General features: G+C 33.2%; 5 protein-coding genes and 1 long non-coding RNA gene across 6 annotated transcripts; all 6 read left to right on the top strand.

Annotated features, from left to right (window-relative positions):
* The first annotated feature begins 1,909 nt into the window (after positions 1-1,909).
* Positions 1,910-2,479, top strand: LOC133039625 (uncharacterized mitochondrial protein AtMg00240-like). Its single transcript, XM_061118530.1, has one exon. It carries the CDS (start codon positions 1,910-1,912, stop codon positions 2,477-2,479), a length of 570 nt encoding a protein of 189 aa, XP_060974513.1.
* Positions 2,480-24,995: 22,516 nt separating this feature from the next.
* Positions 24,996-25,853, top strand: LOC115696291 (transcriptional regulator TAC1-like). Its single transcript, XM_030623200.2, has one exon. The coding sequence runs from the start codon at positions 24,996-24,998 to the stop codon at positions 25,566-25,568; it is 573 nt and encodes a 190-aa protein (XP_030479060.1). The 3' UTR covers positions 25,569-25,853.
* A 4,921-nt stretch (positions 25,854-30,774) lies between these two features.
* Positions 30,775-32,856, top strand: LOC133039626 (uncharacterized). Its single transcript, XM_061118531.1, has one exon. The coding sequence runs from the start codon at positions 30,775-30,777 to the stop codon at positions 32,854-32,856; it is 2,082 nt and encodes a 693-aa protein (XP_060974514.1).
* A 12,100-nt stretch (positions 32,857-44,956) lies between these two features.
* On the top strand, positions 44,957-45,888 carry LOC133039627 (uncharacterized). The gene is made up of 2 exons (XM_061118532.1): positions 44,957-45,298; positions 45,382-45,888. Exons 1-2 carry the CDS (start codon positions 44,957-44,959, stop codon positions 45,886-45,888), a joined length of 849 nt encoding a protein of 282 aa, XP_060974515.1.
* Positions 45,889-46,354: 466 nt separating this feature from the next.
* LOC133039628 (uncharacterized) lies at positions 46,355-47,382 on the top strand. Its single transcript, XM_061118533.1, has 3 exons — positions 46,355-46,558; positions 46,728-46,959; positions 47,048-47,382. The coding sequence occupies exons 1-3, from the start codon at positions 46,355-46,357 to the stop codon at positions 47,380-47,382; spliced, it is 771 nt and encodes a 256-aa protein (XP_060974516.1).
* Positions 47,383-57,416: 10,034 nt separating this feature from the next.
* LOC133029322 (uncharacterized) lies at positions 57,417-58,272 on the top strand. Its single transcript, XR_009683467.1, has 2 exons — positions 57,417-57,763; positions 57,906-58,272. It is a non-coding gene; the product is annotated as an uncharacterized LOC133029322 (long non-coding RNA).
* Positions 58,273-72,089: the final 13,817 nt, after the last annotated feature.

The following is a 72,089-nucleotide window of genomic DNA, read 5'->3' on the forward strand; positions in this document are numbered from 1 at the left end:
ATTGAAATTACAATCATTTTTTGCCTCAAAAGGCATCATTAATTACCACTCTTGTGTGGAAAGACCACAACAAAATTCAGTTGTGGACCGAAAACACCAACATATTCTAAATATAGCCAGAGCACTAGCGTTTCAATCCAATTTACCCTTGGTTTATTGGTCATACCTAGTTCAAACGGCTACCTATCTCATGAATAGAACACCCTCTAAATTGTTCAAAGGTTTAACATCCTACCAAGTTCTACATGGTACACCTCCCAAATATGATCATTTGCGAAGTTTCGGGTGTCTAACCTATGGCTCCACTCTTACTTCAAAAAGACATAAATTTATACCTAGGAGTAGGGCATCTATTTTTATTGGTTATCCTCATGGCATGAAAGCCTATACCCTACTTGACAATGAAACAAAACAAGTTTACACTTCACGGGATGTTATCTTTCATGAAAACATTTTTCCTTCGTTTTCACAAACTTCACCATCCAATATACAAAACTTGTTTCCTGATGTCATTCTTCCTACGTGCAAACCAGTAGAACAACAACATCAGGGTTGTATACCAACAACTAATTCCTCTCCTTCATCTGGTTTTCCACCAGCATCAAACACAAATCACACTGGCTCAGGTACACTTTTTTCTGCACCAGAAAATAACACTTCTACACCAGAAAATACCATTTCTGCACCAGAACATAACATTTCGGCACCAGAAAAAAGCATCCACCCGTGCCCCAAACCTGGCAGGTTATTCACCCCTGCACCAGCAAAAAAATCTCAAATTAATGCTTCCAAAACAGAAGCAACTTCACCCAATTCTTCACAACCTGGCAGCCCTCATGCACCAGTTTCTAAAAATTCTCCTCAACCTAGGACTATAGCTCCTAATTCTGCCGCTACTTCACCAGGTTGTCAACAAAAAATTGCCTCATCAGCAGCTCCAATGCCCTTAAAAACTACTAAATTGGGCAGGACCTTGCAAAAACCAAAGCATCTCACAGATTATGTCTGCAATGCTGCATCTACAGCACATCCAATTGAGCCTTTTCTTTCATATATTAAGTTACATCCTCAATTTAGAGCTACTGTTCTTGCAGCATACTCTGAAATTGAACCCCAAAGCTATGTTGAAGCTTCTCAATTTCGCCATTGGCTTCTTGCCATGGATAAAGAAACTACCGCCCTCGAAAATAACAAAACATGGATCATCACTAAGCTTCCACCTAGTCACAAGGTCATTGGTTGCAAATGGGTGTACAAAGTTAAGTATAACGAAAGTGGGGCTGTTGAACGCTTCAAAGCTCGTCTAGTGGCCAAAGGCTACACTCAACGTCATGGAATTGACTATTCACAAACTTATGCTCCTGTAGCTAAGTTCAACACTCTTAAAATCTTTCTAGCTCTAGCAGCTATGAACAATTGGAATGTGCATCAATTGGACATCAATAATGCCTTTTTCCATGGAGATCTCCATGAAGAAGTCTACATGAAAATTCCCCCCGGATATGAAGCACCTCCTAACTCAGTGTGCAAACTCAACAAAAGCATTTATGGCCTTAAACAAGCCTCAAGACAATGGTTTAGTAAACTTAGTCATACACTCATTTCGGATGGCTTCAACCAATCTCTCTCCGACAATTCCTTGTTCATTAAAAGAACAAAAGACATCTTCCTAGCTATCCTAATCTATGTGGATGACATCATTGTTGCAAGCAACAATAATCAAGCCATATCACACTTCAAAACATACCTGCATGACAAATTCTAACTTAAAGATCTTGGAACCATTCGGTTTTTCCTTGGTCTTGAGGTCGGTCGCTCAAAGAAAGGTATTTCGGTCTCTCAAAGACCCTTTACACTCCAATTACTAAAAGACACCGGCTACATAGGTGCTAAACCCGTATGTACTTCCATGGAGACCAACCTAAAGCTAAGCAAAGATAAAGCGAACCTCCTACCCGATCCCACGGCTTATAGAAGCCTCATTGGCAAGTTAATATACTTGACCATTACACGGCCTGACATTACCTATGCCGTGAACCATCTAAGCCAATTTCTCACTTGTCCTCGGGCTCCACATCTCCATGCTGCACATCGTATACTGCAGTTTCTAAAATCAACACCGGGACAAGGCCTTTTCTTTCCCTCTGACACTACAGCCACTATATCTGCTTATGCTGAAACAAGCCTATCCCCACAAAATGTCCAAGTCTCTTTCTTTTCGGATGCTGATTGGGGGGCTTGCCAAGACACTAGGAGATCCATTTCGGGCTATTTGCCCTATTCCTTGGAAACTCCCTTGTCTCATGGAAGTCAAAAAAACAACAAACTGTTTCACAATCTTCTGCTGAAGCAGAATATCGAGCCATGGCCAATGCTACATCCGAACTCACATGAATCCTCGCCCTACTCAAGGATTTTGGCATCAATTCTACTACCCCAGCACTTCTCTATTGCGACAACACCGCTGCAATCCACATAAGTGAAAATCCAGTCTATCATGAACGCACAAAGCATGTGGAAATTGACTGCCATTTCATCCGAGAGAAAGCCCAACAAGGCTCGATCAAGCTACTTCATGTCTCCTCACAAAACAACCTTGCCGACATATTTACCAAAGCCCTCCTTCCCACTCACTTCTCCACAATAGTATCCAAGATGGGCTTGATCAACATCTACACTCCATCTTGAGGGGAGCTTTTAGGATTAGCTTTGGATAAGATTGGTTAAGGATAGTTTTGTTACTAAGTTTGTTATTTACAGCTGTTAACTTTCTGTTACAGCACGTAGTTAGTTTCCCTAACCGCCTCTCTCTTGTAATGAGCTATTTAAGCTCCAAACCTATTGTAAAATTAGATACAAGATAATACACTCTGATTTTCCTATTTTCTCTCTGTATTTTCTGATACGTTATGTTGAAAATAAAAATGCTCAATTGTCATTTTTGTTTTTTCATTTTCTTGGTTACCTTTTCTCCCATATTCTAGATGTTGTCTTTTTCTTCATTTTAAATTGAAAACGTTTTTTGACTTTTTAAAATCTTAACTGTGGTTGGATAATTTCATCTAAAAACTATATGACATTTTATAATAATTTTGTAATTTTTTTTGAATTTTACGGTGCAAATAATAAATTTTTTGTAGAATTTCTATTTTAATTTTGAGCATAAAAGAATTAAATTATTTGATAAATCAAAAAAAAAATTAATTATTCTGCCCAAATTAACAAATTGAATTTTTTTTTTAAAAAAATAATAAAAAGTAATTATTTATATAAAAATTTGAATTAAAACAATTAAATATTATTTTTTTTAGAAAAATATTTAATGTTGTGGCATTCTTTGTGTGTCACTATATCTCCAAATATATTAATAAAAAATTAAATAAAAGAAAGAAAAGGATATAGTGACACTTTATTTGTGTTGTTGTTATCTTTTTAGTCTGATAAAATTTGACTTTATACGCCTATAGTAACGTGTAGAAAATGAATGTAAAAGGGTTCGGTGACACATGTGAAATGTCACTAAAAACTGTCTTTCCAGTCACTTTCATTAGTGACGCACGTTGAAGTGTCACTATAAAGTTTTAGAGTTACTGATTAGTGTGTGTCACTAAAATCTATTTTTCTAGTAGTGGTTATGATTTATCCATTGTTTGATTCTAAATAATTAAAGATCATCTATAGATGATTTACATCGATTAGGGACAAATTTACCATTCTACCCCTCAATATATTTTATCCTTAAAACACTTAGCTTCCTATAAATGATATTTCAGTAAACTAATATAATTACTAAAATAAGAGCTTTTCCATTTATCTTTATTAAGCAAAGCTCAAAGGAAATCATCATTTCACTTCTATATAGTTATAAAAGCTATAGATTCCATATCTATGATTAACGCTCCCCCTCAATTGTACTATCATGTTCCCAAGATGAAAGTATTGGGAAGATTCATTTGGTCAACTTTAACAAACAAGTCAAAGAACACAAATAATACAATTATGCTAGAACCTAAAAATCTTAGTATTAAGATCTATTGACCTAAGATCAATTAAGTGTTATTGACTTAGAAAGATAACGGTAAGCTTAGATGTCTTTTCCACTTTCAATATCAGTCACGTCTGATGTATACTGCATACATCTGATACTAGTATACTTTGTTAATGCCATAGAAAGGACATTCCACTTATACAAGTGTAGGTAAACTTTATCGCTGATTATTATGTCAGTGTAAATCTAGTGTACTGATAAATCATGGGACTTAACTATATGACATCACTATAATTGTGAATAACTATATGTTCTGGATTTAACCAGAAATTGTATATTAAAACCATAAATATGAAAACTACATGTAAACTTAAATGACTTCTAATCTTCTATTGAGAGCAAATAATATTATATTGAAATGAGTTTTATTTAGGGCATAAAATCTCAATTAACTCTCACTTGCACTAACATAAAACTAGAAGTGCATTTCAACTAATCTACTGTCTTTACATTCATATCAAGTGTAGTGTATTTAACTATACCCAAATAACAGGAGTTGGAAGGTTGTAACTAGAAATAACTTTGTTCACCACTACTTCCTTTTGTATTCATAAAAGATTAAAGATCATCATTTTTTATATGTATTACTCCTCTAGGGACACTTAATTCTTTGCTGCTTGATAAGTGTATCTAAATGTATAGAAGACACAACTCTAATTCTATCCAAAATGGAATAGAGATAAATTAGTCATGAACATTCTTCAGTTTGAATAACTTTCTAGTGTCTCTTAAAAGTAGTAACTCAGATATTTACCTTCACTAGTTGAACTAAATTACTATAGATGGGTTTGTACCCACTTCCAGATTTATTCTTTCACCCCTAGAGTAATCACCATCTCATACATTAATTTCTGAGTTGGTGTAGATATAAGGATTCCAAATACAACCCTATCTTCTAACATATATAGTGTTGGAAGTTATTTTACCAGGATCTTAGATCTACTCACAAGTATGTTGATTTAACAACCTAAATATGAACTTCTAAAACGATAGGAAATTAAACACATAAGAGTATCAGAAATCTTACAGTGATTGCAGCGGAATATATGTCTCCTCCCACTCAGATCTCTAACCCTTGATTCCTTTCTGTAGCAGAGTATAATCAAGATCTGAGCCCGATAGTCCTTCTTTGTTGTTTCTGAATTCTACACAGCCTTCCTCACTATGATTGAGGTACTACTTGATGTGTGTGGGCACTACTCTAGCACTTATACATTTCGAAACAGTGAAGGAAGAGAGAGAGAGAGGGTGGCGGCTCAGAGAGAATTTTCTGAGAGAAAATTCTTTCAGAATAATGTTGTGAAAAGGTTGTACAGTTGTATGTAACTCTGAAGCCTTTGCCTTCTATTTATAGAAGACCACCCAGGGCTATGATTGACATTTGCAATTGAAAAAATCAAAGAGAAAAGGAAGCTAAGTGGCCGGCCTAGGCATTGTGGAAACAAGGCTTGCCACTTTTCCAACTTTCCTTTTCCTACATTGATAGTTTCCTGTTTTGTCAAAAACTGCCAATTCCTTTGTTCAACCACATAAATGTCAAATCTAATTATTTAATAATTAAAATTAATTATCAAATAATATATTTTCATTTATTTTATTAATAATGAAACTAATTAAAGTTTCCTTATTAATAAATATGCCCTTCAAAATCTCTATTTACTGTTTTGCCCTTAATAAGTGATAAATTCTCAAATAGACAAGTCTATCTTGAGATTTTTTAATTGATTAATTAAAATTAATTAAATGAGTCTTACAAGTAATATCATCTCAACTAGTGAGGGGACCATGGGTCTATATATCCGAGCTTCCAATAAGCAGATCTAGAATTTACCACTTAAATTCACTAACTTATTAATTCTTCGTTGAATCCACACATACAACTCAGAATCGCACTCTTAGTTTATAGAATGCTCTATATGTTCCACCATATAGACACATCATTAGTTATCCATTGTTATAATCCTAATGTGATCAATGATCCTCTATATGGATGATTTACACTGTAAAGGGACTAAATTACCGTAACACCCTACAATGTATTTTATCCTTAAAACACTTAACCCTGTATAAATGATATTTCAACTAAGTGAAATGAGTACTCAATCATTTATTTCGTTTGGTTAAGCTCGAAGGAAATCACCCTTTGCTTACTATTCGCCAGATAGAAGCTATAGATTCCATATTTATGTTAGCGCTCCCACCCAATCGCACTACCGTGTTCCCAAAATGTATGTATTGCCCAGACTAAAGATTAGGCTTAACTAACAAATCAAAGAACACAAATAATACTCTTGAAATTGAGCCTAGCCATATCAGGATTTCGATCATGTGATCTAGGATCAACTTATGATATTGAATTGAATAGATATTTACGGTAAGTTTCAAAAATCTAATTCAAAGTTCAATATCAGTCCATTCCAATGCATACTCCATGCATCCAACCTGAGCTTTACTTGAACCTATATTCTGGAAAGAACATAACATTTCTCCAAATGTAAGTAAACTCTGTTGTAGATTGTCATATCAGTAAAACCCAGTGTTCTGATAAATCTAGGAATACTTTATTCACATAGTCATGTTTACTTTCCACTGTGTTGACAACACAATAAACATGATCAAGTATGTGAAAAAGGGTTTGGATGAATTTATAAATCAAATAGACAAGTAATTGATTAAGTGAACCAAAACATACACAAGTGAATGAAAAATTACTTCTGTTACTTTATTGATATTGAATAATCTGGATTACATTGAAACAGAGTTTTATTTAGGGCATAAAACCCAACAAACTCCCACTTGCACTAATATAAAACAAATCAGTACATTTCAATTAATCCTAAATTCTGACGGTGCTTTTCGAATGAAGTTACTGCCAAGACTTTGGTGAATTGATCAGTTAAGTTATCCTGCGTATCCACTTTCTCCACCAGTACATCCCCTCTTGCCACATATTCTCTGATAATATGATACTTTCTTTCTATATGCTTCCTTCTCTTGTGGCTCCGAGGTTCCTTACTGTTGGTTATAGCTCCAGTGTTATCACAAAGCAGGACTAGAGGCCTTTCCATTCCAGGAACTACACCGAGACTGGTGAAGAACTTCCTAAGCCAGACAACCTCTTTAGCTGCTTTAGCCGCAGCTATGTATTCTGCCTCCATGGTAGAATCCGAAATCGCAGTTTGTTTAGCACTTCTCCAAACCACTGCTCCACCCCCAAGAGTAAACACCATCCCAGATGTAGATTTCCTGTCTTCAAGACATCCCTGGAAATCTGAGTCTGTATAGCCTAAGGGATTTAAAGCACCACCCTTGTAGACTAATACATAATCTCTTGTACTCTTTAAGTATTTCAAAATATACTTAACAGCATTCGAATGTCTGGGTCTGGATTTGGTGATACCTGCTCACGATTCCAACTGCATAGCAGATGTCAGGTCTAGTGCATAGCATAGCATACATTAGACTTCCAACTGCAGAAGCATAAGGAATTTTTGCCATGTCTTCTATCTCTTGAGGATCAGTAGGACACTGTTCCTTAGATCGACGGATACCATGTCTAGAGGGCATGTTTGCCCCATTGGTATTGGTCATGGAAAATCTCTCTAGAACTTTGTCAATGTAAGCTGTTTGAGAGAGAGCAAGGGATCTGTTCTTTCGGTTTCTGACAATCTGAATACCAAGAACATAGGCTGCCTCACCCAAGTCTTTCATGTCGAATTGAGTGTCAAGCCATTCCTTGATGTGAGTCATTTTCTTGACATTGTTTCCAATGATCGAAATGTCATCAACATAAAGGACCAGGAATACTACTACTTGGTTTTCCTTGAGTTGGTAAACACAAGGTTCATCTTCATTCTGATGAAAGCCGTAGGTTTTGATGATCTCATCAAACCTTTTATTCCATGAGCGAGAAGCTTGCTTAAGTCCATATATGGACCTATTTAATTTGCAAACTTTATTCTCCTGCCCAGGAAGAACAAAACCTTCTGGTTGCTCCATATAGATGGTTTCTTCAAGAAGCCCATTAAGAAAAGTTGTCTTGATATCCATTTGCCAAATTTCATAATCTAAAGCGGCAGCTATGGAGAGAAGAATTCGGATGGATTTGAGCATGGCAACCGGACTAAAAGTTTCCTCATAGTCCACACCTTCTCTTTGGGTATAACCCTTGGCGACCAGTCTAGCTTTGAAAGTTTCGACTTCGCCTCCAACACCTCTTTTCTTCTTGTAGACCCATTTACATCCAATTGGACGAAAATCATCAGGTGGTTCTACATATTCCCAGACTTTGTTCTTTTTCATGGAATCCATACCGGCTGACCATCGCTTCCGTTGCGGACTTGACATTGCCTGTTTATAGGTTAATGGGTCGTCATCAATACCGTCACCAACGACCATATTGATTTCACCATCCAAGCCATAACGAGATGGTTTTGTAGAAACCCTCCCACTACGACGAGGAGCGGTGACCTTCTGAACAGGAGCTTTAGTAGTAGTTTTCTCAGTTGCTAAAACTGAGGGAGTGGGATGTTCCTCTTCTTCAGTAGAAGAAGATGGTACATTTGAAGGAACAGTATCTGTGAGCATTTCCTCTAATACAATTTCACTTTTCGGTTTGTTGTCTTTCATATAGTTATCTTCAAGGAAAGTAGCATTTGTAGAAACAAACACTTTGTTATCCTTGTGACTATAGAATAGTCCACCCCTAGTCTCTTTAGAATTTCTGAAAAACATGCAAACTTCAGTTCGCGATTCCAATTTGCCTTCTTTCTTTCTTAAGACGTGAGCAGGGCACCCCCAAATCCTATAATGGCGTAAACTAGGTGTATGATCATTCCATAGTTCGACGGGTGTCTTAGGGACTGCTTTAGATGGAACAACATTTAAAATGTCGTTTGCCATTTGAATAGCATATCCCCAGAAGGACGTAGACAGAGTTGAATAACTCAGCATAGACCTAACCATTTCTAAGAGAGTGCGATTTCTTCTTTCTGGAACTCCATTCTGCTGTGGAGTGCTTGGGGCAGTATATTGGGATTCAATTCCAAGTTCAATTAAATGATCTTTGAACTGCATATCCATATATTCTCCACCCCTATCAGTTCGCAAGATCTTTAATGTTTTACCTAATTGGTTTTGAGCCAAAGCATGAAATTCCTGAAACTTTTCAAACGTTTCAGATTTCTTTTGCATTAGGTAAAGAAAACTATATCTAGAGAAATCGTCAATGAAAGTGACGAAATACTCATAACCTCCTCTGGCTTTTACATTCAGCGGTCCGCAAACATCTGAATGTACTAACCCTAGGGGTTCTTTGGCACGCTCTCATTTCGCAGAGAAAGAACGTTTGGTCATTTTTCCTTCTAGGCAAGACTCGCAAACTGGCAGTTCTCCTAAGACGACATTTTTCAATGGACCGTCTTTGGTTAGCCTATTGAGTCTATCAAAACCTATATGACTTAAACGTAAATGCCATAGATAAGTTTGATCATCATTATCAATCTCTTTTCTCTTAAGGCTTCTAGGTTTAGCTACATTGAAAAGTTCAGTATTTAGTGAGATTTGAGTATCAGGTCTTAAAACATAAAGCCCTCGTTCCATGTTTGCAACACATATATGAAATCCATTACGGGAAATTGAAGAATTTGAACTCGAAAAATTCAATATATAAAATTGTGTCTGTAAACATGAAACACTAATCAAGTTTCTACTAAAATTGGGAATATATAAAACATTCTCTAAAAGTAAAAACTTCTTAGAATTAAACTTGATTCGGGCTGTTCCTCTTGCTTTAACTGATACCAACTCGTCATTTCCAACTTTAAGCTTTAACTCAACTGGGTGAAGATTCTCCCAAGTTTCAAGCAGCTGTAATGAAGAACATACATGGTTAGTAGATCCAGAATCAACAATCCAGGAGGATTTGTCGTTCTCTAAAACACATGATTCAAATACAAAAGCATCACCTTCGTTTGAATTGTCTAGAAGCCTGGGACATTGTTCTTCTTTATGTCCCTTTCCATTACAATTCGCACATAGAACGTGATGTCTGATAATTGTACTTGAAGAAGCAACTTTGTTAGAGCCCTCATGCTTAATCTTCTTCCTCTGATCAAAGCTTGCAATGCCAGGAGGTCTCATTGCAATCAGATTCCGCTCATGGGCCCTTAACTCAGTCTCGAGTTTGTCCATGTCGGAGGAGTTAGGATTGTTCAATAAGTAATATAGAACAAAACTGTTATACTCCTGAGGAAGACTATAAAGTATGAGTTTTATCCATTGTTCCTTTGATAAATCAATTCCTAGTAGATTTGCCTTTTGGAATTTCAGATTCATCAACAATAGGTGCGAGTTAATGCAACTACCAGGATGCATTTTCACACTATTGAGTTCTTTTGCAAAGATACTAACTAGGAGTGGATCGGGATGAGGGTTATTCATATTGGCACTACAACATATCAATAAACAGAAGTAAGGTTTTGGTTCTATAAATTCATACACAGGTTCAGAAAACAAATAATCACATATGTTATAAAAATACTAAATCTAACATAGTTTATTTTCCAAGGTTTCCAACGAACTGATACAGTGTCCCGTTTAGGCGAGAGTCAAAGCATCATCCATTGAATAGAGTTGTCAATTCATCTAAAATGTCAAACATTCTAGAAACCTTTTATTCGATCAAGATTGGAATTCAGTGTTGTCCCGTTTAGGCGAGAGTCAAGGCAATTCTATCTTATGAGCTTCTACCATTGTTTCGCATTCTTGTAAGTCTTATATAGTCGCCACCATTAGGGTGGTCATGAACCATATAAAAAAAAACTTATAAGAATACTTATCTTTCGAGATTAAACGGCGCTAACTTGCTAATGAACGTTCCTCCATTAGGGAGGATTACTCACTAAAACAATAGCTATGTAAAACCAACAATGGAGATCGAATTTCTCTTGATTAAAGCTCATTATTTAACAATGTATTTTGTTTAATAATTTATATTCCATATCTCAATAATGAAATATTACAAATTAAAGTAAGAACTTTAATTAAATTTCAAAAATGGAATAATTTTGAAAAATATCTTATTTAAGTTGTTTAGAAAAATCTAAATACCCAACTTAAAATATTCTTCAACCAATGACTTAATTAAATATTACCAATTAAGTAGTAACCACTTAATTTAGAAGATATTCCATTTTAAGTTCCCATATTTATAAAATATCAACTTAAAAAATATCTACAGAATCTTAATAACCAATTCCCAAAATTCCTCAACTTAATTTATAATAGGAAATTCAAAAATATTCAAATCTAAGTTGATTTGATAGATTTAACTAAATCTCAACTTAAATAGGAATATTTAATGAAATTATAAAATTAAGATTCAAAAAGAATTTATATGGTTATAGTTCCATATTTAATTAAAAACAAGAAAAATACATATAGCTTTCCAGAATATAACTATTCAAACTATGTTTTTCTTAAATTAATTTCAAGGAAGAATGAAATTAATTATGTTGCTAATCAATTTTTTATTAGGTCAAGCTAATATAATTAACCTAGCACAGTTATCCAAATCAGGCAAATGGGCCTTCACAATTGGGGTTGTTCATGTGAGGGGTGGCTGGGTCCAGTATGTCGTACCCACTTCTAAGGCTCCCAACTCTCACACAAGGCCCAAAAGAGAGGAATTTAACCTTAAAATGAATAACTGTTATTAATTGAATAGGCTCACTACTAAATGAGCCTAAATAAAATCTATCAGTTATGATATTTTATTTAGCAACAACAACCTATATGTATCTATAATAGAAATTAAACATATAGGCTCACACAGGCATACACATTTGGATGGATCCTATCATGTTGCTAGGTCATACACAGATGAAAGAAGTTTGTAAAAATTACCTGTTACAAATTATTTACTTGATCTATCATCAATTGAACCTTTGGTTAAAATTAGATCATGGGATCTATCATCAAGTTAACCAAGGCAATTTAGATCAAGCAATAATAGGTTTTAGAAAACTTACAAACAATCTAAAACACATACTCCTGCAACAAGGTTAGATTTGGATAGTTGGATGTAGGATTTATTTAATTTTAAACATTTATTTCGAAAATAAAATTAAAATTAAACCTACCATTTTCAAAAATTAGGTTTTGGGTAACCTAAATGTCATTTCAAAATTAAATTGCTAACTTTCCTTTTAAATTTCATGTTATTTAATAAATTAAATAATAAAATAGAAAATGGTAAATACATACCCTTTTCTTGTTTTACAATTTAATTTAATTAAAAAATAACAAAATTTAAAAGTTAACAAAAATACCTTATTTCTTCTTTTTTAAAATTATCATGATTATTTTGATCTTATTTTAATTAAGGTCAAGTTACCAAAAAAAAATTAATATCTGACCTTAAAAAAAATAAAATAATCAAATTTTAAAGGAAATAAGAAAAGAGGTAGCCAAAACTTGATTTTTCCTATTTTCAAAATCAAATTACACTAATATCTAAAATTAATTTTAAAAAATAAAATTAATTTATTTCTGATAATTAGATTTGAAATTTGAAAAACAAAAATCAACATACAAAACTACACAAAAAATCGGAATTTAATTCCATGAAATAGCATGAAAAATCGAAAAAGTTGAAAAATTGGATGAACTGTACGGATGGCATGCCATGCATGCCCATCCGCGCGCGTTTCTGGGGTGCATGGCAGAGAAATCACGGCGCAGGAAGGCTGCAGGCAGCCATTCCGCGCGCGTGATGAGGTTGCTCATCACCCCGATTTTTCCAATTTTCAAAAATTCATAACTAATTCAAATTAAATCGAAATCGAGTTCTGTAAAAAAGTAAATTGCTTAGAATTTTCCAAACTATCCAACAAAAATAATTACAGAATCAGAACAGTAACTATTTTTCCCAGAATTCACAAAGAACAATCAAACATCAATATGACACTCAAAGCAACATGATACCATCCAAAAAATAAGCAAATCGTTTTAAGTCCAAATTTCTTGCAAGCAAATCAATTACCATGGCTCTGGTGCCAGTTGTTGGAAGTTATTTTACCAGGATCTTAGATCTACTCACAAGTATGTTGATTTAACAACCAAAATATGAAATTCTAAAACGATAGGAAATTAAACACATAAGAGTATCAGAAATCTTACAGTGATTGCAGCGGAATATATGTCTCCTCCCACTCAGATCTCTAACCCTTGACTCCTTTCTGTAGCAGAGTATAATAAAGATCTGAGCCCGATAGTCCTTCTTTGTTGTTTCTGAATTCTACACAGCCTTCCTCACTATGATTGAGGTATTACTTGATGTGTGTGGGCACTACTCTAGCACTTATACATTTCGAAACAGTGAAGGAAGAGAGAGAGAGAGGGTGGCGGCTCAGAGAGAATTTTCTGAGAGAAAATTCTTTCAGAATAATGTTGTGAAAAGGTTGTCCAGTTGTATGTAACTCTGAAGCCTTTGCCTTCTATTTATAGAAGACCACCCAGGGCTATAATTGACATTTGGAATTGAAAAAATCAAAGAGAAAAGGAAGCTAAGTGGCCGGCCTAGGCATTGTGGAAACAAGGCTTGCCATTTTTCCAACTTTCCTTTTCCTACATTGATAGTTTCCTATTTTGTCAAAAACTGTCAATTCCTTTGTTCAACCACATAAATGTCAAATATAATTATTTAATAATTAAAATTAATTATCAAATAATATATTGTCATTTATTTTATTAATAATGAAACTAATTAAAGTTTCCTAATTAATAAATATGCCCTTCAAAATCTCTATTTACTGTTTTGCCCTTAATAAGTGATAAATTCTCAAATAGACAAGTCTATCTTGAGAATTTTTAATTGATTAATTAAAATCAATTAAATGAGTCTTACAAGTAATATCATCTCAACTAGTGAGGGGACCATGGGTCTATATATCCGAGCTTCCAATAAGCAGATCTAGAATTTACCACTTAAATTCACTAACTTATTAATTCTTCGTTGAATCCACACATAGAACTCAGAATTGCACTCTCAGTATATAGAATGCTCTATATGTTCCACCATATAGACACATCATTAGTTATCCATTGTTATAATCCTAATGTGATCAATGATCCTCTATATGGATGATTTACACTGTAAAGGGACTAAATTACCGTAACACCCTACAATGTATTTTATCCTTAAAACACTTAACCCTGTATAAATGATATTTCAACTAAGTGAAATGAGTACTCAATCATTTATTTCGTTTGGTTAAGCTCGAAGGAAATCACCCTTTGCTTACTATTCGCCAGATAGAAGCTATAGATTCCATATTTATGTTAGCGCTCCCACTCAATCGCACTACTGTGTTCCCAAAATGTATGTATTGCCCAGACTAAAGATTAGGCTTAAGTAACAAATCAAAGAACACGAATAATACTCTTGAAATTGAGCCTAACCATATCAGGATTTCGATCATGTGATCTAGGATCAACTTATGATATTGAATTGAATAGATATTTACGCTAAGTTTCAAAAATCTAATTCAAAGTTCAATATCGGTCCATTCCAATGCATACTCCATGCATCAAACCTGAGCTTTACTTTAACCTATGTTCTGGAAAGAACATAACATTTCTCCAAATGTAAGTAAACTCTGTTGTAGATTGTCATATCAGTAAAACTCAGTGTTCTCATAAATCTAGGAATACTTTATTCACATAGTCATGTTTACTTTCCACTGTGTTGACAACACAATAAAACATGATCAAGTATGTGAAAAGGGATTTGGATGAATTTATAAATCAAATAGAAAAGTAATTGATTAAGTGAACCAAAACATACACAAGTGAATGAAAAATTACTTCTGTTACTTTATTGATATGGAATAATCTGGATTACATTGAAACAGAGTTTTATTTAGGGCATAAAACCCAACATATAGGCCACTTTTTTGAGATTCTTTCTTGATTGTCTCCTAATGTTCCTTATTTGATTACATCTTTCATGGCTCCCACTCAGTAGTAAGAGTCTAGTTTAATGCATATACAAGTGTGCATTTATCCTCTTACTATTGGTACTTAGAGACATTTTTTTTGACATTTATCATTATTTAGAAACAATAAATTTCTTCAAGACTAAGTCATCAATATAGCATTCTAGTATTAATGTAAAATACTTTTTTAAGATTAAGTAATCTCTAGGTGAACCATAAAGGGTTTCATAAGGACCAGAAATTATGCTTAAGTCTTTCGAATAGACATTGAAAGATTTCCTATCTTATCGTCATAATTTTGATAAGTTAGAAATCCATGTGAATGGGTAGATTAACTTTCTTTATTTTTATTTTAAAGCTCCTTTCTTGAACATATTATAGTAAGTCATCACTAGTGTCATCCAAATAATAACAGGCTAGAAAAAATCCTCCCACAAAGATAAGGTACTGTGATTCTATATCTGGGGACTTTAGTGGTATCTATGACTATTGGAACATGTACAAGATCATAAATAAGTTCTACTAGTTTGCTAGTTTGTATATTATATCTATGTCTAATTAAAATATGTGTGTTACAGAGATTCTGTGGTATTTTGAATACAATCTAGAGTTCAATGTCAAAGATCTTTGAATTGTATATATCAATAACTTTTCCACTCCTATTAGATCACAAGATCTTTTATTAAACAAAATCTTAATAATTTTAAGAATTGACAATTATTCATAACCCTTTAATTTAACTTCAAGTGATTATAAAGTATTATCTCTTTGCAGAGAATATTATACCATAGATTTTGTATTAATAATAAATGTAAAATACATAAAAGCATGATAAATATATAAATATAAATTGGTATTGACATACAAGTTATAGAATATAAAATTCAATTTCATAAAGCTAATTCCTAATGAAATTCTTTTAAAGTGAAAAATTCAAATTAATACTCTCAAAAATGTCACAATAAATTATCTGCAATAATATGAAATAGGAAATAAATTTTCTAAACTAAAATTGAAATTAAATTGTTCGAGAAATAAAACAATTAATTCAAAAAGATAGAATTCAAGCTTCATCTTCAAGCTTGGACAATCTCCATCCCTGTGTCTAACTGTCCATCTCAACGCGCGCTAGGATAATAACCCAAGTCTACGTAGATGGAGCTAAAATAAGATGGGATATTTTAAGGCATGTTTAAAAATCGTCTCCTATACCTCCCAACAATTTAAAACCGTCAAGAATACCCTATTTTTCTTGTTGGTTTTAAACACCCGCTTAATTTTTTTAGATATGGTTCTCCAAAAAAATGTTTCTAGGACCGTTACGAATACCCTTTTTTCTAGTAGTGTCAAAAGACACAACAATAGATTTGTTGCACCAGGTTCACTCAACTATTGTGCAAGCTACATAACTGCACCACTAACAACCACTTCAGCCGAAGAAAACTTGTTAGTCCCAACCTCTAACATCAATTTAATGGTGAGGCATTGAAGAAAAAAGAAGAGGAACCAACAACAAAATAAAATAAAAGAAAACCATATCACGTATACAAGAGTAATCACAGTAACCTAAATAAAAGTCAATTAAAACCATGTCACAGAGATAAGACTAATCGAAGTAGCAAAAACTTAATCGCAGTAGCAAAACATTAGACACCCAGCCGCGCCTACACCGAGGGAGGTCCAGAGCGCCTTGACGGATGAAAAAAAACCTTAGGCGACTATGGATTTAGGAAAAAAAAAAAAACCTTACGAGACGATATAAAATATTTAAAAAAACTCTAGCGTGAACTACCTTAATAACTCTATTTGTATTAACTAATTTCTTTAGGTATTTAAAAAAATGCGATTTTACAAAAATATTGGATTTTAGGCAAAAATTTGTAATCTTACTGCCACACAGAATTTTTTACAGAAATATTGCCTTTTTATAAAACAACTATAAAACAATAAAATAGAACAATTAAAAATAATTGTGGAACAACTAAATAACAACTATAAAACAACAGTAAAAAAAGAAAAAAAAAATTCGTGTAAAAACTATTAGAATATTTCTAATTAAGGAAATAAAATAATATTATTGATTCTGATAAATGAATATTTTATATTCATTGAATTTGGACAGAATCAATTACGTAATATTCTATATATGGTCAGATTTCTATATTCATTACCTGATTTGATTTCCTGAATTAATTGTCAAAATATTCTGACAATTAATGTGGCACAGATACTGATGGAGTATCTCACCTATAAATATAGGGTCTCGGTCCCCGAGCTCCTCACTCATTCTGTTCATAACAGCAAAATCCATCTAAAGAGAGTTGAGAGAGCGAGGAAGCCCGATTACCCATGGTAGTCAATTTCCTTTGCAGATCAAAGCTTATGTGAGTTTGAAGCTGAAGAATCAATGGCTGGAGGTATTTCGATCCTTAAGTTATATAATGTATATATTTGTTTAATTCCGCATTTTATATACACATACATATATTTCAGTTTATACATACAAAAGTCTAACAGTTGGTATGAGAGCGGATTTTATATCTCTGCCTTGATTTGTTTTGAGTTTTATATATATATATACTTTTATGGGGTTCTTCATTTATAATATAAATTATATATATTTTATATATATACTTTCATATTATATAATCCCGATTATATATAAACATTCATACTCAATTCTTTTTTATACATATATATTTATATTCATATTCATATTCATCTTCATATATATATACATATATATATATATTTATATTCATATACATCTTCATATATAAATATATACGTATATAATTGGTTCTTAATTTATATATATTTTATATATATATATTCATATTCATATAATTCTGATCATATATATACATTTTAATTCAATCTACGTATATACATATATATATATATATTCATATTTTAACTTTGTTTATATATATATTGTATATATACGTAAGTATTGTTGTATATATATACGTATATATATATTTTATATATACTTTTATTGCATGAAATTGTATGTAATACTCTCTTCCATACATTAACGATGATTTTATGCAGTATATATTGTATACGAGTATATATATACATGAAAGTTTTATGCTTCGGTCCGTATTTTTTCCGTTTTCATTTTTGGTATTTATTTTGAATTCTATATGCATTACTATATTCATAAGATATTATAGATCGTTTTTGTGCATCAAAATAATTTTAATACCTTAACATCTGAAAACTTTACTGGAAAAATCCATTCGGACCCGAGAACACCTTTTGAAATTAAAGTATACATTTTGCGTGTTTTCGATGCTTGAAATCAATATAGATCTCTTAATTTTTTCATTTAGATCTTTTTGGAATTGATTTCATGATTTTTGGAAGTTTAAGGAAAATTTATCATGTCGTTTATGGCAGTGTATTTTTCAAAAAAAAAAAAAAAGGGAAAAAATTTTGATTTTTTTTTTATATATATTTTTTATTTATTTGGAAATATAAATTATTCTCCTATTGTTAATTTAGTCAATAAATTACATTCATTAATTTCCATTTTTAATTTAATACATATATTTAGAATTAATATGTTATTTAGTATAAACTGAAAATGGAAATTTGTTTTAATATGGTAATTAATTACATGATTTATTTAGGCATGTAATAATTGTGCAATTTGTATAATTGTGCATTTAATTATTTATTATCAAATTTATGTAATTTATTGTTTAAATTAATAAAATTTGAAAAAATCTGCCATTAAGTATAGTCTTTAATTTTGCATTTAATTCATTCCATATAATTAATTGTACTAATTTGTATAATTACCTTATTTATACAAATTAATTATTAGTATAAATATTTAAGATATTATATGGTCATAAATGCATAATTAATTATATTAAGCATTTAATTTATTATCATACAATAATTGTATTAATTTGTATTTATTTGGCAAATTTTTTTTAATACAATTAATTTTGATTTGTATGATTTAAATGATATACATAAATTCCTTTTATAGTGATAAATATATTTAGAAACATTCAAACATTAAGATAGGTTGAATATTTTATCTAGCACATTAAGTTTCATAAAACTTCATAAAATTATTCATAAAATATTCATAAAACTTCCTAAAATGAATAAAATATGAATAAAATGTAAGTAATTTTGTGGTTTGACATAAGAAAACATGAACTTGGGACAAATGCTCATATCTAGAACGGTTTTTAATGATCTTCGGACGACCACACTAGGAGCACTAATCTCAGTGATTGTCTACTATGTTAATAACGAAATTACTTTTAGGTAGAGCCCAATACCTAATGTCAAAGTGAAAATATAATTTTATATATTTAGGGAGTAGTCACAGCATCCTTATTTGTATAAAATTATATATTAATTAAAATTCACCTTAATGGACATAACTTGTAATTAATTATATAGGTATAATAATTTTACCCCACAGGGATTTTATTATATTTGTATAATTAATTAGGATAATATGTTAAATTAAGTTCTCTTAATATACCCCACAGGGAGTTATGGGAATTTAATTTAATAGTGTTATCACAAATTTAATTAAAGATAGATAATAAACCTTCATTTTCCTAAACTAATTGTTTAATTAAATCTATCATAAAGTTCATCTAATTTTATTAAATTTAAAATTTAGCCCACAGGCAATTTTGGATTTAGTAAAATTTTAATCTTCAGTTTATACTTTGGTGTCTAGTGAACCACATAATTTTAAATAATTAGGGAGTAGCCACAGCATCCTTAATTATATAAAATTATATATATTAAGTGGATCAAGATCACATGATGGACATGAATTATGTGAACATAATAATCTTACCCTACATGGATTTTATTATTTTTACATAATTAATATGTTAAATTAAATTCTCTTAATTTATCCCACAGGGAATTATGTAGATTTAATTTAATAATTTTATCAAAAAGTATAAAATTTTGAAACATTTATAAATAATTAAGTGTTTCATACTTTTCATTGAGATAGAAATATTAAACTTTAAGTTTTTCATAAATTGTGTAAATCTATCATAATCTACATCTAAATCTAATCTTATTAAATTAAAAATTTAGCCCACAGGCAATTTTTGTTTAATAAGATTTCATATTTAAGCATGTTTATTCATTGGTAAAAATATGATTCATTTAAACCTCAAAACTATATATGTAATTTTATTACATCACTATTCATAAATTTCTTCCATACTAGTAGAAAATTTCTTCCATAACAGTAGAAATTTTCAAAATTTATTCTGATAACTTCATCTAGCATATACAGTTTTTACTGTATAATTAAGAAAAATAAATCACACTTTATTATCACCAATAAATTTCAATTTATTGTGTATGAATTCATTCTAATATAGTTAATGTGATTATTAACACATAGTGGATTATTTTAGATTGTTATTCCACATTCATAATTTCTTGCAAGGTTTACAAATAAACCTAAGAAAGTCAGTAACTGTGAGCAAATCTTATCCACAGACAAGATAAGTTCTCACATTTAGAAGTTTAAGGAACAAACAATATAGTAGTGGCTTTGTTTTAAAATTGGCAAAGATCTTTGTGTTCCAAGATTCTATTGAAACTTGATTTAGACACATTTAGAGGTCTTTACTACAAATGATGTCACTCATAAAGATATGCAAGTTCAATCTGACAATAAGAAATGTGTTATTAATAAGAATTCTTCTACATTATAGCACCAAAAATTATGGAACATATCTCCATAAATAGAATAAATATTGGTAAATGGTGGGGATCTTCATTACACTTGATTTTACTAACTTTATTTAGAACTTGTGTGAAATTCATTAAGAATATGTATTCCAACAAGTCAAAATCGGTGCATATTAGAATTCTATCATATTAGAAATCATACAAGTCAATTAATTTTGAAGACATGGACTCAAATTTCGCATCTTTTTTTTTAATGATTACTCACATAAATTATATTTCTACGAAAGTATAGATTTATATGTTTCAAAGACATTTAAATCTTAAGTAGAGAAATACTGCATTTTGCATATTAAGATAGTGAGATCAAATATAAAATGGAGAATACTACATTAAAATTCGTGAGTATGGATAAACTCCCAGTCTATTTGCAAAGTTTCTTTAAAAGCATGGGTTCATTGCCCGATACATATGCTTGGTACACCCAAATTGTAGTGTGTAACAGATTTAAGAAACTAAGCAATTTTTGGACATGGGGTGGAGCCTACATAGCAAACTCCAATCTTTCCTAAATCTTTGTCTATTGATACTCAACAATGGGGTGTACATATCGAATCGTGTTCTAACCAAAGTTGTTTCTCAAACATATTTTGAGTTGTGATAAGGTTGAAAACCGACTTGATGACATGTACACATTTTATAAATACTCATATATAGTTAGAGTACAATTGTCAAAGAAAAGATCTGGGCCCTAAACAATAAATGAGCATATTTCATTTGAAAAGCTATAAGGTTTAAGGGTTACATATTTTATTATCCATCACACAACACTAGAATTGTGGAATTAAGAATTGACTTGATCAGTGGGAGTGATCAATCTAGGAACCTAGTTTCCGAGAAAGATCATTCATATTTTCTCAAACTTCCACCTCAAGTGTTAGAATAATTATGATTCACAACAACCCTTAAGATTAATGGTTATTGAGAATTCATAACTAATCATTAATAATATACAAGTCATTGGTAAAATTCTAATAAGTTATGTTATTTAGTAATTGCTTACAATTTCTAAAATAACATGTTATTGAACCATTTGCTCTTTTAAGAGTTTGTTGGTCCATCCTTAAGATGATTTATTAGAACAGTAAGATCAATGTATTCTAGTGATCACATTTTGTACAATAAGAGTTCAACTACAATATTAATTTGAGACACAAATTAAATTATAGAATGATAAAGAATTGAAGTTGTAGTACAACATGCCATGAATGAAGAAATGAATATGTTAAAGAGCAATAAAGTTTATCTTTAGTAAAGTTGCCTAATGGGGTGGAGAACATTAATTAAGCATAAGTTTTTTCACCAATAATATTCATTAGGCAACATTGAGAAACATAAAGATATAAAAGAATATTCATTGCTAAGAAGTTCATTTTGAACTAAGAATCAATAACAAATGAGATTTACATTCTCAATTGTTTTTATAAAAGATTCTATTATAGACCTTGGCATTTGTTGCTTGTTTTAATTCATTAATCAATTCCAAATAGTGAACTAGAGGAGAAGGTATATAGATTGCCATAAAGATTTTCCTCTAATAGTGGTGAACATATGCAAGCTTAAAGTGTCTACCTATAGATTAAAACAAACATCTCACAAATTGGTATTATATCATCTTTTCTTTAGGTTTGAAAAGATAATTATGGAAATAATTATATACCAAAAAGTTAGTGGGAGTAATATTTGTTTTATACGTCGACAATATGTTACTTGCAAATGATGATAAAAGTTTTCTATATAAGTTGAAATCATTCATATCTTAAATTGTTATTTTGAGATAAGGAATATAAATAATATATATAATTTTAATTAATTAGAGAGTAGCCACAGCATCTCTGATTAAATAAAATTATGTATTATTCATCAGATATAACTTTTATCTTTAAGTGTGATAAATTCAACTCGAACCAGCATCTGAAAAATGATCTGGAGTGAGAATAAATTAAGAACATTCATTTGCTTCTATTTTAGAAGCCTAATGTATGCCTAAGAGTCTGAATAAGACTTTGCATTACATTTGTTTCAGGATCGTTAACTAGTATCAGAATAACTAAAGTTAAGACCACTTTATTTTTCATACAAAGTGATGAGGTATCTTTAAGATACTAAAAATTATATTCATACATATTTTAAGATGAATTGACCATCTGGAAATATAGTTAACCAATTAGATTCTAACATACTTCACTGGTTGTATTGATTCACGTAAATCAATATTTTATTATGTCCTTAAGATTACCAGTAAGTTATATTGTAGAGAATCTTGATTGTTATTTCCACTATAGAAGTCAGATTCATTTATTGTTTTGAGGATACATCTCGTATGATGTATTATAGAGTTTCATAGTAGGCCTAGAGTTCAGAATTACAGTTTCATTAGGCTATTAAGAAAATTTTGCGATAAATTCAGCTACAATATTTATGGCTAATAACTCTAAGAGTACTGGTCGAAGCTAGCATATCGACATTAAGTATTTAGCCATAAAAAGGCGTGATAAGTGGTCATTAATCACGCAAACTGAGTTGGGTGATCGCATAGATCCTTGACTAAAGGCATGCCGCAACACAAATTCAAGGATCATAAAGTAAATATGGGATTCAGTTAACCCATATGCAGTTTTTTTTTATTTGTACAACCAAAAATTATTTAATGAAACTCTAATTTCGATATTTTCTCATATTTATGTGCACCTTAATTTCATTTGAGAAAATTATCGTAAGAGGACCTGAATAAACATAAGGGTTAGGGTTTATTCACTTAAGTACATTGCCACATAAAGTACATTGTTATATAATAAATATATCGTAATACATGGAAGATAATACTCGACTTATAATGAGGACATGTCGCTATGATTCGTATGTTTATTATATAATGAGGAACGTTTGGGTTTGAATGTTTTAGTTTAAATGCTGACCAAGTGGGAGAATATTAGAATATTTCTAATTAAGGAAATAAAATAATATTATTGATTCTGATAAATGAATATTTTATATTCATTGAATCTGGACAGAATCAATTACGTAATATTCTATATATGGTCAGATTTCTATATTCATTACCTGATTTGATTTCCTAAATTAATTGTCAAAATATTCTGACAATTAATGTGGCACAGATACTGATGGAGTATCTCACCTATAAATATAGGGTCTCGGTCCCCGAGCTCCTCACTCATTCTGTTCATAACAGCAAAATCCATCTAAAGAGAGTTGAGAGAGCGAGGAAGCCCGATTACCCATGGTAGTCAATTTCCTTTGCAGATCAAAGCTTATGTGGGTTTGAAGCTGAAGAATCAATGGCTGGAGGTATTTCGATCCTTAAGTTATATAATGTATATATTTGTTTAATTCCGCATTTTATATACACATACATATATTTCACTTTATACATACAAAAGTCTAACAAATGTATCTCTATTGAAAATATTCTTGCGGTTTACAAATGTATCTCTATTGAAAATCCAATTGTGAATCCATTATTTTTTTTTCTTTTTTAATGTAATTAAGTATAATTTGTAAAAAAAAATAAAAAAAAATAATAAAAAAAAGTTTAATTACGTATAATTTTGTGATGTCACATTTTCTATTACCTGTAATTGGCAAATGCAACTTCATTTGAAACATTTTAGCTTCAAAATCCACTTGTAAACACATATCGATCAATGCTAATAATAATATAAGGTCAAACTAATATACAGACAAACAAGCTGCAATGTTGATAATTATTAGCAAAAACACAGCTAGATCATTCATATATATATAACCCACCATTAAAAATATTAGTTACTTTTTTCTTTAATCTTTTCTCAGCCTTGTAATTAGTTGTTCGTCCTCTAATTAAGGGCATTTTGGTAATTTAAACATGCACATATTTATAATAGGAAAAAATTAATAGTATAAAAATGAAGAGTTTCGTTTGCAGATGTTGAATTCTCTAACTAATTTATAAGCTAAACTAAGCTTATTCCTTGGCCTGCGATATTAGATTATTTTCTCTCATTAGTGATGAAATCATCATAACATCTCCCCTAGCCTAAACCGACCAAGTTGACTTACTCTTCTCTCTATAATATATATTAGTCATTATTATATCATATAATAATAATATAAAAAAAATATCTAAGTTCTCCATAGATCGGAGAAGCTTAAGTAGGGCTGAGATAGCACATATATATATGTATATATAAATGGATAATAATAATAATAAGTTTGAGCTGATGAAATGGGAATCTGAAGATCAGATCAGTGGTTTGAGTGATCTGGTGACGAGGTCGTATAGTTGTAGTTTTTGCAAGCGAGGATTTTCAAATGCACAAGCTCTAGGGGGTCATATGAATATTCATAGAAGAGACAGAGCAATCATCCGACAAAGATTCTCCGAGGAAAACAAGGTAAATAATAATTATTCCTCTGAATATACAAACCCAGATCATCATGACCAATATGGTTTATCATCATCGAAAACTCAGAAAAGTGATAATCATCATCGTCAACATCAAAACCTAGGTTCTATTCCGGTACAATTAGACTTATCACTGTTGGCCGAACAGCATAGTAACAAGCCACGTGTTGATTCTCAGACGATGACGGGATCAGATGATGACCATGTTGGTTCCTTTGTTGGGGAACCATCGGTGACCGCTGCCGCAGCCGTGGTGGAGGAGCGGAAGACGGAGGAGTTGGACCTTGAGCTCAGGTTAGGGCCAGAGCGTCGACATCATGATGATAGGACCACGTTGAGTACAAGGGAATTCTTTTGATCCATGTTTTGAGCATGCATATATCTGAAGATTTATATATGTTGGCTTTTTGGAAATGAAAACACTAGAGGTTATTAATTATATATATATATATATATATATTCTTATTTCTTGGGTCTACAATCATCTATTTTTCTGATTCATTCATTTGCATGGTGTTTTCATTTCTTCTTCACTTTAATATTTAGATATAGTGTGTTATGAAACAATATTTAAGGAATATAGATATTTTATTGATTGTAATTGTTCTTAATGTTGTTATATTAAAATTATAAAAATAATTCAAACAAAAGTTATTAAGATATTTCTATCTTGCATTGGAAAGGTTATTTTGTTCATTTTTATATTCATTTCATTTCAATACTTTAAAATACAATCAATAAAGAAATGTAATAATTTTTATTTTTTTTTTCGATTTCATTCCATTTCATTACTTTCAGCAAAAAGTTACATTGCACTACTACACAAAAGGAGTTTAGAGGCTGTTATTTTTGCTGAAAACTAAAAAAATAGACACTAAAGGGCTGTTTATCAATTTTATGTTTAAAATTGACATTTAGTGTTGGTTATATTATAATAACCGACACCATAGGAGTTGGCTTAGGGTTATATAAACACATTAAGAAATAACTGACGCCATATGTGAACGCAACGGTTGACACGTGTCACTTATAGCATCGGGTATTTCATAATAACGACGACATAAGGGTTTATATATATATAACCCTAAGCCAGTTTCATCTTTCTCATTTCTTGACCTTTAAAGTAGAGCCACCGAGAGAAATTGTTAAATAGTAAAAAAAAATGCTTATTTATTAGTGTAAAAATACAAAATAAAATTAATACTGTATAATATTTTTTATAAAATTAATGTAATATATTTTTATTTGAAAATATTGTAGTGTTGAGTTAATTTTATAAAAAAAATAACACTTTATGACACAAATAAGGAAAAGAAAGAAATAAAAGTAATAAAGAAAACACATATTTATTATTAAAGAAACTACAAATTAATTAAATTTTAGATAAATATTTTCATAAAATTAATTTGATATATTTTCTGTTAAAATAATTTTTTTATATTTAATTTTATCTTTATTTGCAGTTGAAAATAGTATTTGTGGCACTATTGGAAAAGAAATAAAAAATGATAAATATATGGCCCAAAATTATGAAGAAATGGCATTAGTAAAAAGCCCAAAGTCCAAGAAAAGAGGCCCAAAATTGGCCCAAGAAGACCCAAAATCCTCTCGGCCGACATCAGGTGCCAAGTGGCACCTCCGAATTCGCCCCTACTCCACTCTCTCTTCGTGCCTGCCAGCGGGTCCCACGTAAACAGGCACATTAGGTGCCTTTTGTCCCTCGCCCAACCCACGCGCACGTGAGGAGCACAGCGCCGTGTGGTCCAGGCGTGCCACGCACGTGCCAAAAGCACGACTCTGTCGTTTGGCTCCGGTCCGCAACAACCTAAAAAGTCCAATTTTCACACCATTTTCAGCCAATCCGTGTGTGACACGTGGACGAGGTTGCCCAAGTCATCCAATTAGAGAACGACATGGCATTCTCGTTTTAACTATAGGGTAACTGTATTTTTACCCAAATGCAATTTGTAATAAGTTTAATTGCACATTAGTCCTTATAGCTTCCTATAAATAGAAGCTTAGGATTTATGAATTTACTACAATTTCAGACAGAAAATCTAAAGAAAATACTTGAAGCTCTCGGTGTTAGTTTACCGCTTTTTTAGTTAATTTTCTCATGGATTTCTAAGTTCTCTTATTATTAAGGCAGACGATGAAACTTAGTGTATTTAATTAAGTATTTATTTTTATTTTGATTCTCAGTACAATATGTGCTTATGAGTTTTACTTCATAAAATAATTTCTTTCATCTTTAATATCATGTATTTTTAATAGTCAAAATTATTAATGTTTGGTTTTACATTTTATTAAAAACACTACAAGAAAAGGCATTTTTACCGGCGCAGTTCGTCAAATGCGCCGGTAAAGGTTGTCGAGATACAACAAAATCTGAAATTTCACTTACATTTAGGCTTCACTTTTGTCGGCGCATTATTGCGCCGGTACTAAAACGTTTTGCCGGCGCAATAATGAATATGCGCCGGTAAAAGTGACCCAATGAAGCGCCAACAGGCGCGAGAAGTTTGCCGCCTTTCATTTCATTTATTATGGCGCTTGTTCACTTTTACCGGCGCACAATTGCGCCGGTAAAAGTGCCAAAAAAAATAGAGGGAAACTTCCCGCGTTGATTTCCTTGGTAGGTGGGAATACTTTTACCGGGGCACCATTGCGCCGGTAAAAGTGTTAAAGGAAACGTGTGGATTTTAATGTGATAAGTGGGGATACTTTTACCAGCGCACAATTGCGCCGGTAAAAGTATTTACTTAAACGCGTGTTTTGGCTAATTAGGTCAGATTTTATTTAAACACTTTTACCGACGCAATTGGATGCGCCGGTAAAAGTATATATATGAATCAGGAGCACGAAGCCCCCTTCTTCTCCTTCATTTTTCCTTTTTTTTTTCAGGTTTTGCAGAGAAAACCTCCCAGCCCCTTCTTCTCAATCTCTCTTCTATTCTCTATCAATCTCTCTTCGATTCTCTTCTATTCTCTATCAATCTCTCTCAATTTCTATCTCATTCTCTCAATCCCCCTCAATCCCTCTCAATCCCTCTTTTTTTCTGTTCAAAAAAACCACCACCACCACTGTCGGCCACCACCACCACCGTCGACCACCACCACCATCGACGGCGGCCGAGCTACGCCAGCCACCACCGCAGACCACCAAGCCCCACCTCCTCCAATTTATTTAAGGTATTTGTAATTTTTGTAAATTTTGATTTTTTTTTAATGTTTATGTGTATGGATTTGTGTATGTATGTGTTGATTAGTGTATGTATGTGTATATGTATGTATTTCTGTATGTATGTGTATGTATATTTATTTGGGTATAAATGTATGTATGTATGTGTATAAATACATGTATGTATGTATATGTATGTGTATGTGAGATTATGTATATATATATATGTGTATGTATGTGTATGTGTTTGTGTATGTGGGTGTGTATATATATGTGTGTATATGTATGTATATATGTATGTATGTATGTGTGTATGTATGTATGTGTATGTGTATGTGTATGTGTATGTGGGTGTAGGTGTGTATATATATGTATGCATGTATTTGTATGTGTATATTGGTGTATGTATATATATATGTATGTATGTAAATATGTATGCATATATGTGTGTATCTATGCATATATGTATGTAAATATATATGTATATGTGTGTGTATGTGTGTGTATAAGTGTATGTGAGTGTGTGTGAGTGTATGTGTATGTGTGTATATGTTTAAGTTAGTGTAGGGTAATGGATATGTGATAAAATTTTTAAATTTTTATAGGTATTAAATTTTTAATTTGGTTTTACTTTTTTATGGAATTAGGTCCGTGTTCGACCGGTCCGGATTACCGTTAGCTGCCTGCAGTTGTCATTTTTGCACTCGATTTAGGTATGTTTTTTTTTGCTTTTGCTTAGTACGTAGTAGTGTTTGTTATGAGTTAATATGTCTATGCATGTTAGAGAAGTAGGTTCTGTGATAAAATTGACTGTTGTTGGATGGGTGGATATTATTTGTTTGTGTATATATTGTCTGGAAATATTTGTTTGTGTTATTTATAGGTATTAAAAATTTTGGGTTTACACTTTTTAAGCTGTTATGCTGCCGAAATTTTAGTAGAGAAAATGTAAAATTAATTGAATGTTTAAATGAAATAAAATTGAAATTGAAATTGAAAATATGTAATTAAAAAGTTAGTAAAAATAATACTTTTTTTTTTAAAAAAAAAATATTTTCAATGTAAATAATAAATAATTAGGAAAATATTTAATTATGAAATGTAACATATATTTTTAAATATAATAAAATGATATTATTAGTTTTAATAAGTTACTAATTTTAATTTAATTAATAAATTATTAAAAATTAATAAATGATTGACAAAAAAATTAAAGAATGTAATATATAATTGAAAATATAATAAAGTGGTATTAAAATTTTTTAAAAAGTGAGTACTTTTAATTTAAATAAAAAATAATTAAAAAATAATAAAAATAAAAAAAATGTAATGTATAATTTAAAATATAATAAAGTGATATTATAAATTTGAAAAAGTTTGTAATTTTAATTTAAATAATAAATTATTAAAAAAATAATAAAAGTGAAATATGTAACATATAATTTAAAATATAATAAAGTGATATTATAAATTTGAAAAAATTAGTAATTTTAATTTAAATAATAAATTATTAAAAAAATAATAAAAGTGAAAAATGTAACATATAATTTGAAATATAATAAAGTAATATTATAAATTTTAAGAAGTTTTTAATTTTAATTTAAATAATAAAGGATTAAAAAAAATAATAAAAATGAAAAAAATGTAATATATAATTTAAAATATAATAAAGTGATATTATAAATTTAAAAAATTTGTAATTTTAATTTTAATAATAAAAGTGAAAATGTAATAAAGTGATATTATAATAAGTATAAATGAGCATAAGATATTGTAAAGTATATGATAAGATATTGTAAAATAGCATAAAATTAAATTTGTATTATCTTTTCTTGATCTCTTTAGTTATACACCAAAGATAGGATTTAACAATTGTATTTGTATTATCACATAGTGATAATTTTTTTATTTTTTTTTTTATTTTACACATGCACGAAATACCTTAGACCCGTTTGGAGAGGCTGAGTCAGTAAGGACTCTTAAATACGCTTCTCCAAATTATCCAGGACTGTTTGTCCACATGGATAGTTTGGGCTTGTTTTATACTTATAGTATGATCTATTGCTTATTTGATTATTTCATTAGTAGATATTTTGGTACAATGTCTTCTTACACGTTCTTGTAAGTCGGCAAACTTAATTACTACAAGTTTGCTAACTTATAAGAACTGTAGGGAGGTGCTGCCGAAATTTTTACAAAAATGAAATAATCTTAAGAGCGTAGATTGTACTATATGTATATTACAAACCTGAATGGGATAGGTTCTTTACCCTTTTAGTAATGGAGTGAAAAGGTGGATTAGGACACTTGCACATTTTGTTGTTTGTTTTTAAATTTTTTTTGTTAATTACTTCATAGTGGAAGATGCCTACAACCGAAGTTGGATGAAGGCGCACCGGCGCTCTGCAGAGTTTCGAAGTGGCGTTGAGGAGTTCGTTGCGGTAGCAACGAACCACGTGAATTCTGACGGATTAGCTCGATGCCCATGCATGCGGTGTTTGAATGTGAATTTCCACACACCTGCAACTATAAGGGTTCATTTATTTCTCAGCGGGATCCAACCTTCGTACAACCCCTGGTATTTCCACGGGGAGACTTTCTCTCAGCCCGCAGATGAACTTCCTGAAAATGACGAAGAGGAAATGGCAGATGTGTTGGCGAACATGTTAAGAGGGGACCCTGAGTTTAACGAATCTGCTAACACGACTGATTCTTTCAATGAACCCCCTATCAACGACAACAATAAGTTTGATGACTTGTTTAAGGAGATGGAGGCTGAGTTATATCCAGGTTGCAAAAAATCAGCCCTCAATGCACTGGTAAAGCTTATGCACTGCAAGGTTTTGAATAGGTGGAGTAACCACTCTTTCGATATGTTGCTGTCCATCTTGATTGATCTATTTCCGGAGGGGACAAAATTACCGAAGTCGCATTATGAGTCGAATATGCGATTGCGCAATCTAGGTTTAGGTTACGACTCAATAGATGTGTGCAAGTATAATTGTGCTATTTTCTGGAAGGAGAATGAGAAGGAGTTTTGCCCTGTATGTGGCAAATCACGATGGGTGAAGAGAAAGGGTAAGGGGAAAAAAGTTCCTCACAAAGTTATGCGTTACTTCCCACTCACACCTAGACTAAAACGATTATATTGCTCAAGACACACTGCAGAGGATATGCGTTGGCATTACTCGCAGAGACCAAAAGAAGACGGTGTGCTTAGGCATCCTGCGGATGCTGAAGAATGGAGGCAGTTTGACCGCCTTCATCCGTCTTTTACTGTTGAACCTAGAAATGTCAGACTGGGATTGGCGACTGACGGTTTTAATCCATTTGGCAACATGAGCAACTCTTACAGCCTGTGGCCAGTTATTTGTGTCCCATATAATTTGCCACCGTGGAAGTGTATGAGTGCTGAATCGTTGTTGTTGACCTTATTAATTCCAGGTTCATCATCTCCTGGGAAAGACATAGATGTATTCATGAGACCGTTAATTGATGAACTGAAACAGTTGTGGGAGACGGGTGTTGAAACCCGAGATGCCTACAAAGGAACTGTGTTTTCAATGCGTGCGGCAGTGTTGTGGACAATAAATGATTTTCCTGCTTATGCTCTAATGTCTAGTTGGAGCACAAAAGGGTATATGGCGTGTCCCACTTGCAATGAACACACTCCTTCTATTGGCCTAAATAGTAAGATTGGATATGTTGGCCACAGACGTTTTCTCGAAATGAGTGATCCGAGAAGGAGAAGCAAAAAGTACAATGGTAAGACTGAGAAGAGAGCACCACCTCCTGTATTGACGGGGGATGATATTTTAACTCAATTAGACCGAATTCCATTGACTTTCCCTAGAAAACACAAACAGTTCGGGGGTGTGAAACGGAAGCGTTCTAGTGAAGAGCTCAATTGGTCTAAAAAAAGTATTTTTTTTGAGCTTCAGTACTGGAAGTCAAAGTCATTACGACATAATCTTGATGTAATGCACATTGAGAAAAATGTGTGTGACAGCTTAGTAGGTACTCTTCTAAGTATCGACGGGAAGTCAAAGGATACCGACAAGGCGAGAATGGATTTGCAAGAGTTGCAAATACGACGAGAGTTGTGGTTGTATGAAGACCGGAATGGGAAGTGGAAAAAGCCTCCAGCTAGTTACACACTTAGTGTTCAAGAACGGATTGAATTTGCAGACTTCATAAAGTCTGTACGATTTCCAGACGGTTTTGCAGCAAACTTAGACAAAAATGTAAATTTGGATACACGCAAGATTTCCGGGCTCAAATCACATGATTGTCATGTGTTGTTACAACGTTTACTACCGGCAGGTATCCGTAAGTTCTTGAAAAAAGAAATCCGGGACACAATCATTGAGCTGTGTGTGTATTTCAAACAATTATGCTCAAGAACACTTAATGTTTCGGATTTAGAAAAAATGCAAACAAATATTCTAACTATTTTGTGCAAGTAAGAAACAATTTTTCCACCGGCTTTCTTCGACATAATGGTTCACGTAGTAATGCATCTCCCTAAAGAAGCTATACTAGGTGGACCAGTGCAGTACAGGTGGATGTATCCCATTGAACGGTCAATGTCTGTGTACAAGAAATATGTCAGGAATTGTGCCCGTCTGGAAGGCTCTATTGCTGAATCTTTTGTGGTTAATGAGGCATTAACCTTTTGCTCAATGTACTTTCGAGAAGTTGAAACTCGATTCAACCGTCCTGACCGGAACAATGATATTGTCTAAAACATGCCAACTCGACAATTTTCTGTATTCAAGCATGTTGGCCGACCCCTCGGTATGAGGACAGTCGACACCTTACCCATGCAAAGCAAGCGTAAGGCGGAGTGGTACATTTTGAACAATTGCACAGAGGTTGAGCCGTATATCAAGTAAGTATAAATTCCAAAAATACAAACACACAATAGTCGACTTCATCTAAAAAATTCTTAACTTACTAAGTGCATTATATTATATAGTGAGCACAAGGAGTTGCTTCAAGCAAGGGGTGTAGGCAATATTGAAAAAGTGCAAGAGACTGAGTTCCCTGAATGGTTCAAAACTCGAGTAAGTCTTGTTGCCTCTCAATACTCTTAACCTTGCTCTCAATAACTGTTCAACTTTTCTTAATTTAATATTTTTCCTGATATGTAGATTAATGAACTACGGTTGAGCAACCACGATGCAGTGTCAGATGAGTTCTATGCTATCGCTAACCCAGGGAATGCAGCAATTTATTTTTATCCAGGGTGCATAGTGAACGGTATTAAATTTTTGGTCGAGAAAAGGGATGATAACCGCAAAACACAAAATAGCGGTGTCATGGTCCCCGGTGAAGATGGACAAAATTTTTACGGCACACTTGAAAAAATTATGGAGTTCACTTATTTAAAAGATTGCAGTGTTCTCTTATTTTTTTGTAAGTGGTTTGACACTAATGGGAGTAGAATGGATAGTGACGGTGTTATTACTAGCATCTGCGTCAACCGACAGTGGTACCAAAATGAACCGTTCATACTTGCATCTCAAGCAAAATTGATCTACTACATTCCTGATTTAAAGAACGGTAAAGACTGGCTGATTGTAAATGAGTACATACCGTGCAATGTTTGGGACTTCCCGGACACGGATGGGGAGACACCCTTTGTACAGGAAAACAATTCAGCTGAAACCGAGTTCGTTGTTCAACTTCCACAGTTGGATGATGTTGACTATGTTCGCCATCATGTCGACCCAACTGAAGTTGCAAACATCCATCGTGTTAATTCACAGCCTCAACAATTAGATGATTTCATTGTCGATGATGACAACGAGGGTTTAAATACCGAAGAAGACAACTCCTTAGAATTAGAGAGTGACAGTGATGATAATGTTGTATATGTAACTGATGATGAGGATGATGAATTGTAATTGAAATAGTGTTTTAAATAAAATAAAAATTACAACCCTTCTTCTTTAATATGTTTGCAATATGTTAGTTTATTTTAAATGAACAATATGTGCTGTATATGTAGTATGTCTACACCAGGTGGTAGCAGTTCGAAAAAGAAAGGGGTCAGAGGTAAATACAAGGGCAAGAATGTTGAGGAGGAGCTCTCCAAAACACAATCTGCCAAGTTACCGATTGAGGTGCACGCAGAGACTGGCACCCCCGTAGGCAAAAACGGAAAAAAATTCAACAATATGGCCAAATGGATGACTCGGATGTCTATCCCCATTAATAAATTCAAATGGGAAGATGTCAGTAGAGCTGACATCAACGCACTCTGGGATAGACTTGAGGTATGCCTTAATAATTTTTTTAATTTCTAAATTACTGTACTCTTATTAAATTGTAATTAATGTATTAATGTGTAACTTTTTGCAGACCAAGTTTGTCCTCCCACGAGATAACCCTACATTCGTAGACTACGGTGAGTACGAGATGTCAAAGGGTTTACGTGACTGGAGGGCAGACTGCAAGAAGAAGTGGATACAAAACATTGAGGAGCTTGGACAGGAGAGGGCCGACATGTCACCTCCTGAGGGAGTAACTCAAGAGGTGTGGAGTGACTACATCGCTTATTGGAGCACAGACAAACAAAAGGTACATTTTTTAAAATTTCTAATTTTGGTAATGTTTAATTTATATAGTCAATAATAAATAATTAATTGTTAGAAAAATTATTAATTTTAGGCGAGAGCAGCGAAAAATAAAGAAAGTCGGGGTAAGATGAAATTTCTAGGAGGTTGGGGCTCCAAGCCTATTGTTTCACATGTTGTCGAGGGGGTAAGTTTATATTTAACTATCATTCATTTAAATTTTTCTAGTAAAATAACAATACTAATATATTTTTTCTTGAAAATAGGCTAACCCCGACACAGGAGAAATGCCAACTGCGGTGGAAACTTTTCAAAAGTTTCACCATAAAGGCAACGTTTGGCGCAACGAGTTCGCGCAACGAGCTTACGTAAGTTTAAGTTTTAATTCAATTTTTATTTATTTGTTTCAATTTATTTTGTATTAAAATTAACCATTTAACTTATTTGTTTGTTTTAGGAGCAAATGGTTGAAATAGCGGCAACTCAACCAGCGCCCACTGAAGATGAGCCCGAAGAGCCTGCTGTTGATCCTACAAAGTACCCCCGAGACTTACCTGTTATGACGCAAGTACTCGGGGAACGATCTCGGCATCTTAGAGGCTTTGGCCATCTCCCCAGACTGAAGGGAGTTGGGGTCAAAAGAGCACCTGCCACGCATCCTTCAGCCCAACCGACTGTTACAATGGAACAGTACGAGGCTTTACAGAAAAAAGTGGAGGAAGCGGAGCAGAAAACTCAACATACGAGGCAGCAGTATGAGACACAACAACTCTACCTCAGACGATTCCAAGATCAGTTTGAGTATCTTTCTCGAGCTGTGCCGGGTTTCAACTTGCCTCCCATGGATCTTCCACCATTGCCCACTCCCGTGCCGGATCGTCACCGCTCCCAGGCTTTGGATCGTCATCGCAGCCTCCCGAGACTCAGAGAAACAACGATGACGACATTACCCGCCTATAGAACTGTACTTTTTTTATTATCCGGTTCGAACATTTAACATTTTGTTTATATACTGATTTTAGTAGTAATTAATGTTGGTTTATCTTTTAATGTAAATTATATTGGTTTATTTTGTTAATATAATATTATAATTATTTAAAAACATTTAATTAATTATATTTGATTAATTAATATTATAATTAATTAAATATAATTAATTTAATTTTTCTAAAAATAAAAATTAATACTTTTGCCGACGCATTACTGCGCCGGTAAAAATGGCTAAAACTATTGGCGCCAACTGTCAGATTGGCGCCAATAGTTTTGCCAAAAGCTTATCATAGCAGGTTCATGGGGGATAAGGCCATTTTTTAACACCGACGCTTATTTTTCACCGGCGTTATTTCTCGCCGGTAAAAGAAAGTTTTACCGGCGCAGTTACTATACGCGCCGGTAAAAAGTCCTTTACTGACCAAGCTTCCCAGATAATCTTTGCCGGCGCCCAATTGCGCCGGCAAAGCTTTGCCGGCGCAGTTAATTTTCTTGTAGTGAAATAATATTCTTTGATTTTGGTTAATTACATTAAACTGTTTCACATTTAATGCTTAGAAGTTATAATTTTAAAAATAAAGAAAAATCAATTTTTGTTAGAAAATAATTAGTTTGATTACCGATTAAATTATGAGAATCAATATAAACATAAATATTTTTATACACTTAAGTGGATTCTAGACCTTAATAATATCCCCAAATATCATTGAAAATATCTGTTACTGTCATTTTTACCGTTAAAATATTTATTTTATTTTGTTACCAAAAATCTCACAATTTTTGGAACTAAGTTAGAGTTTCAATAACTTAGATTAAATAAGTATTTAATTTATTTGATCTCACGCAATTCTCATGGGTTTGACCTCGTTTTTCACAATCTCCATACTACAATAAAGATTTGCCGCTTGCGAGTTGATAAATGTAAAACGTACCACTTTTGGTCACAATAGAAACTCTAGCCAACCACCATTAAACCCTTGTAGTTTCATCGTTACTCCACTACTTTTACTTAATATTTTTAATCTTTTATTTTTTTTATTTAAAAATATATTCCCGGTATTTGATTGTCTTTTTTTAGATTTGTAGTGTAGACTGAGCTTAGACGTAGTGGTTGTGGTTGTGGTAGCTCCGACTGCCGATTTTGGTGGAGAAATCGTTGAATCTCAACGTCCATTAAGATATATATAAATGTGTTAGGTTATTTTTAGTATTAATTTTAGATTAAGTTTAGTATATTTTTAATTTAGTTTTAATCGTGTTTGGAGCATTTTTATGCTTGTTATCTTTTATTTTTGCAGATTTAAAATAGAAGAAGATTAGAAAAATATCATAGAAAAAGATGGGAAAAAGATAAAAATATCATGATATTTAAAATAGAGAAAATTGTGCAAGCCGAAACTTCAAGCCTTAATTCGACGATGTTCTGTTCAGATTTTGGAAAAAGTCGAAATATGAAAATTCTAGATCTCTCTTTTATCTTTACAGAGCATCTTGAATCGTCCAATTCCGAGCAATATTGAGAGAGTTATGGCCCAAATACTATCAGTCGACGTAGCAGAAAAAAAATATCTCGTTTGAGGTTTCCCAAAAATTTAAATCCGAATGGAAATTTAAATATTGCGTTTTTTTCCATATTTTTAGGCTTTCAATGCCTATATAAAGGGAAGAAGGGAGTTGATTTCATCAAGCAATTTCAGAGAGAAAAAAAGTGAGAGTTCAGATACAGAGTAGAGAGATCAACTGCAATACTAGAGACATACTGCTCAGGGTCTTCAACATTCTTCTTTTCTTCTCTTCTCTATTTTTAATCTCTTTTCTATCAGTTAATATGTGTATTTGTGCTTCAATAAACATGAGTAACTAAACACTTTAATTAGGGTTAGATGGATATTGTTTAACATTATTTTATGGTTTTAATATGATTAATTTTCCCCCTAATTTCTATGTATTCTATTTTACTTGTGCTTAATTACTTTTAATTGCTTGATCACCAATTATCTGTCTATGATTTTGATGCGAGATCTGAGAAGTGAGTGTCAAATATGCTATAGTAGAATAGAACTGAATTTCGATATAGGACGAGAGTACCTATATGGTTTAGATAGCTTATAGGGTTTCTGTGTTTAATGCCTGTTGCATGTTAAATTTATCACGAGAGTAGAAAGTTTGCATGTAATTGAGATTTATATATCTGAGAAGACTATAAATTACCTTAGTAAACCTGCTATTGCATAGAAATTAATATTAGGAAAATAATCATATTAGGCCATATCCAATAAAAACAATTGAAATCGAAGCCCTAGTTTTTATTAACTTTCAATTTTCTTGTATAATTGTTTCTTACTAGTTTCTTATTCTTAATTCTTTCTTTATTTTTTATTTAACCAATAGAAGTAAAAGTTTAATTTTAACGTACTTAACTACACTCCCTTTGGGATCGACCTCACTCCTAGTGAGTCTACTACTTTAAACGATACGTACACTTGCGTGTGCAAAAATATCGCAACAAGTTTTTGGCGCCGTTGCCGGGGATTGTTAGTTAATATTATTAAAAATTAAATTTTGTTCTAATTTGGTTTTTCTTTTTAGTTTTAGTATTAATTTTTTTTTTGTTTCAAATTTTTATCTTTTTAGTACTAACTTAGTTTTATTTTTTTAATTTTACTAATGTTTTACTTATGAGCTTGACCTGCAAGATAAATCCAGATGCTATATCTTGAGGATTTTGCCCAACAACATAATGAGCCATTCTATTCTGCTTGGAGGAGATTTAAAGAGTATGGAGAGAGATGTTATCCCCCTTTCTCAAGTGGGTATTTTACGTGGCTCTTTTATAATGGACTTAATAATGAAACAAGAAGCTGGGTTGATTATGGAGCAGAGGCAACTGGAGCGCCTCTATTAATGAGAGGCTATGACGTAATCGATCTATTGAATAATATGGCAGATTTTGATTATGACTGGCATTGGGATCCATCACTTCAGGGTTGGAGTCACCAATACCCACCTTATTGCCCAAATTCATCTCAACAATCTGAAAAAGAGGAACAACTACTAGCACTTCTACAATCACTTCCAGGAGAGATTAATTGCTTAACAAACATGGTGAGATCCTTATGTGATAATTTAGTGGCTCATGATTCAGAATGTAATAACTCCAATAATGAAAGTTACGAGAGTTATTGCTACAATGAAGAAGGGTCATTAGTTGAATACAAGGAAGACAATGAGCCTACAATTGTAGATCAAGATCCTTGTGAAGAAGAACTCATTGAATATGAAATCACAAGCAAGGGTATGGATAGCCAAGTGGAGAGTGAGCAACAAGAAGAAGGGTTGTTAGATGAAAGTGTAGATATTGTGACATTGGAGGATAAGGAAGAACATGACATCATTGATTCGACTTCATCAATGATATTGACTAATAAACCACCAATGAATCCATATATTTCATCAACACCATATTATATCCTCTGCAAGCTACAAAAGGCTTCTCCCCAAGCTCATCATCCAAAGTCTTATGTTGTTGGTGCTGACTTTTGTTCAAACTCATCGCTTGCCAAACTTGAAGGCAAGTACAACAACAATTTTCAAGTTGTCTTGCATGACGCTTATTACGGGCGTCAACCGCTTATTGATGTGGCGCTCAGGTAAGTTTCCTTTCCCTTTTCTTTAATGTCACATTGGGGACAATTGTCACTTTAGTTTGGGGGGGGGGGTGACTTAAATTTTTATTTTTAGTTTTTTTTTTTAAGTTTTTTGTCTTTTAATTTTTAATTTTTAGTTTTTATTATTGTGAGTCAATTTGCTTAATGTGAGTCAATTAGAAAGTAGGTAGGCAGCATGATTTGAAAAGTTTATTTATTTTTTTTGAAAAATCCGTGTGCTTGGTGATATTACATTCTTGACTAATTTCAATTTTATACTTGAAAGAACATGGAATCATATTAGGTAATTTGCTAGTAATTGAATTATTTTATGTATGCTGATTGTGGAATGTGGAAAATTGTTTGAAATAAATTCTAGAACTTGCTTGCTTGCTATTTGAGGCGAAATAATAAATTATGCATGACTAGGAAAGTGATTTAGGCAATTTTTGGATCGATTGTGCCTTTCAAGCCATCCTTGTAATTTTTATCTTAGTTACTTTTTTTTTGAGCCTTAATCTATTCTTTGTTCTACACATATTAAGCCTAAAAAGATAAACCCCATGAATATCCAAAATTTCAAACCTAATCATACCATAAGTAGATCTTTAGTTTGGGGGAAATTGGATGGGAAGTTGTTGTATGTGTGGGAATAAGTGAAAATTGAGAGAATGTGAAAAACATTTAGATTGACAGCAACTTTAGAAAAAAAAAAAGATAGAAAAATCTGACAACCAGTGTCAAATTCAGAAAAGATATACAAAGTTAATTGCTTTCTTATTGAAAAAAAGAAAAAAAACATATCTCTAATGCAATTAGAAAAAGGGGTATTGAAATTGTGTGAAAAATATTCTAGGTGACATGATTGGAGAAGCTTATGGTATAGTAAAGCTTAAATGACCATTTCAACTACCTTTACCCTAAGCCTAACATTACAAGCCTAGAAAGACCTTCTGATTCTTAGTTGTGCATTAATTTATATTAGTGGAGAATAGTAAGTATTGCAAGCATATGGAATTCTGGGTTAGTGGATTGATGATTGTAATTGGCATGCATAAAGTGGTTTAATTGTTAGTTAATTGCATTCTATGGTTTCATGAGCTAAATGAAAATAAATTGAAATCTGTCAAGGGTGTAATTGAACTGAAATTCTGGATTATATGCATAAGTGAATTTTTTTCATAATCATGTTATTGAAGCTACTTGAAAATTACTCATGTTTTGGAGATTGACTTGTTTAATGTTTGTTTAGTGTTTTACTCGAGGACGAGTAAAAGCTTAGTTTGGGGGAATTTGTTAGGTTATTTTTAGTATTAATTTTAGATTAAGTTTAGTATATTTTTAATTTAGTTTTAATCGTGTTTGGAGCATTTTTATGCTTGTTATCTTTTATTTTTGCAGATTTAAAATAGAAGAAGATTAGAAAAATATCATAGAAAAAGATGGGAAAAAGATAAAAATATCATGATATTTAAAATAGAGAAAATTGTGCAAGCCGAAACTTCAAGCCTTAATTCGACGATGTTCTGTTCAGATTTTGGAAAAAGTCAAAATATGAAAATTCTAGATCTCTCTTTTATCTTTACAGAACATCTTGAATCGTCCAATTCCGAGCAATATTGAGAGAGTTATGGCCCAAATACTATCAGTCGACGTAGTAGAAAAAAAATATCTCGTTTGAGGTTTCCCAAAAATTTAAATCCGAATGGAAATTTAAATATTGCGTTTTTTTCCATATTTTTAGGCTTTCAATGCCTATATAAAGGGAAGAAGGGAGTTGATTTCATCAAGCAATTTCAGAGAGAAAAAAAGTGAGAGTTCAGATACAGAGTAGAGAGATCAACTGCAATACTAGAGACATACTGCTCAGGGTCTTCAGCATTCTTCTTTTCTTCTCTTCTCTATTTTTAATCTCTTTTCTATCAGTTAATATGTGTATTTGTGCTTCAATAAACATGAGTAACTAAACACTTTAATTAGGGTTAGATGGATATTGTTTAACATTATTTTATGGTTTTAATATGATTAATTTTCCCCCTAATTTCTATGTATTCTATTTTACTTGTGCTTAATTACTTTTAATTGCTTGATCACCAATTATCTGTCTATGATTTTGATGCGAGATCTGAGAAGTGAGTGTCAAATATGCTATAGTAGAATAGAACTGAATTTCGATATAGGACGAGAGTACCTATATGGTTTAGATAGCTTATAGGGTTTCTGTGTTTAATGCCTGTTGCATGTTAAATTTATCACGAGAGTAGAAAGTTTGCATGTAATTGAGATTTATATATCTGAGAAGACTATAAATTACCTTAGTAAACCTGCTATTGCATAGAAATTAATATTAGGAAAATAATCATATTAGGCCATATCCAATAAAAACAATTGAAATCGAAGCCCTAGTTTTTATTAACTTTCAATTTTCTTGTATAATTGTTTCTTACTAGTTTCTTATTCTTAATTCTTTCTTTATTTTTTATTTAACCAATAGAAGTAAAAGTTTAATTTTAACGTACTTAACTACACTCCCTGTGGGATCGACCTCACTCCTAGTGAGTCTACTACTTTAAACGATACGTACACTTGCGTGTGCAAAAATATCGCAACAAAATCTAATCTCTAATAATTTAGTAATGTACATTGTTTTATTTTTAATTTTGTAATTTTTTTTTGAGTTTTTCTAGATTGTTAAAATTGTGTTCTTGTGGTTGTGCGTGGTGCTCAAATTTTGGTCGGTATTGGTGGCTGAATTTTAACAATAAGGTAAAAATCTAAACTTTAATGGTATATATGTATGTATTTTGTGTTGTATTGAATATTTATTGTATGTATATGTATTTTGTAATTGAATTAAATATGTATGCATAAAAATATTATGGGCCTGTTCGGTAATACTTTTAAAAATAGTTTTTTATTTTTTTAATCAAAAATTCAGCAATTGAAAATAAAAGCACGTTCGGTTAAAACTTTCTGTTTTTTTTTTTAATTTAAATCAAATTTATGTAAATTTTAAAAACAGATTTTAAAAAAATTTAAAAGCACTTTTTTGTCCTTTTCTCGCTTCTTCGTCAACTCTGCGATTTCAAGCTCGACGGTCTTCAATGGCTTCCGTTCAGGTAATCTCTTCCTTTATGTATCTCTCTCTCTCTCTCTCTCTCTCTCTGAAAGATTTTTGGTTTAATTAGATTTAGGGTTTCATCTCTGAAATGAGATTTTAGTATTTTACTCTGAATTGGGTTTTTGGGCACCATAAGATGATGAGGGCTGCCACTACTTACAAGCCATGCTTTCTCTTTGCCTACACCCAGTGCCGAGCTTCTTCCATAGAACTAGATTATACCAATAAAATGTCTTATGATGAATAATAACAACAAAAATAAGTAGTAGCAGTAGCAGAACTATATATTATGAGTAGTACATGATCTGTAAGGATATGGAGATAACTAGAGCTATGTACAAGGATACATAGTGGTGCAGATCAAGATAGATCAAGGAGGAGTTCATATGAGATAGCTAGCTAGGTAGATAGGTTTCTTAAGGACTTGTTTGGGAGGTTTGTAAGTTTGGTGGGGTTACTGTACCCTCTTGTTGTTCATCTTTGAAATGAGATTTTAGTATTTTACTCTGAATTGGGTTCTACATTTTTTACCTCACAGTATTCTTGCCGAATTTGAAGCTAGGGTGTCGTTTTTGAAGTACTCAATAGTTGTTCGGAGAATTAAAACAGGTATGCTTGATTATTTCACATGTTGTTTTATGTAATTTTCTTTTGATGTTTGTATTTTTTTATTTTGTTCTGTTGTGTGTGGATGTGTTTGTAGAAAATAAGCAAAATTTTCTTAATGGGTTTTGATATTGAGTTTTGATTTTTGAGTTGTTTCAAGGAATATATATGATGATGCTTTGCTTGTTGAAAAATATTATTAAAAAAGAAATTGATAAATTCCACAGCGAAAGATCTTTAATTGCAAAATATCTATGCTTGGGTCGATCTACATGATGTTATAATTTCTATTCATTCTTTAAGTGTTTGTGATTTAAATATGTTGTTTCATTTCTAATGGTTCGAAGTTATGGATTAGAATAGGGTTTTACTTTTGCAAAAACACCTTGATTATCTATGCAAAAACACCTTGATTTTCTGTCAACACAATGAAATGTAGGATTCTTTTGTACTATTGGAAACGTGTGATTGGACTCCCGATGTTCCTATTTAATTTTTTTAAGGTTCGTATTTCTTTCTTTCCTTTGTATATGATTTGGGGGCATGTGGGTTGTGAAGTAGTGTTAGATTTGTATCAATTGATATAATTCTATGAGTGGTGTTGTGATATAATCCCGAGAGGGGATTCATTCCATTAGGAAAAGAGAGGTTTGCTAATGCTTAATTATGGCAATAAACTCACTTCTTTCCTCAATATACTCTGCTCTCAGCTATCTCTTGGCTGTCCTTACGAGGAGAGCTCCATAATCAAATGTGAGGTGAACCGAAGTTTTGGCTTTAGCCTTTAAAATTTTATGAATCTCTAGTTGTTTCAATAGCAATAGTTAGTATATGCTAGGAGAAATAGGTAATAAAATTGTGTCACATTGCTTAAGCAGAATATTCTTGTCCTCTAATTCTGGAAAAATTTCTAATTTGTTAAAATTTATTGTATGTTTGCTTTGGTAGTTCTATTCGATACAAATAAATTAATCTTTGTGTATCTATCTTCTCTTCTCTATCTCTATCATATATATACTTTTCATGCTCTATTTTTTTTTTTTGACTAAATTATAAGTGTGGTGGAGTGAGCACTAGTAGGCATGGTCTCACCTTTTTACATGTAACAAGTTTGGGTATGTCTATTTTATTAAAATACGGGCAGTGTTAGATGATAACAGTGGGTCAAAATTAATTAATGGTTTTTTTTATATGTATGCACATTTACATGTTGTCACTCATTTGCGCTAAAGTAAAAATTCAGTGCTTTTTGGTTTCCCTTCAAACAGTGGCTATAAACTATAATAGCCAACTAGTCGAAGAATTTATAAAGTCCCATAATTGTCTTATTACTTTGCTCTCATTAAAATGAAGGATGTGGAGATTGTGAAGAAGATAGAGTGACCTTTTTATGTATATGTGTATTTTTTCTTCTCTATTTATTAATGTATATGTATATGTGTTGTAGCTGTGTTTGTTCATTGTATTATTGAACATTAATGAGATTTTTGACATTTGTTCACTGTATTATTGATTGTAGGGTAATTATGATTCATTAGTTTGTAACTTCTTAAATTAATTTTATTATTATTTTCTATATAAATTTTAGGATTATTTTTGTAATTACATGTAGATTGAATAGATGGCAGGAACAGATAGTGAGGTGGTTATTATTGATAATAGCGAAGCTTCTCTTTGGCCTGAAAAACATGAAGAAATTTTTATTGAACTTATGGAAGAAGAAGTTGTGAAGGGAAATAAGAATACTACAACCTTTACAAAGCAATCATGGAAGCGTATAAAGGAGGAGCTTTGTGCACAAGCAAAGAGAAGTTATACTGATAAACAACTAAGGAACAAATATAATTTGTTAAGACAAAAGCACAAGGATTTCAAGTCTTTACTGAAAGAGACTGGCATAGGATTTAGTGTACCGACTGGACAAGTTACTGCGCCAGATGAATTGTTGGATAGGCTTATTCAGGTAAATAATATTTTCAAACGAATTTATTGCTTGATTTTTAATAGATGTTGGTATATTTATCATTATTATTTTATTTTATGTAGGTTAATAAGTCAGCTAAAAAATTTAGAAAAAAGGGTTGTGTACTTTATGGAAAGTTATGCACTATTTTCGGTGATACCACTGCAACTGGTTCCAATGCTCATCCTTCAACTCGAAGTCCTTCTATAAATCTTGATAATGATGATGATGATGCTATGTCAAAGAGTCCATCTATTAGGAATCAAGAGAGTAGTTTTGATGAGGATGGTAGCAAAAGAAGAAGTAAATCAACTTCCACTACAAGTTCTCGATCGGCAAAAAAAGCAAAGTTTTCACTCGCATTGGCAGAAACATTGACAGTGTATAATGAAACCGCAAAGCGAAAGATGGAAATGTATGAGAATTCAATGACATCAACAAAACATCACTTATTGGATGAGTGTATTGAAGCTCTCAATCAAATTGATGGAATCAGTGGAGAAGTATATGCAAAGGCTATTGAGAAGTTTGAGAGCGAAGTGTCTAGAGCATTGTTTCTAAAGATGCCAGTTAATAGAAGAATTGATTAGTTGAACTATTTGAAGTGATTTTTTTTTTACTTTGTTTAGCCTTTACACTTTATAATTGTTGGGATTTATGAATGATTTAGTTTGTATGAATGACTTTGTTTGTAAGCAGGACTTTGTTTGTAAGCATGACTTTGTTTGTATGACATTGTTTGTATGAATGACTTGTTAGGTATTTACTTTAGCTATCTCCTTTTATTTACAATCTTATTATTATTTTTTATTATATATTTTGTCTCCAAATGTCTCCAGGATAATGTCTACAAATGGTGCACCATTCAACAAAAATAATCTACTTCTTGACGATTCAGACAATGAGTTTGGAGAGTTATTAGTTTTGTTTGCTTGCGTGGAGTAAAATCAATTATATCTAACTAAGGAACCGTGTAGAAATTCGGCCCTTTCAGGACATGAGTATGTAATGGAAATGTTGCATGGTCACGAGAGTAGGTGTTATGATTTATTCAGAATGGATAAGGACGTCTTCAAACTATATTGTGGTGTTCTAAAAGAAAAAAATCTATTGAAGAACTCTTGCTATCTTTCTGTTGAGGAGCAAGTTCCTATGTTCTTATATGTCATTGGACATAATGAACAACATCGTGTAGTTGCTGAACGATTTCAATACTCCACATCAACTACATCTGAATACTTTAGGAAAGTATTAAAGGCGGTATGTCATTTATCTAAAGAGTTAATTACTCCACCTTTGTTTGATGTAGTTCCTTCAGAAATTCTCTATTTTTCAAGGTAAAAAAATTTATACTATCTCTTTTATTATTATTTTAAAATTTCATAAATAAAGAAAGAATAAAAGCCAATAATTTATATTTTATTTTCAGAATTGTGTAGGAGCTATAGATGGGACCCATATCTCAGCTCATGTCCCCATTGATGAACAAATACCATATCGAGGTCGGAAGGTGGATACAACTCAAAACATCATGTGTATATGTTCATTTAACATGAAGTTCACATATGTTGTTGCTGGATGGGAAGGATCAGCTAATGTTGCACGAATTCTTTCAGAATGTGCCACAAACCCAGATTATGAATTCCCAGCTCCACCCCATGGTAAGTGTTATCAAACTTATTATGTTTATTGACATTATTTTGTATTAATATTTATATAAAAAAATTAATATCAATTAACATTGTTTAGGAAAATATTATCTGGTTGATTCTGGATATACAAACATGCCTGGTTTTCTTTCCCCATATCGAGGAGAAAGATATCATTTGAATCAATATACAGATCGTAATCCTTCAGGAAAAAGGGAGTTGTTCAATTATCGATATTCGTCTTTGAGAAATGTCATCGAGCGGTGCTTTGGCGTATTAAAGGCTCGTTTTCCTATTTTAAAACAAATGCCTTCATATGATCTGAAAATACAGAAGTACATTGTGATTGCCTGTTGTGAAATTCACAATTTTATAAGGACAAATGCAAAAAAAGACATATATTTTGATGGAGATGAAGACATTCCTGAAGTATAAGATGCTACTATACAAAGCACTCACAAAACTTTAAATGATAGTGTTGAGTTTAGCATTTCAAGAGATCAACTCCGTGAAATGGCTAATGTCCGTGATGAAATTAATGATCATATATGGAGAGCAAATCGACGATGAAGATAATGAGTGAAGCTTCTTAACAAATAGAATTTTTTTAATATTTTTCGTCAAGATTGGACAATTATTAGTTTATATTTTATTATGACTTTGTCGATTTTGTGTTATAGATAATGAGTTTCGTGATTTTAAATTACTTGAATTTTTTAAAGATGTTAATGAGTATTTTTTATTTGATTTCTTTATAATTTTTATATATTTGTTTTAAAAAAAGATGTTCATATTTTTTTATTTAAAAAAAGAAAAATAAAATCAAAATTTATGTTTTTTGTTTTCAAAATTGAAAAATAAAAATGGTTACAGAACACACTTTTGTTTTTTATTTTTAAAATTATAAAACAAAAGTGGTTACAGAACACACTTTTTTTTTCTATTTTTAAAATTTAAAAACAAAAGTAGTTATAGAACACATTTTTGTTTTTTAAAAATAAAATTTTAAAAGCAAAAAATCTACTTTCATTTTTCTGTTTTTAAAATTAAAAAACAAAAGTGTTACCAAACGCCACCTATAATTATATTGTATATTTTTTATGTATTGTATATGTATATATTGAATATTTTAAATTAATAGTTTGTTATATATTGTGAATGAGAAATAAAAGTTTAGAAATTAATTATATTTTTATCATTTTTTTTATTTTTGATTTTATTCATGTTTTTTTTAGTAGCTAGCAAATAGTTAGTTACAACTACTTAATTAGTTACTAATTTTTATTCCTATTCATGTATTTTTATTATTAAATAGCTACTCATTATTAACTGGTTAGTAATTAGGTAATAATAAATCATATAACTAGTAAGTTGTTAAGTAATTATAATTTTAATTTTATAGCATTTCTTTATATTGTAGGTTGTGAGGCCAATTTACAAGGATTTCACTTATTTGGTGTTGATCAGTTTCTAGCTAGCTAGAGGTATTGCTATAAATACGGGTTGAGTTTTTTGACATGACACGAAACTAGCACGAGCCCGGAGGGCACGATACTAAGCACAAAATAATACGAGCTTGGGCACGACACGACACAATATAACAAATTGGCACAACATCGCACAAAAAATAGGTCCTTAAGCATGATACGACACGAGAAGCATGAAAAGGCACGATACGTAAGCACAAATAGATTAGCCCGAAAAACGCAACACACAACAAGCCCAAAATCAATTATAAATAAGTTAAAATAATAATAAAATTTAAATATAATACTGAATGTTATAGTTGTATAATTAAAACTACTAAAATATGAAAAATTTATATATTAATTTATTTATTGAGTGTGATATAAAATTTTGAATATTTATAAGTAAATGTTTAAATTTTAATGATGTTAATAATTTTCTTATATGATTATCTGTAAAGTATTGTTCAAAAATTATATAAATATAACTAAAGGTTTGTAATATACATATAATTTAGTAATTGTAAAAATAAAATATGAAAAAGTAAAGCACGAATTTAAGCTTGGATATAAAAATGGGTTGGCCTATATAAGAAATACAAGCTGGCACGAGCAAAGCATGGTACGAAAATATCAGGCTTATAGACTGTGCCGGACTGACCTTTTAAAAATATTGGCAAGACACGACACGACCTATATTTTTCTGTGTCACAGCACGGCACGACCTATTTTTGAAAAGCACAAATACATACAGGTCAGGCCAGCATGACACGCGCGAACTTACAACACTGGCTAAAGGTATACATTCATTAACTTTTGTTATTGATAAATTATGAATTCTTAAAAGGGTTTGAATTTCTCAAATATTTATCCGTAGTGAAGTAGGTTTTTAACATATTGTACTACGGTCGGATAGGTGGAATAATATGCATGTTAGATGAGTTTTAATATCTTAAATATTCATCTATAGTGAAGTAGGTTCTATGAAAACGTGTACTGCAGTCAGATCAGTGAAAAATTTCGTATTGCTAAATATTGTTTTGATTATATTATATTATATTATTTTTTATTATTATTAATAGCTTTAATTTTTGTTGAAAATGTTCAATTATAACTGTTATGTTGTCGAAATTTTGATAGAATTAGGACTTGTTACAAGTTAGTAATTTAGTCACTACTACAATATTGACATGAGAAGTCACTCATAAGAGGACGGTTCTACTTAAACCGACCAAACACGTGCCCATATATAAGTCGATTTATGTTGGGCTTTGTGCCCTAAATGAAATTCTATTTCAGTGTAATCTTTTTTATTCAATTATCAATAAAGAAACAAATTTAATTTCATTACTTGTTTAATGTGTTATTTGGTCCATGTGATCATTTATTTACTTATTTGATTAATAAATTCATCTAAATCCTTATCACACTGATATTCTTGTTTATTGTGTTGTCAACAGAGTGGAAAGCAATCAAGATTGTGTGATTAAATGTATTCCTAGATTTATCAGTACACAGGGTTTAATTGATATGATAATCTATAACGTAGTTTACTTGCACCTTGGATAAGTGCTATGTCCTTTCCAGGGCAATGGTTAAAGTAAGCTTGGGTGGGATGTATGGAGTATGCATCGGAAGGGACTGATATTGAACTTGAATTAGATATGATAAATTTACCGTAATATCTATTCAATTCAATATCACCTAGTTGATCCTAGATCAAATGATCTCAATCTTGAGATGGTTAGGTTGATCTCAAGAGTGTTATTTGTGTTCTTTGATTTGTTAGTTAAGCCTACTTTTTGGTCTGGGTGATACGTACATTTTGGGAACATGATAGTACAATTGAGTGGGAGCACTAATCATAGATATGAAATTTATAGCTTCTATCCGGACGTAGAAGTGAAGCAATGATTTCCTTCGAGCTTGGCTAAATAGAGATAAATGATAGAGCCCTCATTTCATTGATTATATTAGCTCACTGAAATATCATTTATAGGTGACTAAGTGTTTTAAGGATAAAATACATTGAAATGGTGTAACGGTAATTTTGTCCCTATGCAATGTAAATCATCTATAGAGGATCATTGATTATTAGGATTATAACAGTGAATAATTAATAGCGTATCTATATCGTGGAACATATAGAGCGTTCTATGTAACTAAGAGTGCAATTCCAAGTTCTATAATGGTTCAACGAGCAATTAATAAGTTAGAGAATTTACTTGGTAAATTCTAGACCTGCTTATTGGGAGCTCGGTTATATAGGCCAATGGTCCCCATACTAGTTGAGACAAACTGCTTGTAAGACTCAGTTAATGGATTTTAGTTAATCAATTTTAATTCTAAAATTAGACTATGTCTAGTTTATGATTTTTCACTATGTTATGGCTTGATTGTGAAGAAATAGGATTTTATGGTTAATTTATTAATTAAGAGACTTTATGGAGTCTAATTAATAAATATTATAAATGACAATTTTATTTGATAATTTTAATTATTAAATAAATAGTTTTGGCATTTATAAGGTTGAAATTGCAAGAAGTGGTATTTGTGAAAAAATAGACAAATGGTTGAGAAAAATGGCGAAAATCTAACTAGTGTTGGGCTCACATCATGGCTGGCCATGTTGGAAATATTTTACCAGGATCTAGATTTACTAACAAGTATGTTTCATTAACATCCTAATATGAATTTCTAAAACAATGAACTAAACTTATATAAAGTTTAAGAAACCTTGCAGTTGGTGCAGTGAAATTAAATGACTCCTTCCGTTCAGATCTCTAGCCCTTGATTCCTTTCTGTAGCAAAGCATTATCAAGATCTGAACCTGGATCTCTTTCTCTTCTTCTTGAGCCCGATTCTCCTTCTTGTTGATTGGATTCTTCACAGTCTTACACACTATGATTGAGATACCACTTGATGTGTGTGAGCACTAACTCTATCACTCAAGGTATGAAAATTTGAAGAGAATAAGAAGAGAATGTGGTTTCAGCTGAATGGAAAGAAGGCTCAGGAAAATTTTTCTGAAAGTGAAATTTCATCAATCTTTAAGTGTGAGCCATCACTATCTATTTATAGGTAACCACCTAGGTTTAGGTTAGATTTAATTAGCATTAAAATATTAGAAAAATAAATGATAAAATCCATGCATAGTGGCCGACCATAGGTTGGGTAATGGGCCCCACTTTATAATTTTGCCATTTTGTCATTTTTCCATCTTATTTTCTCAAAAACACTAATTTTCCAATTTAACCACTTAAATGCCAATTCTAATTATTTAATAACTAAAAATTAATTATTAAATAATATTGTCATTTAATGTATTTAGTAATTAGACTTAATAAAGTCTCTTAATTAATAAATAAGACCTAGAATCTCTTTTCTTCACATTTAAGTCATTGCTTAGTGAAAATTCATAAGCTAGACATAGTCTAATTTTAGAATTATAATTGATTAACTAAAATCAATGAACTGAGTCTTACAAGCAGTATGGTCTCAACTAGTATGGGGACCATGGGCCTATATAACCGAGCTTCCAGTAAGCTGATCTAGAATTTACCAAGCAAATCCACTAACTTATTAATTCCTAATTGCATCCACTAATAGAACTTGGAATTGCACTCTTAGTCATATAGAACGCTCTATATGTTCCACGATATAGATACGCTATTAATTATCCATTGTTATAATCCCAATAATCAATGATCCTCTATAGATGATCTACTTTGCATAGGCATAAAATTACCGTTACACCCTTTCAATGTATTTTATCCTTGAAACACTTGGCCACCTATAAATGATATTATAGTGAACTGATATAGTCACTAAAATGAGCGCTCTATCATTTATCTCTATTTAGCAAGCTCGAAGGAAATCATCGTTTCACTTCTATGTCTGGATAGAAGCTATAGATTCCATATCTATGATTAGCGCTCCCACTCAATTGCACTAGCATGCTCCCAAAATGTACGTATCACCCTGACCAAAAAGTAGGTTTAGCTAACAAATCAAAGAACATGAATAACACTCTTGAGATCGAACCTAACCATGTCAGGATTAAGATCATTTGATCTAGAATCAACTAGGTGATATTGAATTGAATAGATATTACGGTAAATTTATCATATCTAATCAAAGTTCAATATCGGTCTCTTCCAATGTAAACTCCATACATCCGATACTAGTAAACTTTGCCAATGCCCTGGAAAGGACATAACACTTATCCAAGGTGTAAGTATACCTATCGTTGAATATCATGCCAGTCTAAATCTAGTGAATTGACAAATCAGGGAATTAAACTCTTTGAACATATAATTATGATTATATTCCATTGTGCTGACAACACTATAATCATGAACAAATACATATGTTCTGGACCTAATAGAATTTATAATCATGAAATAAATCATGTGAACCATGCAACATAAAAAGTGATTTCTAATCTTTATTAATTAGTAAATATGATTATATTGAAATGGATTTTATTTAGGGCACAAAACCTAGTAATTTGTAATAGGTAAATTTTGCAATCTTCTTTCATCTGTGTATAAACCTAGTAACATGATAGGATCCATCCAAATCAGTGTGCCTATATGAGCCTATATATTTGCTTTGGGCTTAGATGCATATAGGGAGCCCATTTAATTTTTGTAATTAAAATGGACTAGGTTGCTAAATAAAATTATCACATTATAATAGATTTTATTTAGGCCCAATTAGTATTGGGTCTATTCCATTAATAACAGTTGTTTAAATTAAGGTTAAATTCCTCTCTTTTGGGCCTTGTGTGAGAGTTAGGGCAACCCTCCCTCACATGAACAACCCCAATTGTGAAGGCTCATTTGCCTGATTTGAATAATTGTAATAGGTTAATTAAACTAGTTTAACCTAATAAAATTGATTAGCAACATAATTAATTTCGAAATATATGAAATTAATTTTTCATCAGATTATTTTGAAATTAATTTAAGAAAAACACACTTAGTTTAATGAAATTCAATTCAAGATAAACTAGATGTATTTTTCTGTATTTAATTAAATAAAAGAAGATATAGCTAATTAGATTCTTCTGGATATGTAATTTTTTGAATTTTCAAAGAAAATATATTTAAGTTGAAAATTAATTTTTTCAAACTAATTTTGGATCAACTTAAATTAAAATATTTTGAAATTAATAATTAAGTAGAATCTTCTTGAAAATTAGTTATTCAGATACAATTTAAAATATTTTAAGTTGAAAATTTGTTAAATTTTGGATCAACTTAAATAGAGATATTTTTTAAATTAAGGTGATTAGTTCAAGATACTTAATTTGATATTTAATTAAATTTTTAAAAATTATTTAAGTTGAAAATTTTGTTATTTTAGAACAACTTAAATTAGATATTTTTTAGAAATTTATTTTATTATATTTTATATAATTTCAAAATTTTTATGTTTAATTATAAATGGATTTTCGAAATTATTGTTCGAAAATTAAATTAAAATTGAAAATTTATTTTTTTAATTAATTTTGGATCAACTTAAATTAAGTAATTTTCATTATTAAAATATATAGATTAAAATAAATGATTAAATAAAAATACATTATTTTAAATAATGAGCTATAATCAAAGAGATATTCGATCTCCATTGTTGGTCCTACAATGGTTAAATGTTTTCAATATAACCTCGAGACGCTAGACTTTGTCTCCCTTATTGATAGTTATTCGTTGAAAGCATTTAACACGTAAGATCTCATATGATAAGTATTTTGTAAGTTTTCGTCTCTATTAGACTCTCCCCTACAGTGACTACGTAGAGATAAATTTACAGAATATGAAACAATGGTGGAAGCTCATAAAATGAGAATAACCTTGACTCTCGCCTACCGGGACAACGCTAGATTCTCATTTTGATCGAATAAAAGGTTGCCAAAATGGTGTCCATTTTAAATGAGCTGACTACTCTATTCAACTAATGTTATCTTTGACTCTCGCCTACCGAGACAATGTATTTCATTATGTTGGAAACCTTGGAAAATATAATATGTTTAGATATTAGTATTTTTGCAAACATATTTGCTTTGCTTGTTATTTTCTGAACTTGTGTATGAATTTATTGAACCAATAATTTATTTCTGTTTATTGATATTTTTAGTGTTAAAATGTACAACCCACACCCCAATCCTCATCTAGAATATGCCTTTAGGAATGAACTTCAAAGTGTGAAGATGAATCCTGGTCAGAGTATCACTTCACACTTGCTCATGATGAACATGAAATTCCAGAAAGCAGCTATGCTGGGAATTGTTTTAACTGAAGAGCAGAGAGTTCATTTTGTTCTCAGCAGCTTATCACCTGAGTTTAACCAATTCGTTCTTAACAATTGGAAATCGTCCGACATAGACAAGATGGACACTGAGTAGCGTGCTTTTGAACGGACATTGTCACTTACATGGAGATCTTTCTCCAGTAATGTAGATAAGGGCAAAAGAAAAGCTAAAGATATTGAGAATAATTCGTCCGACAATCCTACTACTTAAGGCTCAGTTGAAAATGATAGAGAAAGTGATTCCACTTCCACAGATTATCTTTCACAACAGATTTCACCAACAATAATAACAATCCAAAAACAGTTAAGCAATGATTCCAATGCTTTAGTTTTTGAATCATGTGTTTTAGAGAATGACAAATCCATCTGGATTATTGATTCTGGATCTACAAACCATGTCTGTTGTTCATTGCAATTGCTTGAAAATGGAATTATTTCAAATCAAGAGAGTTGGAACTTAAAGTTGGTAATGGCGAAATGGTATCGGTTAGAGCTAAAGGAAAAGCCAAACTCAAGTTTCAGGACACAATTTTGGATTTAGACAATGTCTTATTCATTCTAAATTTTAGTAAAAACTTGATTTATGTTTCATGTTTACAGCTGCAACAATACAAATTGAATTTTTCGAGTTCTGGTTCTATCATTTCTAATGACATTTAAATTTGTGTTGCATCTATGGAACAGGGGCTTTATGTTCTAAGACCACATGAACCATCTGCGCTTAATAACAAACTTTTTAAGGTAGCTAAACCTAGAAACCACAAAAAGTAAAAGATCGATTATGAAGACGAAACATATCTATGGCACTTACGTGTTGGTCATATAGGCTATGATAGACTTCACAGGTTAACCAAAAGTGGTCTATTGAAAATGTCACCTTAGGTGAATTACCAGTTTTGTGAATCTTGCCTAGAAGGCAACACTACTACAAAATTGGCTTTTCCCAACAGTTAATAAGGGGGTCAATTATGAAAACCGTTGGAAAAAGTAAGCAGAGATTTTTCCCAACGGTTTAGAACTGAAGTAAAAAAAATCGTTGGGAAAAACTATTGCCAATGGTGGAGAACCGTGGGCAATAGTAAATGAATTTTTTTAAAAGAAAACGGTGAATGCCAACAGTTTATAACTGTGGGGAATACTAAGTGTACAACCGTTGGGTATACTTAGTATTCCCAACAGTTATAAACTGTTAGAAAATGTTATTTTTAATGTACAAAAAAAAAATCAGATTTAATAAAGAAAGATTTTTGCCTAATATAAAAAAAATTGTATTCAATAAAAGAAGATACTAAAAAAAAAAAATTGAAAGAATTTGTAATTTTCTTTTGTTCAATAAAAGAAATTTGTATTTAATAAAATAAAATACTAAAAAACTTCCATATTTAAAAAATACAAAAAATATTTTTAGAAATTATAAAATGGAATTATTACATAAAAAATATAAATTGACATTTTATTTACAAAAATACCTCCATAAGGTAAAGACAACATTTATACCTTTTATGTGATTTTAATTACTAAAATACCACTTACACTATCATCACTTACACAATCAGACGATGGTTGCAATGTGGTTGCTGCGTGGTTGCACGGTGGTTGCATCAGACGAATCAGACGATGGTTGCAGGGTGGTTGCTAGGTGGTTGGTCGAAGGTTGCATCAAACGAAGTTTTCAATCAGACGAAAGTTTCTGGGTAGTTGCTGTGTGGTTGGCTGAAGGTTGCATCAGACGAAGGTTTCAATCAGACGAAATAACTGTTAGCAAAATGTTTAGGCAACTGTAATGCAACTGTAGTGCAACTGTTGTGAAACATTAAAAATCATAACAGTGTTTCCACGTACTTAACTCTATCTACATGTCTCTTAATGATTTAATATGAATAAATTCACCATTAGAAATTTGGAAAACAACAAAAATACACCAAGATAAATATTTTACTATAATATTGATGTAATTTTTTTTGGATTATACTTGAGTTGGATTGTTTGGGAACTCCAGTTCAACAATTTGAGATCTGTCTTTCATAGATCTAAAAACTGAAGTGAGGACATTAGTTTTATGCAAATTAAATTAGATTTCCAGTTGAATTTTAGTTTCTTAGTAGTTTTTCTACACTTTTTTTATGAATTTGAAGCAGCCCCTGTTTTGATTAATTTTGGTCGTCTTTTCAGGTGAAGTCGCCGAAATTAATGTTGGTTCTCTTTCTCATTGAATTTTTATTTCGGTTGCGTTGGGTTGCTGCATAGTTGCACGATGGTTGCAAGATGGTTGCACGATAGTTGCCCAGGAAGCATGGATCCTGAGTTGAAGGTGTGTGTAAGTGGTATTTGTGTAATTTTTTTTATTTGGGCTGTATATTTGTTTATTTGGCCAGCTGAAAGTATTTTTGTAATATTGTTACTTTTTTTGGTTAAAACTGAAAAAAACCCTTATAAAATTAGGAAATTTGAAATTTATATATTTTTAATTAGAGAATAATTTTAGAAATTAGTTGTATTTAAAAATTTATTGTGAAGTTATTCAAAAAAAAATTATTGGAAATTAGACAGATATTTTTAATTAAAATGTGATTTGAGAATTAATTTGAGGTCTTTAATTAAAAATTATGAGCATTTTATTTTTATATAAGATTTTCAGTATTTAATTATATCAGAATTTTTCTAATAAAAAAATCATATCTAATTTTTGTTTATTAAAATGAAATAAATAAAATGAATTTTGTAAGAAAAATTTGAAAGATATAAATAGAAAATGATAAGTGAAAACCCTAATCCCCATTTCTCTTTCATTCTCTCCCGAGCTCTCTTTGTCTTCTCTTTGTGCAGCACGGCGGTGCAACAACAAATCCGGCCACTGCCGGCGCTAGTGGTTCAAACGAACCAGAAAACAAGTTTCCCCCAACCCGAAAACCCCAACCCCTCTCCCTCTTCCTTGTCTCTCTCTCGCTCCCGTTCTCTCTCTCTCTCCATTTTCTCTTGCACGGTGGCGCTGCCAGGCCATGGCCATTTCCCCGAGCGATGGCTGTAACTTTTTGGTAACACTCATCTTCATTACTCTGTAACTGTAACTTTTTTTTCTTCAATTTCTACTATATTTTTATTTTTTTGGTAGATTCGAACGACTGTGTGCTTGAGCTTTCAATTTTTTTAATGCATTTTATATTTTTGTTTTTTCAGATTTGAAGGACATTGCAATATTGCATATGCACGAGAGGTTCGGAGAATCGTTGGGGAAAGCTGAAGGCTTCGAACGACTGTGTTGTTTGCCTGACCATGGCATTGAGGCGAAAGATGAAGGCTTCGATACCCCAGGATCGGAGGTGCACAACACATTGGGAAAAGCCATAGATCTGATCTGGTTGATGGCCACAACATCCATGGATCTGATCTAGTCTCCCTCTCATTTTATCTTCCTTTATTTTTTTTTTCTTCAGAATTGTATCATATTAATTTTGTGTAATAATCTTTGATTTTTTACAGTTTTAATGAATTATGATATATTTTTTTTTTGAAATAAATGAATTGGGATATTTAAATTTTGAAATATATTAATTTTATATATTTTAGTTAATATTTTTTTATGAAAATTAATACTATTATATATATTTAATATTTACAAAATATATATTAAAAAGTAATTAAATTTAATTTAGATAATACTTTTGCCAACAGTTATAAATAATCATTTAATGTGATTTTTCTCAACGGTTGTAGATTGTCATTTAAATTGATTTTTCCCACATAGCCAACGATTTTAGGAACCGTTGGGAAATAGTATAAAAGACCGTTATAAACTGTTAGGAAAAGTCGATTTTGTAGTAGTGCAAAATGACGAAACGTTCCTTCTCTACAAAGGGAGAGCGTGCCAAGGAACCACTAGGCATAGTATATTCAGATCTTTATGGACCACTAAATGTCAAAGCTAGAGGTGGTTATGAGTAATTTGTCACATTCATCAACGATTACTCTAGACATGGTCATATTTTGAAAAGTTTCAGGAATTTCTAGCATTCGCACAAAACCAATTGGGTAAAACTTTAAAGATCTTGCGAACTGATAGGGGTGGAGAATATATGGATATGCAGTTCAAAAATCATTTAATTGAACTTGGCATTGAATCCCAATTTACTGCCTCTAGCACTCCACAGCAAAATAGAGTTGTAGAAAGAAGAAATCGCACGCTTTTGGAAATGGTTAGGCCCATGCTTAGCTACTCAACTCTACCTACGTCCTTCTGGGAATATGCTATTCAGATGGCAACTGACATTTTAAATGTTACTCCATCTAAATCAGTCCCTAAGACACCTTTAAAATTGTGGAATGGCCGTATACCTAGTTTACGGCATTACAGAATCTGGGGGTGCCCTGCTCATGTCTTAAGAAAGAAAGATGGCAAACTAGAAAAGCGAACTGAGGTTTGCATGTTCATTGCAAATTTTAAGGAGACTAGGGGTAGACTATTTTATAGTCGAAAGGGTGATAAGGTGTTCGTTTCTACAAACGCCACTTTCCTTGAAGATGACTACATTAAGAACTTCAAGCCGCAAAGAGAAATAGTATTGGAGGAAATGCTTTCAGATATAACTCCTTCTAATGTTCCATCGTCTTCTACTCAAGTAGAGGATAATTCCACTCCCTCTGTTGAACCTTTGCAAGTTGATACAACCGAGAAATCTACCACTAATGTTCCTGTTTAGAAGATCACGGCTCCTCGTTGTGGTGGGAGGGTTTCCACAAAACCATCTCGTTATGCCTTGGATGGTGAAATCAATATGGTCATTGGTGACGGCATTGATGACGATCCATTAACCTATAAACAGGCAATGGCAAGTCCGGAATAGAAACAATAGTCTACCGACATGGATTCAAAAATGGACTCCATGAAAAAGAACAAAGTCTGGGAATATGTAGACGCACATGATGACTATCGTCCAATTGGATGTTAGTAGGTCTACAAGAAGAAAAGAGGTGCTGGAGGCGAAGTCGAAACTTTCAAAGCTACACTGGTCTCTAAGGGTTATACCCAAAGAGAAGGAATGGACTATGAGGAAACTTTTAGTACGGTCGCCATGCTCGATTATGAAATTTGGCAAATAGATGTCAGGACAGCTTTCCTTAATGGAGTTCTTGAAGAAACCATCTATATGGAGCAACCAGAAGGTTATGTTATTCTAGGGCATGAAAAGAAAGTTTGCAAACTTAATAGGTCGATTTATGGGCTTAAGTAAGCTTCTCGCTCTTGGAATAAAAGGTTTGATTAAATAATCAAAACCTACGGCTTTCATCAAAATGAAGATGAACCTTGTGTTTACCAACTCAAGAATAATCAAGTGGTAGTATTCCTGGTCCTTTATGTTGAAGACATTTTGATTATTGGTAACAATATCAAGAAAATGAATGACATCAAGGAATGGCTTGACACACAATTCGAAATTAAAGATTTGGGTGAAGCTGCTTATGTTCTTGGTATTCAGATCATCAGAAACCGGAAGAACAGATCCCTTGCTCTCTCTCAAACAGCTTACATGGATAAGTTTTTGGAGAGATTCTCAATGACCAATGCCAAAGGGGCACAGATGCCTTCTAGATTTGGTATCCGTCTATCTAAGGAACAGTGTCCCACAGATCCTCAAAAGATAGAGGACATGAGAAGGTTTCCTTATGCTTCAACAGGTGGGAGTCTAATGTATGAAATGTTATGCACTAGACCTGACATATGATATGCAGTAGGTGTTGGAAATATTTTACCAGGATCTTAGATTGACTAACAAGTATGTTGTTTAACACCCTAAATATGAACTTCTAAAACGATAATAAATAAACACAGATAAAGTATGAGAAACCTTACAGTGGTTGCAGCGGAATATGATGTCTCCTTCCACTCAGATCTCAAACCCTTGTATCCTTTCTGTCGCAGAGTATCACAAAGATCTGAGCCCGAATGTCCTTCTATTGAATTTGGATTCTTCACGATCTTCCACATTATGATTGAGGTACCACTTGATGTGTGTGAGCACTCACTCTATCACTCAAGGGGTTTCAGTTTCCATAGTGAAGAAGAGAGAAGAGAGGTGGCGGCTAGGTTAATGGTAGAAGGCACTCATGTTTTCTCTGAAGGAATAAGATGCATCATCTTTTTATGAAGCCATCACTACCTATTTATAGTATGCCACCTAGGGTTAGGTTAGAATTATTAGGCATTAAAATAATGAAAAAATAAATGATAAAAGCCTACAATAGTAGCCGGCCATAGCATTGGATATTGGGCCCCACTTTTGCAATTTTGCTGTTTTATCATTTCTACATCTCATTTTCTCAAATGCGCCAATTTTCAAATTCAACAATTTAAATGCCAATTTAAACTATTTAATAACTAAAATTAATTATTAAATAATATTTTCATTTAATATATTTATTAATTAGACTAACCAAAGTCTCTTAATTAACAAATGTACCCTAGAAAATCTTTCTTTACAATTTTGCCCTTGCTTAGTGAATATTCACAAACTAGACATAGTCTAATTTTAGAATTATAATTGATTAATTAAAATCAATTAACTGAGTCTTACAAGTAGTATTGTCTCAACTAGTATGGTGACCATGGGCCTATATATCCACGCATAAAACTCAGTATTGCACTCTCAGTTATATAGAACGCTCTATATGTTCCACCATATAGATACGCTATTAATTATCCATTGTTATAATCCTAATTTAATTAATGATCCTCTAAAAGATGATCTACATTGTATAGGGATTAAATTACCGTTACACCCTTCAATGTATTTTATCCTTAAAACACTTAGCTCCGTATAAATGATATTTCAGGGAAGTGAAATGAGTACTCAACCATTTATCTCTGTTTAGCCAAGCTCGAAGGAAATCATCATTTCACTTTCTATTTGCTATATAGAAGTTATAGATTCCATATCTATGTTTAGCGCTCCCACTCAATTGCACTACCATGTTCCCAAAATGTACGTATCACCCTGCCCAAAAGTAGGCTTAACTAACAAATCAAAGAACATGTGTAATACTCTTGAGATTGAACCTAACCATATCAGGATTAAGGTCATTTGATCTAGGATCAACTAGGTGATATTGAATTGAATAGATATCATGGTAAGTTTAATATATCTGAATCAAAGTTCACTATCGGTCCCTTCCGATGCATACTCCATGCACCCAACCCAAGCTTTACTTTAACCAATGCTTTGGAAAGAACATAGCATTTATCCAAGGTCCAAGTAAACTATATTGTCGATTGTCATATCAGTTAAACGCTTTGTGTATTGATAAATCTAGGAATATCTATTTAATCACATAATCTTGATTACTTTCAATTGTGCTGACGACACAATAAACAAGAACATAAATGCGATAAGGGTTTGGATGAATTTATAAATCAAATAAATAAGTAAATGATAACATGAACCAAATAACACACAAATGAGTGTAAACATACTTTTGTTTCTTTGTTGTTATTTAAATAATAAAGATTACATTGAAATGGAGTTTTATTTAGGGCATAAAACCCAACAAACTCCCACTTGCACTAATATAAAACTAATCAGTACATATCAATTAAAGCTAAATTCTGACGGAGCTTTTCAACTGCAGTTCCTGCCAAGACCTTGGTGAATGGATCAGCTAGGTTGTCCTCTGTGTCCACTTTCTCCACCAGTACATCCCCTCTTGCCACATATTCTCTAATGATGTGATACTTCCTTTCGATATGTTTGCTCCTCTTGTGGCTTCGAGGCTCCTTACTGTTGGCTATGCCTCCAGTGATATCACTAAGCAAAACTAGTGGTTTTTCCATTCCAGGGACAACACCGAGTCCAGTGAAGAACTTTCTAAGCCAAACAAGTTCTTTGGCATCCTCTGCAACAGCTATGTATTCTGCCTCCATAGTAGAGTCTGAAATCGCGGTTTGTTTAGCACTTCTCCAAACCACTGCTCCACCCCCAAGGGTAAACAACATCCCAGATGTAGATTTCCTATCATCAAGACATGCCTGAAAGTCTGAATCGGTATAGCCTACGGGATTTAAAGCACCACCCTTGTAGACTAACACAAGTTGCCTTGTACTTTTCAAGAACTTCAAGATATGCTTAACAACACTCCAATGTTCTTGTTCTGGATTTGTCTGATACCTGCTCACGATTCCTACTGCATAACAGATGTCAGGTCTAGTGCATAACATTGCATACATTAGACTCCCAACTGCAGAAGCATAAGGAACCCTTCTCATGTCCTCTATCTATAGAGATTCAGTGGGACACTATTCCTTAGATAGACGAATACCATATCTAGAAGGCATAGTCGCCCCTTTGGTGTTGGTCATTGAGAATCTCTCTAAAACCTTATCAATGTAAGCTGTTTGAGAGAGAGCAAGGGATCTATTCTTTCAGTTTCTAATAATCCGAATACTGAGAACATAGGCAACTTCACCCAAATCTTTCATTTCAAATTGAGTGTCTAGCCATTCCTTGATGTCAGTCATTTTCTTGACATTGTTGCCAATGATCAAAATGTCGTCAACATAAAGGACCAGGAATACTACCACTTGTTCTTCCTTGAGTTGGTAAACATGTAACACCCTAACTAGCATAGGCGTGTTAGCGTGATTTTTAACGTACTGTGCGGCTCGTTGCTAATCAACGAGGTTATTGGAAAAACGTGAATAATTGAAATTTTTCTTTTTAATTAAAACATAACATATTATACTTATAAAATTCTGGGATCTCGTTTACAAAATACAATTACGAAAGTTTGATATTCATTTACAAAAGATTAGTCGCCCAGGGACTTAACAACAGAAGCCCTGATGTAAAGACCGCTTAGTTTAATTTGGAAATTAGCAGTTAATCATGTTTAATTATGAAATTATTTATAGCTATTTAAATAATTATTATACTGTTATTATTGAATTCAGAGATGCATTTTTATGTCATTTAGCAGTTTTCATAATTTTGCATTTCCGGTGCCCGGTAACATGGAACTCGGTGTTTGGCTCAGTAAAATCACAACATAGTATGTTAGTAGTTTGGGACGGTTTATTAGACATTGGGAATGTCGGGAATGGCCGAGAATTTAGAATTTCCCAAAAATACCCCTTTAGTGTTATTTATGTTAGTTTAGTGTGGAGGGGCAAAATGGTCATTTCATCCCATTGTTAGTTTGTCTTTTAGTGGATTTTAGTTGGTGGAATTATGTGGTTTATTAGAGTATATGTTGGCTGAAGTAAAATAAGATAAGTGGCATTTATTTCGTTTAGTCAAAAATTTCAAAAGTTAGAAAATTGGTATTCAAAGGCTCTCTTTCTTTCTCTCCTTTTCGGTTCTGAACAGCTGGGTTTGGGGGGGGGGGATTTCTCTTGGATTTCAAGCTGATTTTAGCATAGATTTGGACCTCAAGTTGTTGGTAAGATCCTTGTAGCTCTCCCTTTTAGTTTCTTGAAGAATTTTGATGAAATGATGATGTTTGCATGCATAGTTTAAGTTGTTATTGTTGCTGTGATTTTATAGTTGTTTGCAGAGGTTTAAGCTTGATTAATTGATGTTATTAAGCTGGTTGTAATGCTTGATGGTTAGGTTGTTAGAGTTGTGGAGTTTTTAGTGTAAAAGCTTAAGGTTTTCAAAGAGAAATTGGATTTTTAGTGGCTGTAGTTGTTGCATGAGTTAAGGTTTGATTTCTGCAGTTTTTAAATGCTTGAGTATGTGATTTTGATCAAGGTTTAATGCTTGTTATGTTGTTTAGTCAAGTTTTGAGTTTTAGAACTCAATCTTTGACCTTTAATGGTGAATTGAGTTTCTGTGTGTGAAGCTCGGTTTTGTTGCTTTAGAAATGTTCTAGGGGTTCTGTGATTTGGTTTGGATTTGAAGGAGTTATGAATTTTTGGGTGTTTTCTGCGAGGAACCGGAATTCTGGTTGTGCATCCGGAATTCCGGATGGGGTTCTGAAAATTCCCAGAACCGGAATTCCGGTTGGGCAACCGGTCTACCGGTTGGGTGATTTTCAGAAACCCTAATCCTCCTCGTTTTTATGTTATTTGGGGTATTGCCATACTTTTTATCGATAGGGTAACTTTTAGTTCCTAGTTTAAGTCCCCGGGAAGTGATTTAGTGTATCACTTATAGTGTTGTGATTTTTATGGTTTAGGAGCCTGTAATCCGCCGCGCAAATAGTTCCAGTCAGGTTGACCGGCACACCTGAATTCGGAATCCAGGTAAGATTAGTATAACAGTATGCATATGTAGATTACATGTTTAGCGTGCATGTAGGAAGCCTGTTAGATTACATTAGATATATATGTTGGCTTCAAACCATCCAACTGTGTCACGTCTGCATGTGCCGGAGTATGACCAAGAATCGAAGGATGACCGGTTCGACCGATTAGGCTGACACTATATCACGTCGGTACAGGCTGGAGTATGACCAGCAGCCGGAGTATGACCGGTTCGATCGATTAGGCTGATACTTAGGTTGGTGGTTCCGTACTATTTGACGTATCACGTCGGTACAGGCTGGAGTATGACCAGCAGCCGGAGTATGATCGGTTCGACCGATCAGGCTGATACTGTAACACGTCGGTACAGGTTGGAGTATGACCAGCAGCCAGAGTATGACCGGTTCGACCGATCAGGCTGTTACTTGTCAATAGTACCGTCCCTATGAACGTTCAGAACTCAGTACTGTGTTGGACACGGCAGTTAGGGGGACTCAGTATCGTGTTGGACACGGCAGTTAGGGTTATGGTCAGGGGTATGGGCATTTGATCATGATCGGGATTTATGTATGAGTATTTTATGCTTTTCTTACTGAGTCTGTCGACTCACAGTGCTATGTTTATGAGTAGGTAAAGGCAAGGCTAGAGCTGATGGACCGTGAACGAGCCTATGAAGATTGTACATGTCGGGGCAGTTAGGCCTGGAGCGTACGATCATCGGGACAGCGAGGCTATTTTTGTAACTAGTCGCTAGGCGACAAATATTTTGTATAGACAGTAAACTTTTGTAAATGGTTTTGTAATCGGGATCCCGAGTATTTTGTATAAATATTTTACAAGTTTAATTAAAAAGCAAAAATTTTAATTAATCACGTTTTCCATAAACCTCGTTGATTAGCAACGAGCTGCACAGCATGTTTAAAAAAAATCACGTATACGCCTATGCTAGTTAGGGTGTTACAATTTGGTATCAGAGCCGCCAGGTTGTCTTCCGAAGATCGTCACTACATGTACAATCATCATCAGCAGTTAGCTCGTTCTACGGTTCAGTAAGCTTTTATTGCTTTAGTAGCTTATTATTTATTTTTAAATGAGAAAAGCATGATAGGAAGCATGTTAGTAGCCTGATAGTAGAATAGGCGCATGTTTCGTTTTAATTTCCAAATTAAGCGGCATTAGTAAGCTCTCGATGATCGTGACCTGAAGTGCCAACTCGGGGTTTTGAGGTTGTTCAGACTAGATGGACGCCATACGAAATATTAGGAGTCAGGGCATCTCAGTCGGGTCAGATCAAGGTCAAGGAGCTAAGTTTTTCCCCGAGTGTTATGGGCCGAGGTAGAGGTCCTAGGGGCAGGGCTCGTGGTCGGGGTGATGTCAACTCGCCACAGGCTGCCCAGGTCGATCAAAAAGCCCAGAATTGGGAAGTTGGGTTTGCTGAAATGCAAGCCAGAATAGAGGAGCAAGATAATGAGATTCAGAGATTGAGGCAGCAGGGTGCTCCTGCAGTGCCTGTGCCAGTAGTTCCAATGGCACCCGCCACTACTGCTCAGGCCAAAATAGTTGTGGCGACCAATAGAATGGAACCTTTGTATGAACGGTTCCGGAAGCAAGCACCTCCGGTCTTTCTGGGAGATCCGAATGTGGTGAAGGTCGAACAGTGGCTAACGGTGATCACCAAAATTCTAAACTTTATGGGTGTCACCAGGAACGACAGAGTGGTGTGTGCCACTTTCCAGTTCTAGGAAGACGCTCTTGTATGGTGGGACATGGTGTCTCAGATCCATGACGTCACTACCATGACCTGGGAAAGGTTCCAGGAACTCTTTAACGCCAAGTATTATAACGAGGCGGTCTGAAGCGCCAAGAGGAAAGAGTTCGCCCACCTGACCCAGTGGGAGAATATGAGCGTGACCGAGTATACTACTCGTATCGACCGGTTGGCGAGGTTAGCCTCGGGAATAGTGCCAACCGACTTCAGCAAGAAAGAGAAGTACCTGGACGGGTTAAATGCGAAGATTAAGCATGACTTGATGATCACTACCGACGATAAGATCACCTATGCTGAGATGGTGGAGAAAGCATTGTGAGCTGAGGGCGCAGTTAGATGTATGTTGGAATCAATTAGGACTCCAGTATGTGGCGGGGCTCCTACCCCTCCTGCGTCAGGTTTCAGCAGGGGAGGTAGTGGTTCGGCCATGGACTAGAGGAGGAAATCATCCACTGCATGCGGTGGCTCGGGGAAGAACAAGAGGTTCCGAGGGAACCAGAATCAAGGTGGTCGTCAGGGTAGTGTTGAGACCCGTTATTCCTACCAGACTGTCTCTTTAGTAAGAGGCATCCTCCGGGTGAGTGCTTAGGTCAAGGATGTTTTTGTGTGGCTGCCAGAATCTTTGGTAAATTGGATAGACCGTATGATAGATATGAATTAGGGTTTGGAACCCTATTACCTGACGGAGAGTTGGTTATCTCCAACAGGTGGATTAGGTCTATGCCGATCAGGATAGATGGTAGAGAGTTAAGTGTTGATTTGATAGAGATGAGCTTAGTAGAGTTCGATATTATTTTAGGAATGGATTTCCTATCTAAATATTCGGCGAGTATTGATTGCAAAAGGAAGATGGTGATCTTCCAACCGGAAAGCGAAGAACCATTCGTGTTTGTTGGTTCAGTTCGGGGATCTTGGATCCCGGTGATTTCGGCCATGTCACCTAGAGAATTATTGCATGGTGGTTGTATTCGGCCAGAGGACATCAAGGTGGTTCGGGAATTTTTAGATGTTTTTCCCGAAGAACTTCCAGGGTTACCACCTCAGCGGGAGATAGACTTCGTGATAGATTTGGCACCAGGGGTGGAACCGATTTCCAAAGCCCCATATAGAATGGCTCCAGCTGAACCTAAGGAGTTAAAGATTCAGCTCCAAGGGTTGCTTGACATAGGGTTTATTAGGCCTAGTGTGTCACCCTGGGGAGCCCCGGTTTTATTCGTCAAGAAGAAAGATGGAACTATGAGGATGTGCATCGATTACAGAGAATTGAACAAGCTGACAGTGAAGAATAAATATCCATTACCTAGGATCGATGATTTGTTCGATCAGCTTCAGGGGAAGACGGTCTTTTCTAAGATTGATCTCCGCTCGGGTTATCATCAGTTGAGAATCCGAGAGGAGGACATTCCGAAGACAGCTTTCCGCACTAGGTATGGACATTATGAATTTCTAGTTATGTCGTTTGGACTAACCAATGCTCCTGCAGCATTCATGGACTTGATGAATAGAGTATTCAAGGATTTCCTCGATATCTGTGTGATTGTGTTTATCGACGACATCCTCGTGTCCTCTCAATCAGAAGAGGAGCATAAATTACATCCTCAGATGGTACTGCAACGGCTTCGGGAACACAAACTTTATGCCAAGTTCAAGAAATGTGAATTCTGGCTATCTCAGGTGTCCTTCTTAGGGCACATCGTCAGCAAAGATGGGATCAAGGTGGATCCCGGGAAGGTAGAATCCGTCAGGGATTGGCCGAGACCGAAGACAGTGATGGAGATCAGAAGCTTCTTGGGTTTAGCTGGGTATTACCGTAGGTTCGTAGAAGGGTTCTCAAAAATTTCAATGCCCTTAACCGAACTTACAAAGAAGAATCAGCGGTTTGTCTGGTCAGACAAGTGCGAAGCTAGCTTTCAGGAGATGAAACAGAGGTTGATTACCGCTCCAGTGCTAGCTTTGCCCTCAGACAGTGAGAAGTTTGTAGTTTATTGTGATGCATCCAGATAGGGTCTGGGGTGTGTGTTGATGCAAGTCGATCGGGTCATCGCTTATGCCTCCCGTCAGTTAAAGGATTACGAACAGCGATACCCGACTCATGATTTAGAGTTGGCCGCGGTGGTTTTTGAATTGAAGATTTGGCGGCATTACCTTTACGGAAAAAGGTGTGAAATCTATACCGACCATAAAAGTCTCAAGTATTTCTTTACTCAGAAAGATTTGAACATGAGACAGAGACGTGGGTTGGAATTAGTGAAAGATTACGACTGTGAGATTCTCTATCACCCTGGGAAGGCCAATGTAGTGGCCGATGCCCTGAGCAGAAAGGGTCCCGGGCAAGTAGCTAGTATGGTTCAGATCTCGCCTCAGCTAGTAGAGGATATGGTTAGATCCAGCATTGAGTTTGTGGTAGGTCAGCTTCACAACTTAACGCTGCAATCTGATCTGTTGGAAAGAATTAAAGCCGCTCAGATGACGGATCTAGAGTTAATGAAGATCAGAGATGAGGTTTTGGCTGGTCAAGCCAAGGACTTTTCAGTCTCAGACAATGGGATGCTTCTGTATAAAGCTAGGGTTTGTGTTCCGAATAGTGTGGAACTCAGGAATGAGATCTTTAAGGAGGCTCATTCTACCCCTTATTCTATGCATCCCGACACCACTAAGATGTACCAAGATCTTGAACCGTACTTCTGGTGGAGTGGTATGAAGTAGAATTTGGTAGAATTCGTATCGAGGTGCCTCACCTGTCAACAGATTAAGGCTGAGCATCAGAGACCAGCAGGGTTGTTGCAGCCTTTAACCTTATCTGAATGGAAGTGGAAAGATATCACGATGGATTTTGTGGTCGGGTTACCTAGGACCACGGGTTTGTTTGATTCCATCTGGGTAGTGGTGGATCGATTCACAAAATCTGCTCATTTTGTGCCTGTTAGAACGACATTTACAGTGGATCAGTTGGGAGAATTGTATGTCAGAGAAATTGTAAGAGTTCACGGGGCACCGAAGTCTATAGTTTCGGATAGGGATCCGAAGTTCGCCTCCAAATTTTGGCAAAGTTTGCAACGAGCAATGGGTACAAAGCTGAAATTCAGTACAGCATTCCATCCTCAGACAGATGGTCAGTCCGAAAGGACAATTCAGATATTGGAGGACATGTTGCGAGCCTGTGTTATGGATTTTGAAGGCTCGTGGAATAAATATCTACCGTTGATAGAATTTTCTTACAACAACAGTTATCAGAGTACGATAGGGATGGCTCCCTATGAACTGTTATACGGTAGGAAGTGTAGATCTCCCATCCACTAGGATGAGACAGGGAAGAGAAAGTACTTAGGTCCGGAGTCAGTGCAGCGGACCAATGAGGCAATAGAAAAGATAAAAGCTAGAATGCTTGCCTCACAGAGTAGACAGATTAGTTATGCAGATCCGAAACGCAGAGATGTTGAGTTCCAAGTAGGGGACCATGTGTTTTTACGGGTATCTCCGATGAAGGGGATCAAATGTTTCAGGAAAAGAGGTAAATTATGCCCTAGATTTACAAGACCTTTCGAGATTCTCGAGAAGATAGGTCAAGTGGCATACCAGTTAGCATTGCCTCTAGCTTTATCAGCAGTTCACAACGTATTCCATGTCTCGATGTTGAGAAAATACGTTTCAAATCCCTCTCATATACTCAGTTATGAGAGCCTAGAACTGCAGCCAAATATGACTTATGAAGAGCAGCCAGTGCAGATCCTGGATAGAAAGGATAAAGTCCTTCGGAATAAGACCATAGCATTGGTCAAAGTTCTCTGGAGAAACAGCAAGGTGGAGGAAGCCACCTGGGAGCTAGAGTCAGATATGAGAGCTCAATATCCAGAGTTATTCAGGTTAGATTTTGGGGACGAAATCCTTTTAAGGGGGAAATAGTTGTAAAGACCGCTTAGTTTAATTTGGAAATTAGCAGTTAATCATGTTTAATTATGAAATTATTTGTAGCTATTTAAATAATTATTATACTGTTATTATTGAATTCAGAGATGCATTTTTATGTCATTTAGCAGTTTTCATAATTTTGCATTTCCGGTGCCCGGTAACATGGAACTCGGTGTTTGGCTTAGTAAAATCACAACTCAGTATGTTAGTAGTTTGGGACGGTTTATTAGACATTGGGAATGTCGGGAATGGCCGGGAATTTACAATTTCCTAAAAATACCCCTTTAGTGTTATTTATGTTAGTTTAGTGTGGAGGGGCAAAATGGTCATTTTGCCCCATTGTTAGTTTATCTTTTAGTGGATTTTAGTTGGTGGAATTATGTGGTTTATTAGAGTATATGTTGGCTGAAGTAAAATAAGTTAAGTGGCATTTATTTCATTTAGTCAAAAATTCCAAAAGTTAGAAAATTGGTATTCAAAGGCTCTCTTTCTTTCTCTCCTTTTCGGTTCTGAATAGCTGGGTTTGGGGGGGATTTCTCTTGGATTTCAAGCTGATTTTAGCATAGATTTGGACCTCAAGTTTTTGGTAAGATCCTTGTAGCTCTCCCTTTTAGTTTCTTGAATAATTTTGATGAAATGATGATGTTTGCATGCATAGTTTAAGTTTTTATTGTTGCTGTGATTTTATAGTTGTTTGCAGAGGTTTAAGCTTGATTAATTGATGTTATTAAGCTGCTTGTAATGCTTGACGGTTAGGTTGTTAGAGTTGTGGAGTTTTTAGTGTAAAAGCTTAAGGTTTTCAAAGAGAAATTGGATTTTTAGTGGCTGTAGTTGTTGCATGAGTTAAGGTTTGATTTCTGCAGTTTTTAAATGCTTGAGTATGTGATTTTGATCAAGGTTTAATGCTTGTTATGTTGTTTAGTCAAGTTTTGAGTTTTAGAACTCAATCTTTGACCTTTAATGTGTTGCAAATTACTTTACCAGGATCTTAGATCTACTCACAAGTATGTTTATTAACACCCTAAACATGAACTTTCTAAAACGATGAAATAAACACATATAAAGTTAAAGAAACCTTACATTGGGTGCAGCGGAATATAATGACTCCTTCCGTTCAGATATCTAGCCCTTGATTCCTTTCTGTAGCAGAGCATTATCAATATCTGAACCTGGATCTCTTTCTCTGAATCCTTGATGCTGAAACTCCTTTGTTGATGATCTTTCTTCACGATCTTCCTCACTATGATTGAGGTATCACTTGCTGTGTGTGGGCACTACTCATACACTAAGGATTTCGAAATTCAAGAGGGAAGAGAAAGAAGAAGTGGCAGCTAAAGATAGGGAGAGAGAAAGGCTCAGGTTTTTCTCTGAAGGAAAAATAGAAAATTTAAGTTTAATTTTCCTGAAGCCTTCACTATCTATTTATAGCATTCCACTTGGGTTAGGTTTGAAT

This window comes from Cannabis sativa, chromosome 7, assembly GCF_029168945.1.
Source record: "Cannabis sativa cultivar Pink pepper isolate KNU-18-1 chromosome 7, ASM2916894v1, whole genome shotgun sequence".
Lineage (NCBI taxonomy): Eukaryota > Viridiplantae > Streptophyta > Magnoliopsida > Rosales > Cannabaceae > Cannabis > Cannabis sativa.

What these genes read in the sequence shown, in the direction of transcription:
- LOC133039626 (XM_061118531.1), top strand. Translation starts at nt 30,775, where the DNA reads ATGAAGGCGCACCGGCGCTCTGCAGAGTTTCGAAGTGGCGTTGAGGAG.
- LOC133039627 (XM_061118532.1), top strand. Translation starts at nt 44,957, where the DNA reads ATGGCAGGAACAGATAGTGAGGTGGTTATTATTGATAATAGCGAAGCT. An exon ending in TGTTGGATAGGCTTATTCAG is followed by an intron (nt 45,299 to 45,381) that starts GTAAATAATATT and finishes TATTTTATGTAG; the next exon opens with GTTAATAAGTCAGCTAAAAA.
- LOC133039628 (XM_061118533.1), top strand. Translation starts at nt 46,355, where the DNA reads ATGGATAAGGACGTCTTCAAACTATATTGTGGTGTTCTAAAAGAAAAA. An exon ending in TTAGGAAAGTATTAAAGGCG is followed by an intron (nt 46,559 to 46,727) that starts GTATGTCATTTA and finishes TTTTATTTTCAG; the next exon opens with AATTGTGTAGGAGCTATAGA. An exon ending in ATTCCCAGCTCCACCCCATG is followed by an intron (nt 46,960 to 47,047) that starts GTAAGTGTTATC and finishes AACATTGTTTAG; the next exon opens with GAAAATATTATCTGGTTGAT.
- LOC133039625 (XM_061118530.1), top strand. Translation starts at nt 1,910, where the DNA reads ATGGAGACCAACCTAAAGCTAAGCAAAGATAAAGCGAACCTCCTACCC.
- LOC115696291 (XM_030623200.2), top strand. Translation starts at nt 24,996, where the DNA reads ATGGATAATAATAATAATAAGTTTGAGCTGATGAAATGGGAATCTGAA.